At 40.0% G+C, this 72089-nt stretch overlaps 1 protein-coding gene across 1 annotated transcript; it reads left to right on the top strand.

Moving 5' to 3' along the window:
- The first annotated feature begins 20323 nt into the window (after positions 1–20323).
- LOC131234343 (ubiquitin-conjugating enzyme E2 variant 1C) lies at positions 20324–43675 on the top strand. The gene is made up of 4 exons (XM_058231152.1): positions 20324–20538; positions 34633–34772; positions 39218–39343; positions 43308–43675. The coding sequence occupies exons 1-4, from the start codon at positions 20505–20507 to the stop codon at positions 43446–43448; spliced, it is 441 nt and encodes a 146-aa protein (XP_058087135.1). The 5' UTR covers positions 20324–20504; the 3' UTR covers positions 43449–43675.
- Positions 43676–72089: the final 28414 nt, after the last annotated feature.

The following is a 72089-nucleotide window of genomic DNA, read 5'->3' as shown; positions in this document are numbered from 1 at the left end:
AACCTAAAATATTTGACCCTTGATGGACATATGTGAATCCCATTAAACCCATATCAATCCATATGCTGTAAATGGAAGTCCCATCTTCCATTGGGCCTATTTTGCTCATGTTTTTGCACAAATAATGGTGTCGTACATTAGCTATATGGAAATTAAGCGAGGGGAACTACAAATTAAGCGATGGAAACTCAATGAGAAAAAAATTAGAATTTGAGCAAGGGAAGCATGAAAATTAAGCGAGGGAAGCATGGAAATTGAGCAAGGAAAGCACGGAATTTTAGTGAGGTAAGCTAGAAATTGAGCGAGGCAAACATGAAAATTGAGAGAGGCAACCTAGAAATTCAGCGAGGCAAGCTAGAAATTGAGTGAGGCAAACTAAGAATTCAGCGAGGCAAACATGGAAATCGAGCTAGGCAAGCTGAAAATTGAGTGAGGCAACACATGGAAATTGAGCGAGGCAACCTGAAAATTGAGCGAGGCAACCAAGAATTGAGCGAGGCAACCTGAAATTGAGCAAGACAACCTAGAATTTAGCAAGGCTACCTAGAAAATGAGCGAGGCAAACTAGAAATTGAGCGAGGCAACCTATAATTGGGGGAGGCAAACTATAAATTGAGCTAGGTAAACTAGAATTGAGTGGGGCAACCTGAAAATTGAGCGAGGCAACCTAAAAATTTATTGAGGCAACCTATAAAATGAGCGAGGTAAACTAAAACTTCAGTGGCAAACTACAAATTGAGCGAGCCAAACTACAATTTGAGCGAGGTAAACTAAGAATTTAGCGAGGCAAACATGAAAATTGAGCAAGGCAAGTTGAAAATTGAGCGAGGCAAGCTGAAAATTTAGCGAAGCAACCTATAAATTCAACGAGGCAACCTAAAAATTGAGTGAGGCAAACTAAAAATTGAGTGAAGCAAACTATAATTTAAGCGAGGCAACCTATAATTCAGTAAGGCAAACTATAAATTGAGCTAGGTAAACTAGAATTGAGTGAGGCAACCTGATAATTGAGCGAGGCAACCTAGAAATTTAGTGAGCAACTAAGAAAATGAGTGAGACAAACTAGAAATTGAGCGAGGCAAACTGAGAATTCAGCGAGACAAACATGGAAATTGAGCGAGGCAAGTTAAAAATTGAGTGGGCCAATATGAGAATTAAGTGAGGCAAAGTGAAAATTAAGCGAGGCAATCTAGAAATTCAGTGAGACAAACTAGAAATTCTGCGAGACAAAATGAAAATGAGCAATGGAACATTTACTGGCTATAAATTTTCATTGATTATAAGTTTTCATTTTGTATAAATTGTATAGGGTATATCAATCACTATATATAATACAACATTTCACAAAATTTTCCTCTTTATCCCATGCCTACGACAAGTATCATTTACAGGTTACAGACAAACAATTATATGCTATCGACTTCCTCCAAACGATAGTGAATTTTTGCATGTTTGTTCCCACCAAGGTGAGACTGCTACACAATATATCAATGAATTTCATCACGAATATGCCGCAGTCATAGTCATTGCTTTGCTTCAGCACCGATTTAACTTCTCTAGCAGTCCACGTCTTCCCTTCAAGCGCAGTGATGTCTCCGGTGGCATGGAAGATGTAATGACCCAGAAAATTTCGTGCAAAGACCCAAGTACTACCTCAAATTCTTTAGAAGTTAATGTGGGTTAATTAGCGCTAAACTCGATTACTTGTGGAATTAGCACCAATCACTTTAAATTTGATCTGCAAGACTCAAAACCTATAGAATTGTTAACGCTATGTTACCCTGAAATCTAGGATTCAACGCTAAATCCAGTTACTCTCGGGAGTACTTGGAAACTTTGTATCGGATCTGGACCACGCGTCGAAAGTCCGATGACGATGATCTTAAACAATTATGATCACCTTGTTGGGCTTGACAATTACTTCAAAAATTAAATCCAGATGATGTCCTGACTCGATTTGCTTAAGTCCGGAGTAAAGAGTGTGAGAAAGGTGAGAAATTAAATATGAATTTATGAAAGCTGAGTCGTGTCGCTTGCGTGCCGATTTTAGGCAATTTGACCGTTGGATTCTGACCCAAATTTACCCTCGGATCAGGGAGGATGGCCCAGGCATGTCATAGTGCCAGTGGACCTGATCGAGTTTCGGTGACCGTTGAATTGAGATTGGTCCGCCATGAGTGATCTGTAAATCCGATCGGTACAAAAACTCAGCCTAACCTAGATCCATGGTCAGCGAGCTTAAGTCCGACCGCAAGTGGAAAAGGGACCACCAGAAGCGCTCCGTTGGATTGAAATAGACCCGATTTGGTTACAACCTAAGTATACCTTGGCCCTAGGGCTATTTTCATCAATTTTAGGCCTATATAAAGACCTTAAACCCTCACTCTCAAATTCCATACGAATTTTCTAAACCCTAGCTAGAGAGAGAGAGAGAAAATGAGAGAGAAGTTGGTGAATCATCTTGAGATTCTTCTTTATTACTCTGTGTACCTAAACCATCACTTCTGAATCATTATTCCGGTGATTCTAAGTTCATTCTTGGGTAAGTCAATCAAACCCTAGCCTGTTTTGGAGCTTAGAATAGTCTAAGTGTTGATGTAGCTCATTTTAATCATGCCTTAGGTTATCTAGTCACCGTTAACGACGAATTATCATCTGAATCAGATCTGTTGCGCACTTCCTGGTTTAAGGTGCGGACGATATTTGTATAGGTTATGGTTTTCAAGGCTTTCAATGTTGGTTAATAGTTTATTATTGTTGTGAGTGCAATTTCACATGCCAAATGCAATGTTTATATTACGTTCTTGATATATATGAGCTATATTGAGATTTACGTATTCCTTGTATATATAGAAAGTATCGTATACGTATGAAATACGAACATGTGTTTGCCATAATTAATTGTCGTGTATTTGTGCTAGTCGTGTGTGTGTCAACTCCTTGGCGAAAGGAATTGTCTAAATGTGTGTTATCACCAACATACGTCATGTATGTTAGAATATGTAGTCTAAGTGTTTGTAGAAATGTCTGAATGATCTAATGTGTAATATATTATCCTGTATACGGGCGTTGAGAAGAGATTCTCAACTACCTTATCGGTGTGTATGATTTCCTACATGCAATTTACATTCTTTGTTGTTTAAATTCAGGCACTACTTATGTGTATATCCATTGTTAAGTTGATATTCATCAAATGCTCACATACTATATAATTAGAATTGATGATCCATTACTATTCTGAATTGCTGGTATGAATATCTGTTATACTTGACTGAGTTTGGGGCTATGAAATAGCCCAGGGAATCGGTAATAAACCTTGAGTTCGTGGCCGAGGTTGTTTTCGCTACGTAGGACGTGTTTGACGAACCCGAGTCGTATTAGGGTTGTCGGCAGTGGTTTGGCCACATGGGGTGTTTGCGCACTTTATGTCCTTCAACTTAACGTGTGCTCATGCTAGTCAAGCTCGTCAAGTAACCCGCTTGTCCCGGTAGATATGCACCATGTATGGACGCTATTGTTTGAATCTAGGGTACCAAACTTACCAATGCAATCCCGTTAACCATTGTACCTTGATCTGCTAAGACTCATAAGCCGGGCATGGTGGCATGGGACACCGTGGTCAAGTTGTCGGCCTATGCTAGGGTGACGAGCCTCCCCGTAGTGACCAGTGAGCACACCACACTCGTGAGCCGATTATGGTGGTATGGGATACTATATTCATGTTGTTGGCCTACATTGATTGGTGACGAGCCCTTTGTAGTGACCTCGAGCATACGTTGATACTGCATTGAGGCGACGAGACTTAGGGTAGTAACTGAGGTATGATAGGCATGCATTAATTGGTGACGAGCCCTTTGCAGCGACCTAGAACCATATGATCGTATGAGATTGTCTAGGACTGACGACCCTAGAATGGATCATCGTTTGGAAATTGATATGAGGAAGGTACCTTAGCTTCCCAATCTTGCTATATGAAAAGGACTAATAACAACTTGGTAATTATGCTCATGCACTGCATTGCATGTGCTTTGGTGTCGTGGCAGTGCGTACCGTAAGATGAAGACGCTGAGGGAGTGCAGGCGAGAGCATGCATCATTTCTACATACATCCTTGCATTAACAAGAGTAATTAGGACGTGTTTGATTGTATTGCCTTATCATTACTGCTTGATTGATTTGATAACATGTTAACTTTTACTGTATAGTTCCACTGAGTTGATCACTCACTCCCACATTCTGGGACGGTGTTTCAACACCAACCAGAATCTGTCTTAAATGCAGATGATGATGCGACCCCTGAGGCAGAGCGGGAGTATAAGGATGACGAGGACGCGTTTTCTTTTATGCAGTTCTCAGGCGGGTCTATGTGAGCCATGTCCTGATCTATGGGGATTCTGGGTTTCTTTTGTAATAGATGATTTCATTTTGATACTTATATTTTGAAAACAACACTTGTAATTATAACCTAGCAAAGCATACATATCTCAGGGACTTATCTAGATATACATATATATTTCTTTAAGTCTTCTGCTTACAGATTTCACCTATCCCTGGATTATGTTTGCAGTTTGGCTTAATCTACTCCATGTTTTATGCACTCACACAGACAACATACATCCATCATTACATATGTTACATAAGTGATGTTTTGAAACTCGGGAGCTGAGTTATGCTCGACCCCCGAATTTCAGGGCGTTACAAGTTGGTATCAAAGCATAATTTGGATTAAATCGGACCTGGGTTATGGTCACACAATGCACGCTGATGCCACCTTAGTGTAGGAGGGTGCGAGCTTAATCTAGAATTTGTGTAAGTTTTCTCATTGCTCCTATCAGCGAAAGTTTACTGAAAACGATCGCCGAGATCGAGTCCGTGCACACTCCTGATCACACACAGCGACCCCAAATCTCTTCTAGACCATCCATTGATGGGTTTAGACGGTGTATCATCCTTTTCCTACCATTAAAAAGTTGATAATAGTGTATATGTATCAGATTCTCTTCTAAGTGACTCGATAAGCGTCAAATCGGACTAAGGGCCCAATCGGGGCATTTATAGGGGGACCCAGGGTGGGACCCACATCATTTTTGAGCCTAGGGGGTAGGAGGACCTCGTCCAAATGGCGAGTCATCGCCGGAATGTCCAGAGACCGGCGATGACCTCACCGGTTCGACGAGCCCTTGCCGCCCAACGGGCCAGGCCGGGTGGGCCGACACATGTGGGGACTAGTGTGGCCCACTCCTCCATGGTTGCACGGTTTTAACCCCCCTAAAACCCTCCTTCCTTCACAAAGCCACCCTCCAAGCTTCCCTTTTCTTGAAATTTTTCTCAAAACCCCACAAAAATCTCTCCCCAAACCCTTTCTTCTTCCATTTTCGTGCATCCCCATTCCACCCATCTCAAAACCCATCTCCATTGTTGTTTTCCCTCTCTTTTCTTTTCATTTGAGTACTCAAATCCTTTCTTTAAGTCTCAAATTCGTGGGAGCCCCACCATTCTTTCCATTTTTCTCTTTTCTCTCATTTTCCATGGCCCTATTCGAGCTTGTTACAGCCATATTTTTTATTTCCTCCATTCTCTCTTTCATGGGGAAGAAGAGAGCTCCCGTTGATGAAGCCGGGCCTAGCCGCCCAACCCGTGCATGGAGGCCGAGAGGTGCCACCGCGAGCACGACCGCCACTTGAGAGTTTCAAACAAAGTGGGATCTCGATCCTCAGTCTCCCGTTGGAAGAACCTTGTTGGTGGAGCTATCTCATGGAGTTTATGAGGGCCGTAGGGTCCTTTTTAAAGCTCATGTAGATCCACGGCTATTTGGGGAATATCTCTTATTGGAGCGCCTGGAAGGGGCCGGTTGGTGTCCGCTGTTCGAGGGTGAATACCGCGCTAATGTGGGTACTGTCCGAGCTTTCTATGCCCACATTCGGGAACCTTCGCTGGAGCTATTACAGTTCAAGATTCCTTGCGAAAGAGATCAGGAGGCTACGATCAATGTCGCTTTGATATCCCGACTTCTGAACGTGCCGCTTGGCGAGGTTCATGCAAGTGAGAAGAATCTGAGTAGTGTGCGTGAGAGGGATCACCGCATGCGGTTCCTGTGTGGTCGTCTGGTCGAATGGCAACCTAACAGAAGCCTTTTAGCAACCAACATGATGGACGACTTCTGCTTGCTTCACCACATTTGCACATTTAATGTTTATCCAAGGTGGAGCAACCGCAGCGAGTGTGCGCGCCTGATGGTAGATTTTCTGTATCAGGTGGGGCAATGAGAGAAGCTATGTGTGCCAACGTACATCTTGCATCAGATTATCCTTATCGCTCATTCGAATAGGAGGACCGAATCGCTCCCATTTGGCCGACTCATCTGTAAGCTTGCACATGAGTTTGGCTACAGACTCGGGGCGAAAAAGCCGGTACCTGCCCGTTACATTAATGTGACGACTCTCAATCAGATGGATATAGGGCCTCGTCGACGACAAGCCTTACTTGAAGAAAGTGAGGATGAGACTAAGAGCGATGAGGAAGAGAGTAATGAAGAAGGTGGAGCTGAGATAGAAGAAGAAGAAGAGCAGGACGAGGAAGAAGTGAAGGCCCAGGACACGAGTGAGAGTTCTCCTCCTGTGGCACTGGAGCAGGGTGCAGATCAGGCCACCAAGGATGCCCGTATAGCTCGGTTTAAGGAGGGTCAGGCTGTCCTACGCCAGGATATTATGGATCTTTGAGGCCTCGTGAAGCATAAGAAGATGTCTCGAACTCTTAAGTCTATCCTATGTTGTCTGTAGGATAAGGGTGCCCCTCCTCCATCTCCCGATTCTAACGAGTAACTGCAGATGTAGTCGTCATTTACTTTGTTTTGTTGTTTGTTATTGTGTGTAGCCGTTAAAGGCGTAGTAGTTTGGAAGTTATTTTGTTGTTTGAAGCTTAAGATGTATTAGGTTGCATGCTTTCTCTGTCGCGATCCATGTAATACTGCACTTCTTGTATTGCGATAATTTTGTTAAATAAAATGCATATTGTTTTTCCATGAGTTGTGATGTAAATACTGTGTGGGTGGATTATGTGGATGTTGAATCTCACAAGTTGCATCCTCTGTTGAATATAGGATATGCCTCCTAAGGGCTCGAAGACTTCAGCCAGTCTCTCTTTGGGCGAGTCGCTTGCCGGAGTTTTCCCCCTAGGCGATAGCCAAAGGGATCCACAGTCGGGCCAGTCTCATTTTAGTGCTGGGCCAGACTCTCAGCCAACTATTGGCCCCGCTGCTGGGCCGACTCTTGTGATACCACCCATGGTTCCACCGCCGAATCGCCCCCAGCAGGCTCGAGTTCATGCGCTTACAGCTGAAGCGCCTGGGGCTGACTTGGCACCGAGATCTTTTGAGATTACAGCTCACATTCAAGGTATTCCTGTCTCCTTATTAGTGGATACTGGATCCACTACCTCTATTATATCGTATGCGGCAGTTAAGCGCCTGAGTTTGGGCACTATTACTATGAAGGGAGTGACACTTACTACCACTACAGGGACCTCCTCTGATATTACCAAGATTTGTATGGGTTGTTTGATTGATCTAGGGAGCAGATCGATTCTTGTTGACCTGTTTGTCGCATCTCTATATCATTACGATGTCATTTTGGATATGGATTGGCTCACGATGATGCGAGTAGGGATTGATTGTGAAGCTAGGCTGGTGACAGTCCATGGACCTGAGGGCGAGACATTTACTTTCCTTGTTCAGGTCAGTTACCCTTTCCGTTTTGGTTATTATACTTCTCTGTTGGAGAGTATTGCTGGTTCGGCGCTTGAAAGCACACCAGTAGTTCAGGATTTTGAAGATGTATTCGAGTCGATTCCTGAATTACTCCCTCGGCACGAGATTGATTTTACTATCGATCTCATGCCTGGTGCGACACATATTTCTTTGCCCACCTATCGCATGCCTTCGAGTGAAATGGAGGAATTGAGGAAGCAAATAGATGGCTTGTTGAAGTTGGGCTTTATTCGACCTAGTGTGTCTCCTTGGGGAGCACCTGTTCTATTTACCAAGAAGAAGGATGGTTCCTTGCGATTATGTATAGATTATCACAAGTTAAATCAGGTGACAGTGAAGAACAAGTATCCCTTACTCAGGATCGTGATCTATTTGATCAGTTGAAGGGGGCACGGTACTTTTCGAAGATTAATCTGCAGTCAGGGTATCATCAGTTGTGCATCAAGGATGAGGACGTGCAGAAAACCACATTTAGGACTAGTTTCGACCATTATGAGTTCCTTGTGATGTCGTTCGGTCTTACGAATGCACCGGCCGTGTTCATGGATCTGATGAACAGGGTGTTTCGGCCATTTTTGTTCCGATTCGTCATTGTTCGATGACATTTTGATATACTCTACGAGTCGGGAAGAGCACAAGGAGCACTTAAGAGTAGTCTTGGATACTCTCAGGAAGAATCAGTTTTTTGCGCAGTACAAGAAATGCGACTTCTGGAAGGAGGAATCAAGTTCCTAGGACATGTGGTGTCCAAGGAAGGGATAACTGTCGACCTCGCTAAGGTAGCTGCAGTTCAGGACTGGAAGTAACCTGATTCGGTTACTGAGGTGAGAAGCTTTCTGGGTCTAACAGGCTATTATTGACGCTTCATACGAGATTTTTCGAAAATAGCTAGACCATTGTCTCAGTTGACACGGAAAGACTTGAAGTTTGCTTGGAATGAAAAGGCGAAAATAGCTTTTTAGGAGCTGAAGGACAAGTTGACGTCCGCCCCTGTGCTAGTATTGCCAGAGCAAGGGGTTAAGTATACGATATATACTGATGCCTCTCGTGTTGGTCTGAGTTGTGTCATTATGCAGAAGGACAGGGTGATTACATATGCCTCGAGACAGTTGAGGAAACACGAAGAGAATTATCCTACACACGACCTGGAGTTGGCAGCTGTCATTTTCGCATTAAAGCTCTGGAGACATTACCTCTACGGAGAGGAGTTCGAGCTCTTTTGCAACCACAAGAGCCTTAAGTATATCTTCACGCAGTGTAACTTAAATTTGAGGCAACGCCGATGGATGGAAACATTGAAAGACTTTAAGTTCGATGTCTCTTATCATCCGGGCAAGGCAAACCTTGTGGTAAACGTGTTGAGTCGCAAGAAGGCTGTAGAGTTTGCGGCTCCGCTAATGATAGCAGAATGGGACATGATGGAGTTTGTGCGAGACTTTGAGCAGAAACTCACGGTGGAAGAGCCGTATGAGGTTATCGCACACATTTGAGTATAGCCCGTCATTGACGAGAGGATCATTGCAGCTCAGGCAGATGATGAGCTATTAGTGAAGATGAGAGAGCGGGTTAGTACAGATGAGGACTCTGAGTGAAGTGTTGGTTCAGATGGGGGCCTACGATATCATGGCCGGCTATGTGTCCCAGACATTCCTGACTTGAGACGGGAGGTTCTCGAGTCAGCCCATAATTCTAAGCTTGTGATGCATCCAGGTAGCACGAAGATGTATCAAGATATGAGAAGATCCTATTAGTAGGACAACATGAAGGTTCACATTGCTGAGTTCGTATTTCATTGTCTCACGTGCCAGCAAGTCAAGACAGAGCATCGCCGACCTCCTAGACTGCTTCAGCCCATGCCCATAGCAGAATGGAAGTGGGACTTCATCTCTGTGAATTTTATTTCAGGGCTACCGAGAACGAGGAAGGGACATGACTCTATTTGGGTGATCATCGACCGATTGACGAAGTCGGCTCATTTCTTACCGATCAGAGTCATAACTCTGCAGACGAGTTGGCTAGGTTGTACATCAAGGAGATTGTACGTCTGCACGGAGTTTCCTTGGAGATTGTGCCTGACAGAGACACGCGATTCACATCTATCTTCTGGACTCGTATCCAGGAAGCGATGGGTGTGAAATTGAAGTTCAGCACCGCGTTTCATCCGCAGACAGACGGGCAGACGGAACGTGTGAATCAGGTTCTGGAAGACATGTTATGAGCTTGTGTTTTGGATTTCAAGGACAGTTGGGATGACTGTCTCCCTTATGCAGAGTTCGCGTATAACAACAGTTTCCAGGCGAGTATCGGCATGGCTCCCTACGAGGCATTGTATGGTCGCCCGTGTAGAGCACCACATTATTGGGCAAAAGTTGGCGAGCGTAGTTTGATTGGCCCAGAGTTGGTTCAGGCGACTTTAGAGAAAGTTGACATTATTCGACGTCGACTTCTGACAGCCCAGAGCAGGCAAAAGAGTTACGCTAATACGAGACAGCGACCGCTTGAGTTTGAGGTTGGAGACCATGTATTTCTTAAGGTTTTCCCTATGAAGGGAGTCCTGCGGTTTGGTAAGAAGGGGAAGCTCACGCCAAGATTTATTGGTCCATTTCAAATACTGGATCGAGTGGGAGCGGTAGCGTACCGCCTTGCTTTGCTCACACCACTTGCAGGCGTACATAACGTATTTCATGTTTCTATGCTGAAGAAGTACGTTCCTGATCCTTTGCATATTATCAGTTGAGAGCAGGTGCAGTTGAGCGAGGATGCCACATATGTACTACGACTGACACATATCCTAGACAGGAAAGAGCAGGTATTGCGTAGCAAGGTTATCCCTCTTGTGAAAGTACTGTGGACGCATCACAGTGAAGAAGAGGCTACTTGGGAGACTGAAGCTGAGGTCAGAAAGAACTACCCTCAGATCCTTGAGGAGTATGAGAAGGTACGAATTTTGAGGATGAAATTTTTCTTTAAGGGGGGTAGATTGTAATGACCCGAAAAATTTTGTGCAAAGACCCGAGTACTACCTCAAATTCTTTAGAAGTTAATGTGGGTTAATTAGCACTAAACTCGATTACTTGTGAAATTAGCACCAATCACTTTAAATTTGATCTGCAAGACTCAAAACCTGTAAAATCGTTAGCGTTATGTTATCCTAAAATCTAGGATTCAACGCTAAATCCAGTTGCTCTCGGGAGTACTTGCAAACTTTGTATCGGATCTGGACCGCGCGTCGAAAGTCTGATGGCGATGATCTTAAACAATTATGATCACCTTGTTGGGCTTGACAATCACCTTAAAAATCAAGTCCAAATGATGTCCTGAGTCGATTTGCTTGAGTCCGGAGTAAAGAGTGTGAGAAAGGTGAGAAATTAAATATGAATTTATGAAATCTGAGTTGTGTCACTTGCGAGTCGATTTTAAGCAATCTGACCGTTGGATTCTGACCCAAATTTACCCTCGGATCAAAGAGGATGGTCTAGGCATGTCATAGTGCCGGTGGACGTGATCGAGTTTCGGTGACCGTTGAATTGAGATTGGTCCGCCATGAGCGATTTGTAAATTCGATTGGTACAAAAACTCAACCTGACCTAGATCCATGGTCAGTGAGCTTAAGTCCGACCGCACGTAGAAAAAGGACCACCAAAAGAGCTCCGTTGGATCGAAATAGACCCGATTTGGTTACAACCTAAGTATACCTTGGCCCTGGGGCTATTTTCATCAATTTTAGGCCTATATAAAGACCTTAAACCCTCACTCTCAAATTCCATAAGAATTTTCTAAACCCTAGCTAGAGAGAGAGAGGAAAAGAGAGAGAAAGTGAGAGAGAAGTTGGTGAATCATCTTGAGAATTTTCCCTATTACTCTGTGTACCTAAACCATTACTTCTGAATCGGTATTCCGGCGATTCTAAGTTCATTCTTGGGTAAGTCAATCAAACCCTAGCCTGTTTTGGAGCTTAGAATAGTCTAAGTGTTGATGTAGCTCATTTTATTCATGCCGTAGGTTATCTAGTCACCGTTGACGACGACTTATCGTCTGAATCAGATCTGTTGCGCACTTCCTGGTTTAAGGTGCGGATTATATTCGTATAGGTTATGGTTTTCAAGGCTTTCAATGTTGATTAATGGTTTATTATTGTTGTGGGTGCAATTTCACATGCCAAATGCGATGTTTATATTGCGTTCTTGATATATATGAGTTATATTGAGATTTGCGTATTCCTTGTATATGTAGAAAGTATCATATACGTATGAAATACGAACATGTGTTTTCCATGATTAATTGTCGTGTATTTGTACTAGTCGTGTGTGTGTCAACTCCTTGGCGAAAGGAATTGTCCAAATGTGTGTTATCACCAACATACGTCATGTATGTTGGAATATGTAGTCTAAGTGTTTGTAGAAATGTCTGAATGATCTAGTGTGTAATATATTATCCTGTCTACGGGCGTTGAGAAGAGATTCTCAACTACCTTATCAGTGTGTATGATTTCCTACATGCAATTTACATTCTTTGTTGTTTAAATTCAGGCACTACTTATGTGTATATCCATGTTAAGTTAATATTCGTCAAATGCTCATATACTGTATGATTAGAATTGTTGATCCATTACTGTTCTGAATTGCTGGTATGAATATCAGTTATACTTGACTGAGTTTGGGGCTATGAAATAGCCCAGGGAATCGGTAATAAACCTTGAGTTCGTGGCCGAGGTTGTTTTCGCCACGTAGGACGTGTTTGATGAACCTGAGTCGTATTAGGGTTGTCGGCAGTGGTTTGGCCACACGGGGTGTTTGCGCACTCTATGTCGTTCAACTCAACGTGCGCTCGTGCTAGTCAAGCTCGTCAAGTAACCTGATTGTCCCGGTGGATGTGCACCATGTATGGACGCTATTGTTTGAATCTAAGGTACCAAACTTACCAATGCAATCCCGTTAACCATTGTACCTTAATCCGCTAAGACTCATGAGCCGGGCATGGTGGTATGGGACACCGTGGTCGAGCTGTCGGCCTACGTTGGGGTGACAAGCCTCCCCGTAATGACCAGTGAGTACACCACACTCGTGAGTCGATTATGGTGGTATGGGACACTATATTCGTGCTGTCGGCCTACATTGATTGGTGACGAGCCCTTTGTAGTGACCTCGAGCATACCTTGATACTGCATTGAGGCGACGAGCCTTAGGATAGTAACTGAGGTATGATAGGCATGCATTGATTGATGACGAGCCCTTTGCAGCGACCTAGAACCATATAATCGTATGAGATTGTCTAGGACTGACGACCCTAGAATGGATCATCGTTTGGAAATTGATATGAGGAAGGTACCTTAGCTTCCCAATCCTGCTGTATGAAAAGGACTAATAATAACTTGGTAATCATGCTCATGCACCGCATTGCATGTGCTTTGGCGTCGTGGGCACTACGAGAGGTTGTCATGCGGACCGTAAGATGAAGACGCTGAGGGAGTGCAGGCGAGAGCATTCATCATTTCTACATACATCCTTGCATTAACAAGAGTAATTAGGACGTGTTTGATTGTATTGCCTTATCATTACTGCTTGATTGATTGATAACATGTTAACTTTTACTGTATAGTTCCACTGAGTTGATCACTCACTCCCACATTCTGGGACGGTGTTTCAACACCAACCAGAATCTGTCTTAGATGCAGATGATGATGCAACCCCTAAAGCAGAGCAGTAGTATGAGGATAACGAGGACGCGTTTTCTTTTATGCAGTTCTCAGGCAGGTTCATGTGAGCCGTGTCCTGATCTACGGGGATTCTGGGTTTCTTTTGTAATAGATGATTTCATTTTGATGCTTATATTTTGAAAACAACACTTGTAATTATGACCTGACAGAGCATACATAACTCAGGGACTTACATAGATATACATATATATTTCTTTAAGTCTTCCGCTTGCAGATTTCACCTATTCCTGAATTATGTTTGTAGTTTGGCTTAATCTACTTCATGTCTTATGCACTCATACAGACAACATACATCCATCATTACATATGTTGCATAAGTGATGTTTTGAAACTCGGGAGCTGAGTTATGCTCGACCCCCGAATTTCAGGGCGTTACAGAAGAGGATGGGGAGTGCCTCGGTTATCACTTTGATCTTCTGCTAATACTTTAGGAGTGCATTTGTGTATAAACTATCGATAATCATGATCTCTCGTTTTCACGGGTACATAAACATGTCCATGTTTGACAAAATAATTTATCAGTAAAAAGATGATTGTATAACACATTACAACCAGGGTTGATATTTTGTGATGGATGCATTACCCATTTACAACACCAAATGGCCTTGGCGTATGGTTTTTCCCGTTGCTTGGTAACTGCGTAGACAATGCTCATCTCACCTACTAACTTCGCACGTTCTGATGCAAACTTCGAGTCCCGGTATGTTTTCAAATTTGATATACTTGCTTCAAGGCATTGCTATTACAAACATAATTAAAGATCAATACAAGTAGAAAAAAAGGAAAACAGATTAACGATAGTCCGAAAAAAACATTTATCAGAAAATACGTGGGATAAAACTTGCAATCCTGAGGATATGCTACTGAAAGGTCAGACGACATTTCCTCTAGGAATTCAATGTATTTATCGATAGCCTAATCCATAGAATAGTATGATTCAACCATAATCAAATATAAGAGATAAATATATGAAAATCAATGTATATAGACTATGAATTAGGAATGCTTACAATGTTACCAACCCACGCATTCTTCACCCATATAGAATTGAACGAAGAAGCCATTACCGTATCCTTTTTTGCTTCGTACCAGTTCTCTAATTCTTTCAATTCATCAATTGATAGAGTCCTAAATGGATCCATCTGTAAAGGAAATGATATCAGAGATGTAGGAAAGTTTACAGCTTTCTCGGGTCGAGTCACGACGTTAGGGGTTGTATTAATTGAAGACAAGGGATTGCCTGAACAAACTTAGCCGACTATCATGCTTCTCCAATCCACCCTTCACAATGTCGAACCACCATTTCAGTGAGGCAAAATATGTCAAAAATAAAGTTCACTACATATTTAATGAATCATACTGCAAAAAATTAGACATAATTGAAAACAATCGAGCACTCGAAGAATTTTAGCGAGCTTCAGATCTCAAGTGAAATTAAGCAAGGCAAGCATGAAATTGATCGAGGCAAACTAGAAGTTGACTGAGGCAAACTAAAAATTAGGCGAGGCAAATATCATATAGCAAGCCACGCTAAATGTCTATTATAGAATCCTCGGATGAACATGGAGAGGAAGTGTTCAAGTTTCGAATTCTGTTGCCTAATGGCGCCATCACAAACTTAATTTTACATGGACCTGTGGAGGAGATGTTCGTCGATGAATTTGTTGGTGCTATGAGAATAAAGTTTGAGAGATCTGCAGAAAGAACACCTGGAATTAAGCGGAAGATAATGTGGGATGGAGATGTTTATCTTGAAGATCAATCAGCGAGGGATACGTGAAATTGAGCGAGGCAAACTAGTGTTTGTACAAGGCAACCTAAAAATTCAACTAGGCAAGCTAGAAAATGAGCGATGCAACCTAGAAAATGAGTGAGACAACCCAGAAATTGAGTAAGGCAAGCTAGAAAATTGAGCAAGGCAAACTAGCAAATGAGCGAGGCAAGCTGAAAATTGAGCGACGCAAGCTGGAAATTGAGTGAGGTAAGCTTCAAAATGAAGGAGACAACTTAGAAATTGAGCGAAGCAACCTAGAAATTGAGCGAGGCAAGCTGAAAATTCAGCGAGGCAACTTAGAAATTGAGTGAGGCAAGTAGAAACATTAAGCGAGGAAAACATGAAATTGAGCGAGGCAAACTGAGAATTGAGTGAGACAAGCTAGAAATTGAGCGAGGCAAACTAGAAATTGAGAGAGGCAAGTTAGAAATTCATGGAGGCAAATTAAAAATTCAGTGACGCGAATTAGAAAATGAGTGAGGTAAACTAGAAATTTAGTGAGGCAAGCTAAAAATTGAGTAAGGCAAAGTAGAAATTGAGCGAGGCAAACTAGAAATTGAGTGAGGCAAGCTGAAAATTGAGTAAGGCAAACTAGAATTTGAGCGAGGCAAACTTGAAATTCAACCAGGCAAACTGAAAATTGAGTGAGGCAAACTAGAAAAAATTGAGCGAGGAAAAGTAGAAATTTAGTGAGGCAAACTAGAAATTTAGCGAGGGAAATCGAAAATTGAGCGACGCAAACTGAAATTTGAGCGAGGCAACCTGAAATTTAAGTAAGGCAACTTGAAAATTAAGCAAGGCAAACTAGAAATTGAGCGAGGCAAACTAGAAATTAAGCGAGGCAAACTGAAAATCGAGCAAGACAAACTACAAATTGAGCGAGGCAAACTAGAAATTCAGCGAGGCAAACTATAAATTGAGCGAGGCAAACTGAAAATTGAGCGAGATAAACTAGAAATTGAGCAAAGCAAACTTGAAATTCAGCACGTAAACTGAAAATTCAACGAGGCAAACTGAAAATTGAGCAAGGCAAAATACAAATTGAGCTAGGAAACTAGAAATTGAGCGAGGCAACCTAGATATTCAACGAGGCAAACTAGAAATTGAGCGAGGGAGACACAAAATTGAGCGAGACTAACTTGAAATTCAGCGAGGCTAACATGATATTCAGTGAGGCTAACATGAATTTGAATGAACTTTAAATGAAATTGAACTAGCCTAACACATAATTGAACGACCTTTACATGAAATTCAATGAGTACTTTGGTGAAGTTGATCGAGCAGTTAATGAAATTGACTGAGCGGTTCATAAAATTTTCCGTTACATTACATGAATCTGTGGAAGTTCCCGGTCATATTTTTATCATTTTTCTGTCAAATTCATGAATTGCTCGGGGAATTTCACCAATCATGCACCGGGAATGTCGGCGACGACTCGAGCATATTGCCGAGAAGTAGGTCAAATAGATCAAGAACTCTCGCAAATTGGAAATCAGTTTGCTTAGTACATTCTTATCGTACCGAGTTAACTGAGTTGGGCCCGCCTTGAATTTATGTGGACTATCCATGACGTTCATCCATTTTTCCATCTAAATTAAGGGTTTGAGCCCAAAATCGAAGCATATCCAAATATCAACTGGATCATACCATAGGAAACAGTGATTCCACCATTGAAACCTTACTAGGCCCCACAATGATGTTTTATTTGTAATCCATCATGTTCATAGGATGATGTATATATGGATGAACCGAAAACCCAGATGTAAGCTTTATCCAATAGTTCAATGACCCACAAAAATTTACTCCATTTAGGGCAATATATTAAAATATACCCGTGGTGCGTGCTTTCTTCTGTGGAGGGACCATTTTCAGAAAATCTAGAAAATGCTGAAGTGTGAAGGGGTGCGATCCAATGCAGGGGTATTTCTGTCCAAACAAAAGGGGTTTTGTAGAAGTCGAGAGGAAGGTGCGATCCGAGGCAGGGATGTTTTCGTCCATAACAAGGCTTTTTTTTTTTTGTCTCTTTTTCATGGAAATGGAGCGAGGCAAACTGGTGTAAGAAATGCGTTTGAAAAGGAAGGGTATTTTCGTCCTCAATTGGTCTGTCCATACGTAAGAAGTTCAAGCTGGGAAAGTAAGTTTGAGACTGTTCAGAAAAGACACTGGATAAAAAGTGGCGTCTACAGTGGTCAATTTCTCAGAGAGGAAGGTTAGATGCTTTGGCAGAGTGTGATGGATGACGAGCATGCCCTTGGAAATTGCAAATGTGGATACAAATAATTTAAATTAAATTGTCCAAATTATGCCTACCACACTTGTCTTGTCATGAACCAAAATTTAAGCTTATTTAAGTATCTGGATGTATGTATTATGTATCCAAGGTTCTATGCGATCGTGCTCATGGGAACTCCCCATGCGGTCAAGCTGTGTGGGCTCCACCGTGATGCGTGTCGAACATCTACCCCATCAGTCAGATGCACCATTCCATGGTGGGCCTAGGGCTTAAAAATCAAGTCAATTCGTGACTTTTTTGGGTCACACCACATACAAAAGTTGAGAGGGGTTACCCTCCATTAAAACATTCATAATCATTTGTTGGGCCCACTGAGATGTGGTTCATAAATTCAGCCCATCCACTATGTGTGTCCCACTTGGATGAGGGGTTAGACCAAGTTTCAGACACATCCAAATTTCGGGTGAGCCCCACCAAGTGATTTTATATGTTTTAGGCATAGTCTTTACATAATTTTAAATGGTATGGGCCACCTGAGTTCCGTATATGGTTGATTTTTCGGATATCCCATAATTTAAAGGGGACCCATCAAATACACGGTGTTGATGTTCGATAACATGACGGGGCCCACACAACTCGACCTCATAGGAAGTTCCCATGAGCTTGACCCCCATAGTCTTCACATAATTTTGGATGGTATAGGCCACCTGAGGTCCGTATACGGCTGATTTTTCGGATATCCCATAATTTAAAGGGGACCCATCAAATACATGGTGTTGATGTTTGATAACATGGTGGGGCCCACACAGCTCGACCTCATGGGAAGTCCCCCCCATATATATGATGGCATAAGCTAAAAAACAAAAAATAAATAAAAATAAAAATAAAGCATATCCAATTCTCAAGTGGACCATACCATAGAAAACAATGGTGATTGTCCATTAATAAGCTGCAAAAGTCTTGGATCAAGCTGTCATTTGATTTATTCCTTCATACCTTATTAATAGGTTGGATGACAAATAAACATTGTGGAAACACAGGAGGTTTTTAACTGTCACCACTGTTTTCACGGTCTACTTAGGATTTGGATTTGCTTCATTTATGGGTCATGCCCAAAAATGATCTAACAAAACAGATGAATAAAGTGCACGTGGAATAAATAAATCAAGATACGACACATGGCAAGGGCCCCATCTAATCCACTCATGGTTAGAAATAGAAATATATCCAATGGTCTATTTTCGACTGACAATGGTCCACGAGTCACAGGTGAGGTTGCGCAAGCAATCTGGTTTTTGAACTGTAACTAGTATGCAATGGTTCCACAATCTAGTCAGTTTGATATGAGCTATTATAAGTGGCTGGGTATCAAGGCCATATGCAGCCATGGCATGAAATATTAATCCCCTTTGAAAATGGATAATTGTGACGAGCTTCTTTAATCTTGGATTATTGCGGGTGCCAAAGACATTAAAGGCCCATTGGAATACCACCAAATGAGTTACTACACACACACACTTACACCAGTTGATAAAGATAACTTTTTTTTCCCCTGATAAATAACCTTTTTTAAAAAAAGTTACTTAATTACTTATATTTAATAAGTAGAAATCAAGATAACTTACTTAAGGCAAAAGTAACTTATCTTAATTAACTTGCCATCTTAAATTACAAAAATGTCTTCATCAGGAGATTTTTTTTTTCCTGCCCACATGCCAGCTACTGCTAAGGTACATGCAAGGTCCATCCATGAATATACGATGCAAAAACTCGAGCTAATTCAGTGTAAGTGTGGGCTATCAACATTTAAAAACCTCCAAATTTATGTGATGGCCCACCCAATGGTTGGCTCTTCCCATATCAAATTTGTCAAATTTTTAGTGAAATGGTGCTAATGGGAAGCCGTGGTAGTGTAAGTTGTGGTAGATACCCCAAGCATTAAAGTTGCATGGGTGGAACTAGCCTCATATCCTATCCATATATCTATAACTCAAGTGGGCCAAACTTTAAGAAAAACTTGGAATGAGAAGTTCATCATTGGTTTTGTGTAGGGCACACTGTAATGTTTGTATGCCATCTCTGCCATCTAATCCATTCATTTAATATGCCTTAATGGGACGAAACATATAATAAAAAATTTAAAGCATTTCCACATTTAGGTAGGCCACATCACGTGAGCTTCAAGATTTTTAGGTATATTTTTACAGGTGGCCCATTAAGTGCTAAATAAATCTAATTTCTAGGATCAAAGATAGTAAGGGGCGATGTGCTTGATATTGATAAGGTGGATTTCTCATTACTGTATAAGTTGGATACATAGATTATACAAAAAAATTCGAAGAAAAAATAATTTAAATAACACAATTCACTAATATCAGGCAAAATATCCTAATGTATTTAAACAAAAATTTACTAACTTCCACAAAACATGAACTTAACAACAACACTTACCCGTATCAGCTTCATCCAGGTTAATGTCAGTCAACACAGTAAATCTTAAATACATAATATATACTATTCAATATCTTTGTTAAAAATATTATAATTTGAATAAATTATGAAAATACCCTTGAATAATCAAGTAAGTGAGAGGGTTAATACAAGTTGGGGAATCCGAATCAGATAAAATCCCGTATCCTTATCTGATTTTCGAAGGTTAGATATGTCATATAATAAGTAACATGAATATTCATGATCAGCATGACAAGGGGGAGGAATTTGCAAATATTCAAACCAGAGGGGAGGCGTTGCAATTGTCAGGAATCATCGGGGTGATATTTACAATTGTCGCAAAAGTGAAAAAGAAAATGAAAAAAAAAACACACTTTATTCCTTCCAACCCTCGACCCTTTCCGGTCAGCCGCTCTCTCTCCCTTCATCTTTATTCTCTCTTTCCCAAGATTCTTCTCACCATCTATGTTTTAGTCGGATCTGAAATCTCACAACTCAGGAAAGAGAAAAAAGGAGAAAAAAGTAGAATCAGAAAGAGGAAAAATCTTACCAGCTGATCAACATCAATGACGATCGGGTCGGGAGGATCGAGCGTAGTTGGTAATTCTCTCTCTCTCTCTATTGTGTGTGTGTGTGTTTTTTTTTTTTTTTTTTGTTTTTTTTGTTTTTGTTTTTTGTTCTTATGAGATTGTACCCATTACATTGAATAAATTTCATAACTTTCTGTCGATTTCACAGAATTTGATCAGCCGCTCGAAATGGTTTTTTTCCCTCCTAATTTGATGCATGGATTATGAATCTTGATGGGGTTTCAGTGATGCAATGTAATTTAATGTATTGGATTTTGGTCGATTTTGCGAAATTTGGATTTGCGTTTTTCAATTTCTTTCGTTCTTTTTCTAGATTTTGTTTTTTCATCGGTTCTCTTTGATGGATACGTAAGTTACTCAGCTGGGGAACTTTTGATGACCTGGCACACGTGCTATGCGCCTGAGCCATGCTTGTCATGGGCCCCACCCTCCCCCACATTTGAGGTGATCGGGATTAAATCCGTGCTGGTATGATAATGATCATGCTAGTTAACCCTATAGGAAAATAACAGGCGGTGAGAAAAATTGCCTGTGGTTCACATTCAATGTACACATGGCCTGTGCGCTGAGTGGGTGGGTCTGATTTTTGCGCTGGACATCTGCACAGCGAGGCCCAATTTGTGCACAGCTCAGATGTAATATACATAATTTTGGATTGGTAAAGATAGTGATGTGGATCGCAATTCGCAAATGAACCATAGCCTGAATCAAGGGATTCAGAATGGAAATTGTAAGGGGGTTGGCTATTTAGGCAGCATTGAAATGGGCACTGTGGATATCAAATCGCATTTAGCTAGGTACTAGTCTTTTTATTTGCATCATTCTTGGGTGGAGCGTATGTTATTTTTTCTTCATCTCGAGGCGTGATTATTAGCGGATTTTTGATTGGGAATGCATTGAGGTGCGTGTGGGTTTTGGTTTTCCCAAATTGCAAATCCATAGGATATTTTGGCAGAGCAGATTGCTACGCATTGTGCTGATGAAGCTGATGCTGATGCTGTTTTCACCAGAAAAAGCATCCCACCTACTCGAAAGTGTTGGGAAATCTGGAAGTGTTTAGTTAGTTTGTCAAGTATATTATTGTTTTCACTGTGTTTTTGGTGCAATTTTGATGGTGAATGTGTGTCATGTATATACATGCATACATACACATGCATGCTCGTCTAGAAGTGCACTCGCATGGTACTGGTAGGTCTCATACTGTCACAAGTTATGGTGGTACTGTACTGTCTTATTGTGGGGCCCTTGTGATGTGTGCATTTGATCCACTAGTCCCCCCGCCCCCCCTTGTTTTGTCACAATTCTGGCCTTCAGATCCGTGTTATTTGTTCTTGGACGCAATACACGAATAAGGGTGCATTTGGATGCACAACTGAATGGAATTGTGAACATTCAGTTCAATGGAAGGAATTAACAGAATTGTAATGGTGTTTCTTAGCATTCATATTTATTATGAGGAAGCAACCAGGTTTTCTTCCTTTCAAGCCAGACCTGATGGTAAATAATTGCAATTTTGGAATCCATTCTCTTAGCATGAATTATCAAGCACCATAATTCATTTGTTGGATATTCATTGGTGTTGAATTCTTAAGTTATTTCATGTTCATTATTCTTATGCAATTTCAAATCTGGGAAATCAATGGCCTTTGTCCCCCCTTTGTGCATTCTATATAATACACTAGCCTTGATAAGTTCTAGGTTTCAGTCAAATGAATGTGCAATGCAATTTTGTTGGAGATTCACCTATATCCATCATCTCAAGTATTTTTTGCTTGGGTTTACACTCTTGTTTTGTTGACTTGTTATTAGATGATTTCTGGAAAAGGAATTGTCATTGCTGATTGAGAGGATCGTGTAATTTGGGTGTGGTTTGATGTTTTTCTTATGTTTAGTATTGTTTTTGTCATTATTAGATTACATATTTTTATGTTGAGGGCATTTGAAACGTTGATGCCAAGTTGTTTACTTCTACAACAGACTAGTTCTTGGTCGCGCTTGATTATTTATTTTGTTTATATCATACATGTCCGAGTTTTATTGAGAAATAGGTATCATCAATCTTTGGTTTTTGTATTTTTGGTACCATTATTTCTCTCACTCATTCAGTCCTCATGGTTAACTTGTGTGAATTTTATTTTCATTCAGACATCTTTTATTGCTTACATTTAACTTTTTCTGTTGTTCTTTATATATATAAGTGTAAGTGTGTGTGTGTGTGTGTGTGTGTGTGTGTGTGTGTGTGTGTGTGTGTGTGTTTGTGTGCGTGCGTGCGTGTGTGTGTGTGTCTATATATATATAAAGTTTTTCCTTGCACCAACACTTGTTTCCCTCTCTTTGTTCATCATCATGATGGTCATATCCTAGCTCTTTGGGATTGGTTTTATCCTACTTTTTCATTCATTCTAAGTGTAAAAGTCTTTGTATCCCTTCTCGCCACCCCAATCGAAGTCCATCTAGGTCTTCCACTCATTCTATTTTTAGTCAACTTAATGAAATTTCCATCCCCATCATGGCCTTGTCTGGTTTTTGGATGCACATGGCGTAACCATCTTATTCTCCATCATTTATCTCCTTTTGGGGCTAAACTTGATTATGCCATATCCAATGTTTCCAATTTCGACACATCTGTCCTGAAATCCTTCTCTCTGCTGCTCTTATCCTCTGTTAATGTTGCACTGTAATGGGCAAATCTACTCCATAGAGTGTATTGAGTCTTATAAAATCTTTCCTTGAGTTCCATTGGCATGAGGCAGTGGCACAACACTTGAGGGGCACATTTCCATCCAGCCCTAATTGTATTAGAATCCTTGTTGATCTTCCTGTCCTTTAGAATTACAAAGCCAAGGCAACAAAACAAATCTCTTGCCAATCAGTTTTAAGTTTTAACTAAAGCCTTACCCCTATCTTTTCATGCCAAGTTGCATTCCTAATTCTCTGGTTTTGCTAAATTTTAAACCTATAGACTCTAAAGCTTTTCTCGGTAACTCCAATTTAACATTCTCCATCTCTAGTCTCATTATCATCTGTAAACAACATAAACCAAGGGATCTCTTCTTGGATAGCAGTGGTTAATTCTTTGGTAATCCTGACCTATTGCTGATCACCGATGAAGACCTGCTGCTGCAGGGAATTCATGCGTCTCACCACAAGTCATTCTGCCTCATTCAATACACCCTCATATATGTTTTTAATTATGTCAATAAATTCCCCCTTTCTCCTCAGTACCTGCTCATAATCTCTATGGTACTCTTTTATTCAGATCTATAAAAAGCATGTAGAGACTCCTCACCTTCTAAGGTATCCCGTATCGGTATCGGTTGGCGTAATGGTGCCCTCCAAAACCGATACGGATACGGGGGTGTAATGGTGATACGGGGGCGTAACGGCTCGTAACGGCGCAAATTTTTTTTTTTGCCAAAAAAAATATGAAAAAATATGGATTAAATCCGAAATATTCTAAGCATTCCAAATATGCATTCATTTATAAATTAGAACATGTTTATGGTGGTGTAACGGTCCACTCTTTGGTGAGAAGTTGTATCGGATTGTCTGATGAATTTATGAACCAGATAACCTGAATTTGACTACAAAATTCATATATTTAATTTTCTAATTATCTACTATCAGTCTATCAATGATAGATATATTAGAATGAATGTAATATGAAAATATCTTACATTATGTGTTTGCAATTATTTTTGAGGAATTTCTCGATCATACCTGTGGACGTGACTGTGATTCCTGTCTATGACATGTCATCCTCAAGTCAAGAATATTAAAAAAAATAAAAATTAGTAGTGTCTGATATACTCCCTTGCAACATTTCTTTAAGTTTACGTAGATACTAAATAATTAGATATAGATTAGATATGAGTATGAGTGTATGACCTATGTCAATAAAGATGATTTTATGTTCTAACTAAACCCTAAGAAGCTCCAAAACCTGTCTAATATAAGCAAATAAAAACATAAAGTTACTAATTCGAAAATAGAAAAAAATTATAAAATGACACCACAAATCTGTAAAATGCACATTAACATGTTCTACTATGATTAACACATCATATTTTATGATTAAAACAACAAACCATTCATTAAAAAATGATTTTTCGAATTAAAAAAAGGGCCAAAATTAGTGCGTAAATAAAAAAAATATAAAATGACACCACAAATCTGTAAAATGCACATTAACATGTTCTACTATGATTAACAAATCATATTCTATGATTAAAACAACAAACTATCCATTAAAAAATTATTTTTTGAATTTTTAAAAAAAGGGCCAAAATTAGTCAGTAAATAGAAAAAAATATAAAATAACACCATAAATCTGTAAAATGTACATTAACATGTTCTACTATGATTAACACATCATATTTTATGATTAAAACATCAAACCATTCATTAAAAAATGATTTTTCGAATTTTTTAAAAAAGGGCCAAAATTAGTGCGTAAATAGAAAAAAATATAAAATGACACCACAAATCTGTAAAATGCACATTAACATGTTCTACCATAATAACACATCATATTCTATGATTAAAACAACAAACCATTCATTAAAAAATGATTTTTCGAATTTTTTAAAAAAGGGCCAAAATTAGTGCGTAAATAGAAAAAAATATAAAAAAATATAAAATGACACCACAAATCTGTAAAATGCACATTAACATGTTCTACTATGATAACACATCATATTCTATGATTAAAACAACAAACCATTCATTAAAAAATGATTTTTCGAATTTTTAAAAAAAGGGTCAAAATTAGTGCGTAAATAGAAAAAAATATAAAAAAATATAAAATGACACCACAAATCTGTAAAATGCACATTAACATGTTCTACTATGATTAACACATCATATTCTATGATTAAAACAACAAAACATTCATTAAAAAAATGATTTCTTGAATTTAATAAAAAAGGGCCAAAATTAATGCGTAAATAGAAAAAATATAAAAAATATAAAATGACACCACAAATCTGTAAAATGCACATTAACATGTTCTACTATGATTAACACATCATATTTTATGATTAAAACAACAAAACATTCATTAAAAAATGATTTTTTGAATTAAAAAAAAAGGGCCAAAATTAATGCGTAAATAGAAAAAAATATAAAATAATACCACAAATCTGTAAAATGCACATTAACATGGTCTATTATGATTAACACATCATATTCTATGATTAAAACAACAAAACATACAAAAAAAAGTATAAATACCTATTTTTGACGAATTTCTGAAAAATGGCCCACCGAGCTTCGATTCAAGAAAATCCGTAATATAATGTGTTTTTATCTCAAATACCAAGCCAAGATTGGTCGAAAATAGTAGTAGAAGGATTGATTGAGAGTTTGGAAGCAAGTGGTTTCAAAAAAATGAAAAAACAGAGCTTAAAAAGGCAAAAAGAATATGATTGTTACTCGACCGTTACGGGTCAGTAACGGCCGTTATGATATCAAAATCCGGGCATCGCCTGTTACGCCCCCATATCGGCCGATATGTAATCGATTCGGGACTCCTTGTCACCTTCTCTCTCTATACTTTCCCAACAATTGTCTAAGAAAAACCTCGATATGGATCTCTTTGTTATGAAGTGAAACTGATCACCTTATGTACCTAAGTTAGATCTCCCAATAGTTGGTGCTACATTGTCCTTCTCTTCTGTTCTCGTAAATAGGCAGAAAATCACAGTAGCCAGCCTGCAACTGATCTAAAATGTGTTCTGAGTAGGGAGGCATTTTCAACATCATGAGACACCTAAACTGGTGCACCCTCATCTCCGACCTCATGTCTGTTGACCCTAACCTCTGCTCCAGCTTCCTTCTCCAGCACATGTAAGACAATTGACTCTTCCTAACCCTTCGACTCCCTACGAATCTGAACCTGGAAGACCATATTCCCCCCTACCAGCTCAACCTGATGAGAAGACAAGGCTTCATTCTTCCTGCTCACACAGATTCTAGTGAACCTGCAGCTGCTCCCACCTTTTGGATCAAACATCCAGCTCCACCGTTTGCCTTAAACACGATCCTACTGCTCAAGGAAGCTTCTCAGACCAAACCTTCAGTGGGATTCCATACAACCTTAACCATGAAGAGCTTACCGCCACCAGAGACTAGTTAGATATCAATAGGTCCAAGCGATCAGACCCTTTGAGAGGATCCTATCCTCCGACAGGAGATGATCAAGCTTCCTTGAGCATGTAAGACAGCTGACTCTTCCTAACCCTTCGACTCGCTACGAATCTGCACCTGGAAGACCATATCCCCTCCCACCAGCTCAACCTGATGAGAAGACGAGCCTTCATTCTTCCTGCTCACACAGATTCTAGTGAACCTGCAGCTCCTCCCACCTTTTGGATCTAACATCCAGCTCCACCGTTTGCCCTAAACACGATTCTACTGCTCAAGGAAGCTTCTCAGACCATACCTTCAGTGGGATTCCATACAACCTTAACCATGAAGAGATTACTGCCACCAGAGACTAGTTAGACATCAATAGGTCCAAGCGATCAGACCCTTTGAGAGGATCCTATCCTCCGACAGGATATGATCAAGCTTAATCTGAGGATCTACCTCCCACCAAAAATCCCTTCAGTTTAGGGGTTTAACAGAAAATTCATCCTTTAGGGATCTCCCCCTGAGGTTCACCCAGTCAGCAATAGTTAATGCCGGTGCTCATTCCTTGGAAGATGAAAGAATGAGAGATCTATCCAGTCTCAACCTCTGCTTGGCCACCGCTGAAGCATCAAAATTTTAAGGATGGAATGGTGCCATCAATGGCTATGGCTACCTCAATGACCTGCAAATCTTCTATTGCGATCCAATCCCATGGGGGCGCAAGTCCTCTCTTCTCTAGCCTTTATGATAGCCCGAAGCAACATCCCTGTATGACTGCCCCCCGTTTCCAGATCGAGACCCTGCAGAGACGTCCTCTTTCCCAAGTTCTCCCTTTTTCACCTGATTGGCCTACTGCTTTCTCATTAACGTTCGCCCCCACTCCTACATGGCTCTTGGAGAATTATCCAGCCTTTGGTCTAAAGCGAGCAACCTTAGGGCGATATTTGCCACAACTCATCCCCAACTTCTTCTTGCAAAGATTAAACAATCCAATCCTTGCATCCCAGCATCTGCTTGAGGTCTTGAACTGAGTCTTACAAATGCAATGCCCCGTCCAGATCGTTTGACCAGAATCACAACATCGACCAGTGTATGGAAATTTCTGAATTGCCACTGGAACTCGGACACATTCCATTGAAGTCCTCTATAAACAATGTTGTCCCCGGAAACTTATGTTCCAATTGAGATTTACTGTATCTCGTTCTCATGTTTCTCACCTGCCTCCATTCTCCAACGTCTTTCTTGGTCTCCAAAATTCCAGCTTTAGGCGTTTCCATAAATCAGTTAGTCCCTCCCAGTATGTTAGTATGGAATGAAGGTGTATGTAAACAAAGATGCTAGATGAAGATAATATTCTATGTTTATTTCTTTCATTCTGCATAGGGACGCACTTCAGTGGGGTCTGCGTGATTTATGCACGTCATCCAACCTGTCCATCTTATGCGTGATGTCAAGTTACTCCTAGTAACCGAAAATCAGCTGATCCAAAACTCAGGTGGGCCACACCATAGGGAACAAGTCGAGAGTGGACACATATCGTTGATTTGAGGGGGCGGCGTTGGTATTGTATACGAAATCCAACCATTAATCTGTTAATCTGTCATGAATGAAGGGTTGGACCCAAAATTAGGCTGCTTTTTAACTCAGGTGGGCCCCGACGCCAACCAATAGTGGGAGTTCCCCCCCATCTTGTTCTCTGTGCTGTGGCCCGCATGAGTGTTTGATTGTGCTGATTTTTGATAAATGGAGGTAACATGAGCTCAAGCATATGATGGACAGGTTGGGTGTCCAACACACATCACGTGGGCCCTGCATCTTCCTTGTACTACCGTATGCTTATGGTGGTACTAGTACCACTGGAGTGCACCTCTTTAGCATACTATATCGGTGTTGCTACAAGTTTCACTGGCCGGGAATATGGAAACAATATCAATTTCCTTGATAATATCATCGATAACTGGAAACGTGGAGAAACACGGGGAAAACGGTGGAGTTGAAACTTCAGGAGATGCTAAAATACACATATTTGCATATTTAGGAATAAAAAAATTGCAAAAAAAATGCATACATAATAAGTTTCCATTTAACGTGGGCCTAAAAGCATGTGCCGTTGTAAGAAATCAGTCCAACCATCCCATCAATCCCATTCAACCGTCCATCCAAACATCCATCAGCACTTCAGAATATCAACAACACAATATTTCGTCGATAATCGTTGATAGTTGGAAAGAAAATGAAAGACTGTGGTCTCGATATCATCCATATTGTGATAACTATAGCATCGTGATATTATCAATATTATTGTCAACAATTTGAACACTGCATATAACCATGCACCCATAAAAAAAATTTAAAATAGATTTTTTTAATAAATAGTTTTCTTGGTGTTATCGATGCATTGGTGATATTATCAAAATATCGCCGATACATTGGTGATGCAAGCGACACAGAGAATTTACAGTCGAAAATATTGGCAATACTTAGTGATACATCACTGATACCTGGAATTTCTAATACTACCAGTGTTATTGGTATTGCTACTAGTGTTATCGTTGTTGTCGAGCTGGAGATACAGATAATGTCAGGGATACTCCGAACAATATGTCAAGTTAGCATCCGCATACGCAATTATCAGCACATACGTTGCTACTCAATGTGCATGAGAGCATCATTTTTCTTGTGTGGACGAGTATACACACATGGGAAATGATACAATGCAGCCTACTGTACCGTAATGTTGTAAGTATCCAATCACAGTATGCCTTGTGGGATCTTAAAAGCACTTTTAAGCAAAAAGATTTTGAAGAGTGACTTCATACCCCTCTTGCACCTCCATGATTGGATGCATACCACATTATGATATAGCGGGCTGTATTGTATTATTTTCTTACACTCACAATATACCCATTAACAAGTTGCTTTCCTCTGATACGTACAAATTTTATTAAAATAACACGGATGGTCAGCCTTTCATAAATAAGTTGTTTTTCTTTTAAATCTTATCGTTACCTATTTTAATTAAGAATGTGTGATTTGTGCTTAGTTAGATATTGAAGCATGCATTTGCGGCTTTTCATAAGGCCCTAAAGCACACTGGATTTAGCTTCACTGTTTTGTAGTTTCTTCTATTGTTTACAAGGAAATATTATCCAAGTTGCTATTTGACACTTGTATTTCGTAGAAGTGTTTGGAACTTTGAATAAGACATGATCATGTATATAATAACTTAATAATAGATTTGGATCTTGTCCCTGTAAATGGTTGTAATTCTCATGTAACGATGCATAGGCTGTTATAACTCTCGTGGGACATCCCATCTGAGAAATGGGCATCGATATTTGCAGTGACAATGTTTCTGTTGGTCATAGCCATAATTATGGTCTCCTTTGTGCCATGGCTATGGGCTATGGCTACTATCTTTACTCTGTGAGACAGAAGGTTGGGCAGTTAAGGAACAAACAACATGCTCTTAGGATGAGCATAGGTGAAATGGGGATGTCGAGATGGATGAGTGGCAACAAAATGAAGGAGAGAATTACAACGGATGGGGAACTTATGAGTATCACCAATGGACTTGGATGGTTTGGCCGTGTGCAACTGAGAACATGAGCTGCACCGATTTGAAGGAGTGAGCTGGTTTGAAGGCTCTAAAAGGGCAATGGGAAGGCCCTAAAGGACACTGGGTGGTGGTAAAAAAGGACCTGAGGATCCATGGTTTAAATGAGGATGTGGTTTGTGATAGAGGGGAATGACAGAACGAGATTCATGCTGAAAAGGAAATTGGGAAATATGTACTCCTAAGTCACAATATTGGGATTTTTTGGATATATAGGATGGTTATATTTGATTACTTGTCTTGAAAATGTTTTCATCTTTCACGGAAACTTTGGTGCCCTTGAGGCTAATAGCTAACACATGAAAGTTGCAATCTGTGATTTTTTTTTTTTTCCATAATAAGCAAAAATTACCTTTACTGAATTTGTTCACATCAGCTGAAAAACACGAACGAAAAACGATCTTTTAGAGACGTGAATTTGTTCACGTCAGCTGAACCACGAAGAGCTGTTAGGTCTCCTCTCTAGTTTTTTTTTTCCCAGAGGTATCTCCTCGCCAAGTTGCAAGGTATCCAGCCTGATCCAGAGACACAGGATTGTTTGGTTTGGCGTTGGGATTAATCTGGCTCATTCATGGTGAAGTCTTTGTACTCTTCATTCGCCATTCCTAATTCCCAGCTATCTTGCAGTCCACTTGCTGGGTGTTGTTTTATGCGGCCCACTCAAGATCTCCGCTTTCGTGTGGTTGGCTGGTCGAAACAAGATCCTCACAGTTGATAATCTGTGCAAAAGGGGTATAATGCTGCCAAATATTTGTCTTCTATGTTGTCAGGACGTGAAGTCAATTGACCATATTTTCATCCACTGTGGTTTCGCTAGGGAGATCCAGTGTTTGAAATATCGGTATCGTGTTACGCATCGCATCCTTGGGATATAGATACATATCGGTTATCGCACGAGATATATCGTTCGTATTGGGTAATTTATCACGCTTTTTGGGAATCATGGGGAAACATTAGGAAACTGGTTGAATTTTTCAATGAAACTTCAGCGATTGTTAAAAAGACCTTAATGGTTAATACACACTTTTAAATCATAACATCTCAAAAAGAAATGCACATAATAGGTTTCATTTGTATATGGTTCTAAGTTATGCGCTATCTTTTTGAACTAATGCAACTATATTCAAAATGAATGCATAACATTTAGAGTGTATGTGATGTTCATTTCATCAAACACTCCTAAATACTTCGAAATTAGTTTTAATTGACAGCTGGTTCTAGGAAAATTTAGAAAAAAGAATTAATATTTTAATATTTTTTATTAATTTTAATTAAAAATGATTTTTATTTTCCCAAAATTGACAAAGACTTGACAAATCAGTAGTTAGCCCTCATATATGCTTGATTTCATGTTCGTAGTGCAATATTGCAAGCAATTTGGGAGAAATTGGGAAAATTATGAAAATTTCCTAAATCGGACCACCTACACTCAAAATTTGAAATTAGAGTATATGTGATGATCATTTCATCAAATACTCGTAAATACTTTGAAATTAGTCTCAATTGACAGCTAGTTGAAGGAAAATATCAAGAAAAAAAAACATGGAGAACATGAAGAACCAATGGATATCGAAATCAAAGCTCCACCTTCATGATTTTTCGTGCAAAACATGAAGAACCAATGGATTTGTAACCATTTGACATTAATTTAACATAATTTCAACAAAAAAAGGGATCAGAAATTGAAAATGCTCACCGGATCAAACATGTGGGATATATCGGCACTAGCTGTGTGTTTCGTATCGCACAGGTGGGATACAAGATATATCGTGGGATGTATCGGCCAATATTGTTGATATTTAAAACATTGGAGAAATATGGGCTAGTGTTCTGGTTGGCTTTGGTATCTTCTGGGTTATGCTTGCCTCCATGGATGACTTCTTCCGATCCTGGCATTTTGGTGGTCTAGGGAAAAAGGAGCTGCCAAGGTGGAGAGTTGCGCTTCTCGCTGTTTTTTGGGCAATTTGGGAAGAGAGAAATTCTTGATGTTTTCGTAACTGAAGTAGTTCGGCTCTTGGGTCATTTGTAAAATTCATCAGTGTGTAAGGGACTGGGTGCCTTAATGGCTTCTTTGTATTTTCTTATTTTCTTTTGCTTGTATATTCTTTGCCTTTATCCCTTTTCTTTTTGCCCTAGTGACCTAGTGTATTCTTTGCTCCTTTTCCCTTTTCTTTTTGCCCTTGTGGCCTAATAAATCAGTATCTTTCAAAAAAAGGAAAAAAAAAAAAAGAAAAAAGAAAAAAAGAATTAGAATGGCCTTGAAGATATTGAAAAGGCTCATTGTTCTAAAATAAGGTCTCCTTGTGGCAAGAGTTTGGTTATTCGTCATAAGGAAGCTTATTTATTGAATATCTTTCTCCACCATGGAAAGCTTATGAAAAGGCTGAGCTATATGTCCTGATGATAACAACGGAATTTAATCAATTAAAGGAAAGATAACACTTTAAACAATCACAATACGGAAATGTAAAGCAACCTCAAAATTCTATTATTGAGAGGTTGATACCAATGTTGTTCTAAGGACAACCTTACACCATAAAAACCAAGGGTTTATGGCAGGACAACCTTACTAGAACAATTTGTGTATCAAAAACTCAAATTGAAGAGGAATAAAAAGGAAATAGCTTGAAAGGAAATATAAGCTATTACAACATTCACCACAATGCTTGAAATGTAAACGATTACAACATTCACATCCACAAATACATCCCACAAACTTGAATGATAAAAGATATAGAAAATAAACCACACATCCAAACACAAAGAATTATAGTGGTTCGCCTGTGTGTACACCAACTGCTAAACAACAGCCACACAGCTACTCCACTCCTAATATCCTCACACAGTGGATATTAGCGTTCACTATCAAAATAGGTTTTTCCAGGTTCACCTAAAACCCTCACAATTGTGTCTTTCAAATGGGCTTACACAATTCAAAAACCCCACACTCTGAGTTTTCTGGATCTCCTCAGATAACCAAAACAATGAGATTTTTCTGGCTCAATCTCAAAAGAAACCAAAAACAGAAGATTTACACAAATGTAAAATACCTGGATATTCTCCTTTTGTTGCAGCCCGGAAGAACCAAATCGGAGTAGAAGTTCGAATAGAATTTCAATGTCCACACTCACAATTGAAATGGTTCTAGATTCTAAATTGATTTTAAATTAAATCAAGTTGGGCTAGCTCTATTTGATTTTGATTCCAAGAAGTGGGAACTCTTCAATCCCTCTTTCAAATCAGATTGGAATGCAGAATACAAAATCAAATATAAAAAGCTAATAAAAGAGAATATTAAATGAGCACAATATAGCTTAAGAAGTTTACAAACTTATCTCTCAGAGTGATGCCTTGATTTTACTTGAATTGAATATCAAACTCTGAAAATCGTGCTCTATTTATAAGTGCAGAAGTCACGTTCATGACTGGTCCTGTGGACACCACAACTAGTCGTAGGACCAACAGATTTTTGAAATTTTGAGTGCGATTAGATAAAACCGTTCCACGACTGGTCGTAGGCCATCCACGACCAGTCGAGGGACCTCCACAACTGGTCGTGACCTGTCTACGACTGGTCGCACGGTGCTGAAATAGTCGCTGGAGTTCGAGTCGTAGCTGCAGGACTAGTTGAGGACGAGTCGTGCACTGTTCACACGACCGGTCGAGCAGTCTCCAGGACTGGTCGTGGCTCAACAAAAAATTCTGAAAATTTGCAACAAACTTAGGACTGGTCTTGGAATTTCTTGGACTGGTCGAGCCAGTGCTAGGACTAGTCGAACAGTGTCCAGGACTAGTCTAAGAACAGACCAAACACTTATAAAATGATTCAATTTGAGTTATGTATCTGAAATGACCTACCCTAAGGTCAATCTAAGGTCTTTCATACCTTGAACATGACGTATGAACATTGAACCTTCTTTTCTTCAGATGATAGACGATCTTTGAAGTTCATGAAGCTTGATATCGTGACACATAATGAAGCTTGAACTTGTGATCTTTTGAAGCTTGATTTTGTAGTACTTGAGTTGTACTTCATCTTGAGTCTTGAGTATGAACAGTTCACTTGTCTTTCGATGTCGCTTTAAGACATTGAGCTTTGAAGCTTAAAGGAGTGAACAATGTACTTGATCTTGCATTTCTTTGAAGTAGATCTTGTTCTTGTCTTGAAGCATTGTCCTTGTACATGTGATGCATTGCCTTGAACATATATATCAATGTGCTACACAAGACACAGATTGTGGTTTTGGCACTACAAAATTTGACAATCAAAGGAGCATGAGACCATAGCACTTACAGCTTAGACATTAATTACAACTTCAAGAAATGAGTTCGGTTCATCCTTGTTTTGCTATGCAGTCCCACGGAACTTCAGATTGTTGGAGGAACTTGAGCGAGGAGAGAAGGGTATTGGAGATGGCACAGTCAGCTATGGAATGGATGATGGAGATGACATTTACATGCGTTCTTGGACGGGTACCATAATTGGTCCTCACAATGTATGCCTTCGTTTCTTTAACCTCTTGTTAGATTGCTTACTATGGTTCTGGATCCATCTCATCAATGTTAAAGGAATTAGATCATCCTCAACCACAGGATATGTATAGTATCCTTGTATCCCGAGTCCATCCAATGGACCCATGGTTCACTTATCCAGACAGTTGATCTCATGGGTTTGAAAATAGATAGTCTGCCCCCAAATTCCCAAAAACTAGTAGATGCTAACTATCCAATTGTTTGCTTTTCTTTTTCTGTTGAATGTGGTGGTTTCCTTCTTTTCTTTTTCCTTAGTCATCGATCTGCAGGCCGCCAATTTAAGGGTTAGCATTTTCTCATCAGGTAGATGGGGGCATGGGCATCCATGGCGGGGCCCATCAGCCAGTGGTCTAGAATATTGAAAGTTGGGCCCATTTGTGCAGGCTGAGGATTCGAGGATGCCATGCTAGCTTATCCTTGGTCTGAGGTCCATATCATTCGTCTCAATGTTATTCGGCTTATGAAGTGCGCTTTCAGTATTCTTCAGCTGCTATTAAACCTTTCTATTATAAACTGATAAATTGTTTTGACACAACGAGTTTAGCATGTGGTATTAACTTTTTTGTGGAGTATTTTTAAAAAAAAAAATCATTTTTGGGATTTTTACTGCAAAATTCCTCCCAGAATGGGATTTTTACCAAATAGTGCCTCCAGGAATTGATCTCACTGGGGAGTGCATTTTTCAGATCTGAATATACTTTATTGTTTATATGTCTAACATCCAACCGTCGGCAAATGCAAACCAACGTTATTATTAGATGAACCAAAATTGTGGAGGATCCAATCATAAAGTTGGCCAATCCATAAAAAAATATTATACACAGCTCAAAAATTCAATTGCTGCCCATTTGATGACTTGATTGGCCTGATTATTTGTTCTTGTGACCACCATGCTGGGGTCCATATGTTGGGCGGGTTGGATGTTTCACACATACCATATAGGTCCCAAAAATATCGACTTTCACTACTTTCTAAAGGGAAAAAAGAAGAAGATAAGGGCGTTTTTTTTTTGTAATTTCCTTTCCAAAAGCACCTCCCTGTAATTTGAAGTCGTGGAGGCATTATTTGGTAAAACATTGATTCCGGGGGGATTTTGCAGTAAAAATCCCATCATTTTTCCTCTTTGATTTTATTTATTTATTTATGTTTTTAATTCAGCTTTCTTTTTGTGCACTGATTTTTCGTCACTTCATGCTATGGTCAGGCTAGTTTTGCAATGAACTTCAAAATGCTATTGACTCCAGAAGTTTTGTTTAACTGCATCTCATATAAAGAAAATTGCGGAACTACTTCTTTTATAAGTTTTACTGAGCAAAACAGGCCATCAAAATCCTTTTGTAACCACCATAGATGTTAGTTTTGGGGGTTTGGGCCAAAAACTAAATAGATGAGATGCAAATTTTAGAAGTAAATAATGTTCTATTCAGTGGTATCCTGGCAATAACTGTTTTGGTCACTGTACCGAAACTTGCATATTAAGTTGGTCCTGCTTTTTTGGTCAGTGGAGTTATTTCATTTAGAAAGTGTCTAATATAGAATTATAGGGTCCTGGCAGCAAACATACAGTTTTCTGTACCCAGGATGCTGTACATGCAGGTCCATGTTTCTGTGGTCTAGACCCTTGATCTAATGGGCTCCATTGGGGGTTCCTCTAAAATCTTCTAGATTGGAAGATTCTAGCAATTCAATTAGTGGCCTACAAGCAATCAGTGGATGATACAACAGAGCAACGTTCTACATTCAATGGGAAATTGGCTAAATTGAACAGCTAGGATCTCTTGCTCTTACCCTTCAAAAAGAGAGAGAGGATCTCTTGCTCTTGGATAGAAAATGTAAAAAGTGGAAAAAATATAACAAAAAACAAAAAAGAAAATTCTCTTGATTTTCATCTTTTTTAACAACTGACTGAAATAATTAAATAAAAGTTGGCAGATTTTGAAGAAACAATAAAAGAAAGAATAGACAGAAAGAAAAGGATTACACAATGATCGGAAGTTCGGTGAAAACAATACAAACTAGCACATAATAACTGATCAAAGAAAATAAAAAAATCACATTACAAGGATTTCTGGAATCAATTGGCAAGAAGGATTCATTCATTCAAAAAAAGAAAAATAACTAGGATTCATTTGTAAAGCAGTCTATGTGTGGACAGGGTGGATTTGAAAATCTTGGATTTTCAAATAATCAAGATTTCGAGGGCTTGTGTTCCCCATGCCATTGATTACCAAGAAGTATGAAATTTACTTAAGACTTCTTACTTTTGCAGCCTTTTCCTGGAGACCGACCAGTCAAAGCTGATGTGTAGGGCATGGAGCACCAATTCTTGATTATTTTGAAAAATAGTTTTTTAATATCTCCTTTCCGGATATAGCCTTAGAAGTGTTAGTGTTTACTAAAAACTCTGTTTTTTCCTACCAAAATGTAGCTTTGTTCCCATCTTTTTCAATTTAAGGGTAGGCTATGGTTTGATAGGAGAAATTTCACGAAAACATATGTAGAGAGAGACTCAGTTGGGTTAAGTGACTTGGTCAGGCGACTTGGGTTAGGTGACTTGGTCACATTAATTGTGTGAGTCAAACCAAATTAAAAGGAAGTTTCACTCCACACACTTCAGCATGTTTGCTTTAGGGGGCTGTTTGAATGGGAGCCTTTGCATGGGTTACGATATTTCAATAACCATGCAATACCTGTTATTTTAATTGCTAGGGATCATCATCAACGTGTTTGGATAACATCTTGGAGAGGTGATTGTGATTCCCAAAACTTTTAATACCCACTTTTGGTCCAGTTATAAGTTGGAATCACAGGTGGTATTGATTATACTACAAAGCAGTCTGATCATTGATCTAGACCATCCGTCACGTGGGTTGTGCCCTTGATTGCTCATCTCTCTCAAAAAATCAATCACCCATCACTAAAAAAAATCCCTTTTCTTGGATGATCCTAACTGTCCATTTATGGTTAGGGAAATGGATGGTCCGTATGATCATTCTACAAACAGTCCGATCATTGAAATTGGCCATCCATTGTGTGTGCCCCACCCTTGTATGCTCATCACTCAAAAAATCACTCTTGATGGATGATCCTAACCGTCCATTCAATGGTTAGGGAAATGGTAATTCCATACTGATCATACCACAAACGTTCCAATCATTGATTTGGACCATCCATCATGTAGATCCCACCCTTTATTGCCCAGCCCTCTCAAAAAAATCTCTCTCTCTCTCTCTCTCTCTCTCTCTCTCTCTCTCTTTTCTTTCAGGTGATACTAATCATCCATTCAATGTCTAATGAAATGAAACATGTATATTGATCATACTACAAACCATCCGATCATTGATCTAGACCATCCATCATGTGGGTCCTACCGTTGGTTGCCAATAGGCTTCAAGTTGTATCCCGTTCACATGGATTGGGTCTTTTTATCCATTGCTGTAATGGATCTTGTAACTTTTAAGCATTCTTTCTTAACTTTTGGTTATCAATAAAAAAGTAACCATTCTAGTTGCCTACTTACATTTCACAACCGTCTATGATTTTTCTTTGGAGATGGATAACAATATTGTGTACTTTAGAAAGGTATCTTATTTAAGAGGGAACTTGATCTGTTGCTTATAGAGGTGAAACTACACATTGACACGTGACACTCGTACAAATACACAAGAGACAATTGATTAACTGCAAGAATGCACAAAAAGTACAAAATATGAAAAAGTAACGATCACTGACAACTAGTTGTATTTAGACACTTGACAGTCCAATAATCGACGTGGACTCACCATTCAGTCTGGCCCATCTTTCTTCAACCCCCATGCATTGGCTGTTCCTAACCATATGAAGATTTGCTTTTCAGTGATGACTGGTTATTTTCCAAGGCACATCAGATCAGATGGGCACAATTGTCTGATTGAAGAAACTCTTTAGAATCATAAGCAATCCAAGGTTGGGCCTATCAAATGAAAGTTAAGATGGATGATTGGGGCAATTTTTCTGAAAGATGATCTTAACCATCCATTTTGTAGGCTAATGACCTGATGGTTAAGAATACCCACTTGGTGCTGATCTTTTTTTCTGGCCCATGAATGGTCCTGCACAAGATGTAAAGGATTTTGATTTGGGTGGAAAAGTTTCCTTTCTGCCCCGTCTTTCCAGGGACATTCATATGCCTCCATCGTCATTCTAAGTATGATGCATGTCAACTGATTTGTTTGAAGATCAGTTCTCTGGACTTGGGGTTATGATCTCGAGCTGTATTGTCTAGGATGAATTATATGGGTTCTGCTGCTTGATGAGTTGAATCCAGACTTATTTTATAAGCCATGACAGATGTGAAACTTTATAGGTCTTGTGTGCAGCACTTGTTTGCTAGTTCAGATGTCTAACTGGCTTTATTTTTCCATTGCAGTCTGTACATGAAGGTCGCATTTATCAGTTGAAGCTCTTCTGCGACAAAGATTATCCGGAGAAGCCCCCCAGTGTTCGTTTCCATTCACGGATCAACATGACCTGTGTCAACCATGAGACTGGAGTGGTAACAATCTAATCCTTTATTTTGTCTAAGTGATGGTGCCTGATTCTCTGCAATCATCTCCATTTCGGACTCGTGCATCATAAGGTGTGTAGTATGCTGTGTGAAATTAAGATTCCTCTGGGGGAATATCCATCATTGTTGGGGTGCAACTTGGTCAGGTTTAGGGTCAACCTGAGCCCAACCTGACCTCAAAAGGACCCAACCCACAACCTGAACTGACCACATTCCAACCCCACCCAATCTGAACCCAACTCATGTCCAATCCAAAGCCCTCTATACTCAACCCGACCTCAACCTGACCCAAATATATGTGATTATTCCTAACACAACCATACCCAATCCAATCCAAATTTGCTCTACCACCCAACCTGAATTCAAATTGGGTTGGCGTTTTCCAACCTGAGGACCCTGACAACCCGACCCAACCTGACCCCAACTTGGGGTTGGGTATATCAGGTTTGGGTTGACCCAAACCCAAGTTGCAGCCCTACATCATGATGGTCGATGGTTGCTGTAATGATGACATCCATTGCTTATAGTGGCGGTAGACATTGGAATGACAAGTCCAATGTATATTTTGGCAGGATATTCACATTTTCTGTTATTGTCTTGGGATTACAAAATTCTTGCATGGCTTTTAATGCTTGATTTTCAGCAGATACCTTACTTATGGAATCACCTAAATGCCTATGCCACCCTCATACTTGTATGCACTCGAGCGATCATGTCGGACACAAGTTGCTACCAGCTTTGGTGTGAAATACTTGCAGGATGTTTGTTGGTTTAGTTTTAACCATAGTGGCATATCTCGTTCTTAGCAATTTCTCAGCTTGGAAATATCTCGGGTGATTTTCAAAATTTGAGGTTTTTCTCAGGATATTATTGGGAAAATCTCACCAAAAATATTTATTTATTCTAAATTAATAGATAAATTTAAAATTAACAAATATATATTTAAAAAAAATTCCTTGGGGTTTTTCTAGTTAATATCTTGATAATATCACAATAAAATGTGATATTTTAGACATGCTGATATTTTGAAAATTTCATGATAACATCTTGATAATACTGTTTAGTTTATTTCTTGTGATATTATCACGAGGTTTTCAAAATCTCAGTGATATTTATCAGACTGGGTTTAGTTGATTTTTGTATTGGTGATTCGTTCTTTTTGAAATTGTGACAGTGTTTATGTTCTTGTCATGGTATATCACTAATATATAAGTGGCTCACTTATCCTTCTCGAGGATGTGAGAAGTGAGATAGAACATCTACATGTCCCCACATGCTAATGTGGCACATGTGCATGATCTAATATGCTCATCAGGTGTCTCATTATGTAGATGTCCAAGATTAAAAATAAAATAAAATCAGGTTGTCAAATTTTGGGATTAATAGGTGGCTTGAAATGGTCAAAATTTTCTAAGCCATTTATCGTTTCATCAACTGTAGTGCACCTTTACAGTGGGGGTGGCAATGGGTTGGGATTGATTTGGGTTGGGGTCAGCCCGAGCCTGACCCATTTGCTACATGGGCCAAGACTTCCAGCCCAAACCTGATCTACGACCCATTACCTTGTGGCCCGGCCCTACCCACTTAAAATTTATCAAGCGCAAGCCTGACCCGATCTGACCTGACCCGACCCATTTAATTGTAATCAGGTCCAAGCTGACCCAGCATGATCACAATTGGTTTTAAGAATGGAATAGGGGGCAAAAGGTATGCTGCCCCAGACCGATTAGTGAATACATACAAATATGTGTACATCGTGTGGGTGTATTTATCCTCTATTAATTTGTTTCAGGTTTTGGACTGGGTCTGGTCAGGTCATTTGGCCCATCCCATTGATAAGCTACATGGGTGGGTTGGGTGGGATTCGACTGAGCTCAACCCATTTGCTTAAACGGGCCACATTTACCACCCAAACTTGGCCCACTACGCATTTAGCTTGGTCCAAGCCCACCTCAGAAGTGGGTCAGGCCAGTTGACCCACAGGCTGACCCTACCCAATGCCATTCCTACTGATCAGTGGATTGGCCCAATTTTTGGCAAGATCATCTGCATGGTGGGGACCCAAATGATCCACAGCTTGGTTGGTGCAAACTCGTGCCACATTTACATGTGTTGACATGAAGATGGGATGCCTTGTACATGCTTGTGGGCTTAGTAAAACCTGCCTCTGTCTATTTTTATTGTATATGGGAAATAAATGCTTAACAAATGCTCTAACAGAAGTTGGGGCTCTTGATCGAGTGAAATGGCAGAACAGGATTCATGTCGCCGACCCCGATTAGTGGGATAAGGTGTAGATGATGATGATAATGAAACGAATACAAACTGGAAATGCCCACTTTCATGGGATGTTAGCATTGTCCTCAAGGCATGTTAGGGCCTCACATGTTACAAACTGGAAATGCCCACTTTCAAGTGTGAGCCACATGTTACATAAATGCCTTGAGGACAATGCTAACATCCCATGAAAGTGGGCATTTCCAGTTTGTATTCGTTGCATTATCATCATCATCTACACCTTATCCCAACTAATCGGGGTCAGCGACATGAATCCTGTTCTGCCATTTCACTCGATCAAGAGCCCCAACTTCAGTTAGAGCATTTGTTAAGCATTTATTTCCCATATACAATAAAAATAGACAGAGGCAGGTTTTACTAAGCCCACAAGCATGTACAAGGCATCCCATCTTCATGTCAACACATGTAAATGTGGCACGAGTTTGCACCAACCAAGCTGTGGATCATTTGGGTCCCCACCATGCAGATGATCTTGCCAAAAATTGGGTCAGTCCACTGATCAGTAGGAATGGCATTGGGTAGGGTCAGCCTGCGGGTCAACTGGCCTGACCCACTTCTGAGGTGGGATTGGACCAAGCTAAATGCGTAGTGGGCCAAGTTTGGGTGGTAAATGTGGCCTGTTTAAGCAAATGGGTTGGGCTCAGTCGAATCCCACCCAACCCACCCATGTAGCTTATCAATGAGATGGGCCAAATAACCTGACCAGACCCGGTCCAAAACCTGAAACAAATTAATAGAGGATAAATACACCCACACGATGTACACATATTTGTATGTTTTCACTAATCGGTCTGGGGCAGCATACTTTTTGCCCCCTATTCCATTCTTAAAACCAATTGTGATCATGCACTACAGCAGGCCCACACTTCTACGACCAGCGACCTACATGAGATAGGGGTAAAAAGGTCATATTTCAAATATAACAGTACTAATACAGTGTGGGGGAATCTGCAACATGTCTGTAAACCAGAGGGGGTACTTTTAGTTATTGAACTGTAGGCAAATGAATGCTATATCTATGAGATAATCAGTAGTGGTGGACCATCTTTAGTGCCAAACAATTTCTTGTTGGTAAGGCCCACCGCTTGCACAGCGTCAACTGCCCTCTTTATTCAGTAGTTGGTACAAACCTCTAAACCGTTGATCTGTGTAGTTGAGTGTGGAAACCATGTTCTAATGTTCATATGTGGACTAACGAGCCACTGTTCATCTACAATTTGCGGATGAGCCAGATTCCATTCTTATGGAACCATTGTTTGCTGATCCAATAACCATTTATCTGATGGGCCTTACCTCGGATAGGGATTCCAATCTGGCCGAGTTTTGAGACATCCCCCATCCACAGTAGGGGCCTTCAAATGAACAGGTTGGATGACTGAAATATAGTTTTACATGCAAAATCCCAGCACTCATTAAACTGTACTTTTGCTGATTTAACAGAGCCCTATTTTTATTTACCCTTCAATATCTTAGATCAACTGTTAATATGATGGATTTTCTCCAATATTTCTGTCCAATGTGCTGGCGGCGGTCTGATTTTAATGGGTATTTTGGTCCTTTTGAATTATTGAAAACCTTCGAGCTTCTGATTATTTTGTGATATGATGGATGGTGGGATTCTGACGGTGCAAATATGAGGCTGGCTGATTAACAGGTAGAAGCGAAGAAGTTTGGGATGCTGGCAAATTGGCAGCGGGAGTATACCATGGAAGACATACTTACACAGCTGAAGAGGGAAATGGCGGCACCCCACAACCGGAAGCTGGTACAGCCGCCTGAGGGTACCTACTTCTAGTAATTTCGGTAGAAGCTAGCATATATAGTCCACATTAATACGAAATATGTCATTCTCATGGCTGTATCCACCCACAATGAAATTTAAGGGCCCAAGGGACACCTTGCTACAGCATCATTATCAAACTCACTATTTGTGCTGCTATTTCCTATTTTCATTTACCGAACTGCATTGCAAGGCATGCAGTTTGATGAATGGGAGTGTTTGTGTGTCATATTGAATGAAAATTCTATGTAGTAAGCTTCTCCAATGTTCAGGAGTAATTTTGTTTACTGTAATCTGTAAGCTATGTGGTGGTATGGTACCAGGCAGATGAGTGGCCCACAGTGATACATGTATGAAATCCAACACTACACTATCCATCAGATGTGTCATCGCATTTTACCCCCACAGCGCAATAGTCAGGCAGATCCGTGAAACAGGTGGGCCACGATATGGGGTACGAGTTGGGAAGGAATGCACCACTTTGATTTGCGTGGAGGGCCTGCTATGCTGTGTATGTGAAATCTAGGCTGTTCTGACTCTTCATCTGGCCTGGATGAAGGTTGAGACTAAAGGTAGGCTGTTTTCCAAATTCAGTTGGGGGACCCTTGTGCAAATCAAGGGTGGGCGTCCTCATTCATATTGTTCCCCGTGTTGTGGCCTAGCTGAGTGTTCGATCTGGATGATTTTAGGCAACTGGGGCTAATATGAGGTGACGCTTCTGATAGATGTGATGAATGGCCTACATACATCACCTGGGCCCCAAATCTGCCCAATACCCCTGTCAGTCTACAGGCAGCACTCTTTTATTTTTTATTTTTGGTTTCAGGGCCCTCAGCACTACCCTATGGAAGGTCTTTTTTATTTGTTGAGAAAGTGTAAGGTTACAGCCTCAGTGGTTGTGCCTCTCGCTTGCCAATACTTTTGATGCCATGGTACGGTGATCCATGTCGTTGATGTGATGGGGCCCTACGATGGGTGTTGGATGCGGAGAAACTCCCCGGGTTGGAAGAAACGAACCCATTTATGGGGAGTCCAGGAATGAACAGTTCATTGTCATCATAGCTGTCCCAGCTAGCCTAGTAATAGACAGGAGAAGAAAAAAAAGAGTTCGTATTCGAGGAAAAAAGAGGTCCTGGGGGCGGTATGGCCCATCATGTCAGTGGTACAGATCACAGAACCATGGCCCCGTGCGGCTGGAGGCTAAGACCGTATAATTTCCTACTAGTAGTTTGTTCCTCGTGGAAGGAACTTTGAATTGTTGGTTCCCATTATGGGGCTTGGCTTTTTGGTGTAAGCTGTTGTTATGATATCTCAACAAGGATTACAATATGCGCGGTCCACTGGCTTTGCACGGTGCAGGTTTTAAGTTACAACTTGTGGGGCCCGTGCTTTGCAATCCTGACCATTGGCGTGTTGCATTCCACCATGTCCATGAAGGAAGCTCCTGGACGGAATGATATCATTTTTGCCCTGCAGAACAATGGCTAAGAAGAGATGCAGTGATGGTCCACATTCAACTGAAAAGAAGTCCAAGCATGGATGGCTAGGATTTTCCGATCATGGGAGAATTTTTATTATTTATTTATTTATTTTTATTTTTTTTTTGTGCATGGCCATGCGAAGCAACTGGAATGTTTCTATTACCTAATCATGGCCTCCACTCAACCTTGAGGATTGGGGTGGAAAGTAAAATCTAGAGCCTGGGAAAACACAAATATCAGCTTGATCTAAAACTTCTTGGGTCCGTGGCTCCCAAGAAGTTTGCAGTAAGCGTTTGATCCTCACTGTTTCCTGTAGTGTAGTCCACTTGAACTTTAGATTTACCCCATTTTTAGGCTCGTATCCTAAAATAAGCTGATAAAATGTATGCACTACGTGATAAAGCATTTACATCATGGTAGGGTCCACAGATCTATTACATCGGGTATCTGGATGGTGTTGGGTCACCTGCTTAACTTGGCACTCTATAGCTTGTTGAGTAGACTCTGTGGGGCCCACCATTATGTATGTATAATTTTTTATGTTTTTTTTTTTGGCTCATTTTAAGGCATGAACTCAAAATTGAGCTTCACAGCATATATAAAGCTCAAGTCGACACCATGGAATAGTGAGGATAATGACGTCTACCATTGAAACCTTCGTGTGGCCATAATAATGTTTATTTGTCATCCAATCTGTATATAAGGTCACACAGACATGGACGAAGGGAAAAAACAAAATATCAACTTATACAAAAACTTGTGTAGACCCAAAGAAGTTTTCAACTGTAGGCATTCAATACCCGTTGTTTCCAGTGGTGGGGTCCGCTTGAACTTGGCATATGCTTTAATTTTGAGCTGGAAAATGAATGGAAGATGTGGATAAGAAACATACACGATGGTGGGCTCCACAGAGTTTACTTAGCAGGCTGATTTGTCTGAGCCAAATCAATCGTCCTACCACGAATGTTGGGATGGACTCGGCCAGGCTACACCGAAGTTTGGGCCAGTGACGCTGCCACTAGCCACGTGGCTAGTGGTCGGTGCTGTGGGTCTCACCATGACGTGGGCGTTTTATCCACGCAGTCCATTCACTTTTACAGATATTTTCATGACCTATCCCATAAAATGAAGCAGATGTAAATCTCACGTGGACCACACCTGGGAAACTAGTAGTAATTGAATATCCACTATTAAAAATCTCCCGGGACCTACTGTGATATTAATTTGATATCCAACCGTTGATTAGGTCATACACACCAAGATGAAGTGAAAAAACAAATATCAGCTTATCCAAAATTTGTGGCCCCTAAGAAGTTTTTAATGGTGGGCGTTCAATTAACAATATATGATCCACTTGAGATTTGGATATACCTCAATTTTGAGTTTATGCTATAAAATGATATGAAAAAAATGAATAGACATCATGAATGAAACACATACATCATGGTCCACAGAGCACCGACCACTAGCCATTGGCTAGTGGCAGGGTCACTGGCTAATCCCACCACGTTCAAGACTACCATGTACGGATCTGCACACAATGGGCCAATCAAATCTCACCTAAATCCCGGTGATGGGGTGGATTGTAGTATTTTGTTTCAAAATTTATTTTTAAATCAGCATTTCAAATATTTTGGTTTCCTTCAATTGAAATTTCTAATGTTTTTGAGTTGTATGTTTCGTCCCACATCAGATTTACCAAAGAAAATCTTCTCGTATACAAGGGCTTGAGATGTGAATTTGGTTTGGGGGGGAGGGGAGTATGTGGGTGTACTCGCATGAGTATGTGTATGGGTACTCGCGAGACTTTATTTGTGAGAGTGTACTCGCACTTGCGCCTTTTCGTTTTAAACCAGAAATATATAACTTTCGGTTGGATTAATCTTTAAATAATGAAAAAAAATTCCTTTCTCCTCTTACAAAACTCTCTCTATTCTGGTATACGAATTTTTTTATTGTTGTTGAGTTCGTGGCCGAGTTAAACTCAGCACTTTTGGGTTAAACTGCAAGTGGTTTGAGCCCGCGTACAGTGAGTGCACCGCTGAGACCGTGTCATAGTCGTTGTATCCTGGAAGTCGATTGCTCTGGAAACCTGCTGACGCTATTCAAGAGCGAATTCGATTTCAAGCCAAGTGACTCACGTCACGCCTCGACTCAATTCAATAAGTTTTCTATCTTTATTTTTATTATTTTTATTTTTTTTTGGTTCTCAATTTTTTAATAGATATTTCATTCAACCAAAATATTCCAACAATCTTGAAATCGAATGGTTGAATTAGACTATGGCTACTATAACAGTTAATACCTCTACCAAGTTTGAATATCTCTAGTTGTAGGGAAAGGGAAAGTACTTCTGAAACTTTCTTCTGGAAAGACTCCGCTATTGAATGATATCCTATGTGTGCTTGACATTAGAAGAAACTTGGTCTCTGGTTCGTTTCTCAATAAGACTGGTGTCAAATTAGTATTTGATTCAAATAAACTTGTAATGACTAAGAATGAAACTTTTGTTCGTTTATTCATTGTAAATGTATCCAATGATAATAATAAGAAGACATCAAGTTCTGTTTATATTGTTGAACCCTTTTATCTATACCGTAATAGATCAGGTCATGTGAACGTAGCATCTTTGAAGAAAATGCAAAGATTAGGTTTATTACTTAATATATCTAATGAATAATTTAATAAATGTGAAACATGTGTAGAATCGAAATTCATTAGAAAACCTTTTAATCGAATAAAACGATCCTCTGTTCTGTTAGAGTTGATACATAGTGACTTAGGTGATTTTAGAAATCACACGTCTAGAGGTAGAAAAAGATATTGCATAACTTTTGTAAATGACTACTTTAGATTCACTAGAGTCTATCTGTTAAGAAACAAAGATGAAGCTTTAGATGCTTTTTCTAAGTATAAAATTTAAGTTGAAAATCAGTTAAATATAAAAATTAAAAGACTTAGAATGGATAGAGGAGGTGAGCATGAATCTTCTTAATTTAGAGAATTATGTGAAAATAGTGGAATAATTCACGAAACTACAACTCCTTATACACCGGAATAAAATGGAATAACAGAACGTTAGAATAAAACTCTTAAGAAGATGATGAATGTTATGATAAATAGTTTAGGCTTACCCTCAAATATGTGGGGAGAAGCAATTTTGTCCGCTTGTTATATCCTAATTAGGTTCCTTTTAAGTCTTCTGAACAAACACCTTATGAACTTTAGAAGAACCATATTCTTAGTTATAAATATATTAAAGGGTGGGGGTGTCTTGCTAAAGTAGGATTGCATGAAACTAGAAAAAGAAAGTTAAGCCCTAAAACGATCGAGTGTGTATTTATAAGGTACGCATAAAACAGTGCAGCTTACGAGTTTCTAGTTTTAAAGATTAAGGATAATATTCTAGATTCTGAGCTAGGGATGCAAAGTTCTTTAAAAACATATTCCCTATGAAATTTAAGTTTATAAGAATAGAAGAAGTTAATATATTAGATATCGCGTCTATTGGTAAAAGTGCTTGCGAGCAAGTAGCATAAGAGATACAACTAAGAAAAAGTACTAGAGTTAGAAGAGAAATTAACATATGAGATGGTTTTTTTCACATTCTTAGTAGAAGATGATCCTATAACTTATATAGAAGCAATTAACTCTTCAGATGAAACCTTTTGCAAGGAAGTAATAAATGATGAGTTGGAATCTATTATATCTAATAATACTTGGAAATTTGTATCTAATAATACTTGGAAACTTGTAGACTTACCACATGGAAACAATCTACTATGCTATACATGAGTATTTAGAAAGAAACTAAAACTAGATGAGACTATTGATAAGTTTAAAGCTAGGTTGGTAGCAAAAGGCTTTAAATAAAAAGAAGAAATAAATTGGTGATATATATTCCCCTTAATTAGGATTACAACTATTAGGGTCGTAATAGCAATAACTTTCATATATAAATTGGTGATACACCAGATTGACGTTAAGACGACTTTTCTAAATGTAAACTTAGAAGAAGAAATATATATGGAGCAACCTGAGGGTTATAAAATATCAAGTAAAGAAAATAAAGTGTGTAGACTAATTAAATCATTATATGGTCTAAAACAAGCTCCTAAACAATGGTATGAAAAATTTGATGGTGTTTTGAAATCAAATGATTATCATGTAAATGATTTAGATAAATGTCTATATAGTAAAATTTCTGAAAATGATCGTATTATAATATGCCTTTATGTTGATGACATGCTTATTTTTGGAACTAATATTAAATTAATTATTGCGACTAAGAAATTTTTGTCATCTAAATTTGACATGAAAGACTTAGGAGATGCCAGTGTAATCTTGGGTATTGAAGTAATCAAGAAAGATAGTGGTCTTATATTAACACAATCCCATTACATTGCAAAGCTATCGAGAAAGTTTGACCATTTCGACTGTTTACCTGTCAGTACACCTTATGATTATAGTGTAACTCTCATGAAGAATACAGGTACTAATAAATCTCAATTGGAATATTTCAAAATAATTGGTAGCCTCATGTATCTAACAAACTGCACTACACTAGACATAGCTTTTGCAGTATGATGGCTAAGTAGATATACACATAATTCTGGAAAAGAACATTAGAATGCCTTATTTAGGATTTCAAGATACCTAAAAGGCAGTATGATATATGGTTTACATTATAATAGTTATTATGTTGTATTAGAAAGATACAGTAATGCTAACTGGATCATTGATTCAGATGAGATAAAATCCACTAGTGGATATGTTTTCACTTTGGGTGGAGGAGCAGTCTCTTGGAAGTCTACTAAGCAGACATGTATCACTTGGTCAATTATGGAATTCGAGTTTATTGCCTTAGAAAAGGCTTCAGAAACCAAGTGACTTAGAAATCTCTTTGCTGATATACTATTGTGGCCAAAGCCTGTAATGGCCGTGTTTATTCATTGTGATTGTCAAGCAGTTATTATAAAAGCAAAGAGTAAAATATATACTAGAGAGAGCAGTCATATTATACTCAGACACAACATAGTGAAACGCATGTTGCGTGATGAAGTCATACTACTTTGTGAGGTCAGAAAAGAATCTGGTACATCCTCTAACCAAAGGACTATATAAAAGATTAGTCGATGGTACATCGAAGGGAATGGGGCTAAGCCTAATATATGAGCCGTTAGTGTTGGCAACCAAACTTATACAAGTAGAAATCCCATGAGATAGGTTTAATGGGTAAACAATAAGACACAAGGTAGACAATTGCACTGATATAAATGAGCCCATTCTATGATGTAGCAGTACGAGCAGCAACGCAGAATGATGAGTTTTTAGAACTCTTAATGGATCCATAGCCATATATTTGGTGGTGTATTGAAAAGGCCTAGCTATATGTCCTGGGGGGGAGAGAGAGAGAGAGGGGGGGGGGGGGGGGTTGAATAGGACTATGCCAAATTTAAAATAATAACAGCGGAATAAAATAATAAGATAATCAAGAAAAGGAAAGATAATAATTCACAATACAGAATGTAAAGCAATCACAAAATCTAGTTATACTAAGGACAACCTTTCACCATAAAAACCAAGGGTTTATGGCAGGACAACCTTACTAGAACAATTAGAGAATTAAAAGCTAAAACTGTAAAAGAACATAAAAGAAATATAAAAAATTGAAATCTAAACTATTACAACATTCCCCACAGTGCTTGAAATGTAAATATTACAACATTCACATCCACACATACATCCCACAATTTTGAATGATAAATGATATAGAAATTAAGCAAACATTCAAACTACAATACACAAAGAATTATAGTGGTTCGCCTGTGTGTTCACCAACTGTTAAACAACAGCCACACAGATTGCTACTCTACTCCTAATATCCTCACATAGGGGATATCAGTGTTCACTATGAAAATAGGTTTCACAGGTTCACCTAAAACCTTCACAATTGTGTTTTTCAATGGGCTTACACAATTCAAAAACCCCACTTCTGAGTTTTCCTGGCTCTCCTCAGATAACCAATAGATTGAGATTTTTCTAACTTAATCTCAAACAAAAATCAAAATGAAGGAAATTTACAATACAGTAAAATACCTAGATTTCTCCTTATAACAATTCCTCTTTTCAATTCATATTGGAATATAGAAATAAAATCAAATTAATAAAGCTAACAAAAGAGAATATTAAATATCCACAATGTAGCTTAAAAATGAACACAAACTTATCTCAGAGTGATGCCTTGATTTTACTTAAAATTTGATATGAAACTCTGAAATTCGTGTTCTATTTATAGTTGAAGAAATCGCATCTACGACTGGTCTTGAGGACACTACGACTGGTCGTAGACTGAACAGATTTTTAAAATTTTAAGCGCGATTGAATAAAACTGTTTCATAACTGGTCGTAGGGTGTCCACGATCGGTCGTGAGCCCTTCACGATTGGTCGTGAGCATCCTACAACTAGTTGTGAGGCACCAGATTTACTCGCTGGAGTTTGAGTCGAAGGTGCACGACTGGTCTTGGAACGAGTTGTCACTGTTCCTACGACCGGTCGAGCAGTCTCCAAGACTGGTCGTAGCTCAACAATTTTTTTTTAAAAATTGCAACAACTTAGGACTGGTCTAGGAATTTCTTAGACTGGTCGAGACAAAGTTAGGACTAGTCGAACAGATTTCAGGACTAGTCTTAAAACAGTCCAAATACATGTAAAGTAATTTAATTTGAATTATGTATACAAAATGACCTACCCTATGGTTAATCTATGGTCAATCATACTTTGAAAGTGCGGTATAAACTTTGACACTTCATTTCTTCAGATGATAGTTGACCTTTAAAGATTGTGAAGCTTGAGATCACTCTACTTGATGTAACATTGAGCTCGAGATCTTCTAGAGCTTGAATTATACTTTATCTTGCATTATACACTAACTTGAGTCTTTGAACAAGATCACTTCTTTCGTTGTTGCTTGTACTTGCATTTCTTGAAATGGTTTGTAGTTCTTCGTTCTTGACTTGAAGTAAAGTGTTTAGAGAGGTGATGTAATGTTTTGATTATATATACCAATAAGCTACACAAGACATAGATTGATGTTTTGATACCACAAAATTTGACAACCAAATGAGCATAAAACCATAGCACTTACAATCTCCCCCTTTGTCAAATTTGTGACAAAACACACTTCAAAAAAAAAAAGAAAAGAGAAGCACAACATGCTCAATAATGAATCATGCACCAGTCAATCATGCACCGGACATATATAAGAGAACCGGTTACAGCCTGGTTAAAGAATCATGTACCAGTTGTCATTAACTAGCACAAATTCTTCCTTACTTATTTACTCCCTCTGAGTAGCACACACATATGTATCGTAAAAATTAATGTTACTACCCTTCAATCCATATCCATTCCAATCAATCCAAACTACTTGAAATCGTCTCCCCCCTATTGTCACAATATGACAAAGGAAGCAAAAAAGAAATGAAAAAGGATAATAAACAAGAGTAAGAAAAGATTAACTAGTCAAGATTTAAGCAAATTAAAGTCCACAAACCATTAACCAGTTCAAATTCCACAAACAAAGGTCAGTCAACCAATTTGAAGTAAAAACAAAGTTCACACACCAACAAAGGTAAAATAGTATTAGAGTTAATATAGACCAAATGATAAAACATTTAATCAGATCCAGATGAAGGAGCAGGTATGGTAAGATCAAGTTGATAAAGGCCCTTGTTTAAGCGTTTAAGATACTTGCGCATATATTTAAACTGAAAATCATGGGCCACATTCATATTCTCAACCTTCTCCTCAAGAGCACGAAGACGAGCATCAAAATCAGATGGCTTATAGTCAGGATCATTAGTAGAATTAGATTCAAGTTCATCAAAAATATCATCCATATTAATATCATCAGGAAGATCGCTAACTTCATCTTCATTCCCTACTTCAGCTCCTCCAACATCAACATCCACTAATATTCGAATTGTTAAAAATAAGATGATGGATAAGAGCCTCTCCAACCGGCATAGCAACTAACATGTGATTAGCTAACACAGTCATAAGATAGGCAAATGGAATACCACTATGACCTAGATGGAGACAAAACTAAATGACAGAATGACATATTAATGAAGGAAGACAAACTTTAGTACCAGAGATAACAAAATGCAAAACCCGAACCATAAGCAAAGTCAATTCAGTTTTGTTACCTGAACGAGGATACAAATTTGAAATAAAGATTCTGTTGAGAACTCTGTGTCTAGGTAACAAATACTTTGAGGGGAGCGCATTCCCTTTATGAGTCCATTGCACATTCATATTACATAAATCTCTAGTGAGCATGCGTTTTTTCGATTCTGAGGGTTTTTCAGCTAAAGTATGAATAGGAATACCCTCATTGTTGACAGGTATGTCCATAAGACCCGAAATCAGATGGCGGTCTACATCAAATGGACTTTCTTTAGCATCAATTTTAAATGATAAATTCTCGGATGAAAATTCAGAGATACATGCAAACATAGCCTGTGCAATAGATTGTTATGCAGGCCTACCCCAATGTAAGATATTAGCCCAACCTATAGCTTGGAGAAGAGGAAGAATACTAAAAGGAGCAATATGGTTAAGATCAATAGGCCGTTCAATAATGACATTGCACAATCACAAATCCTGCACATATGAGGGATCATCTTCGGGTGATCGAAGATGGCGTCGAGTAATAGGAGTTGAACGAGAAGAAGATGGACCACGAGATGTTTTCTTTTTCCCTCTAGCATTCATTAACTCAAAGTAACAAGAAATCACAAAGGAAGTAGAGATGTGTTTTTCTAGATCAACAACTGGAGAAGAAAAACTCTAAAATCTCAACAAAGCTTGAAATCAAGTACTCCAATGACAAAAATGAAGAGAATAGAACATGAATCTACAAGATTGACTGAAAAAATGCACTAACCTTGATGAATCAAACAGTAGGGTTCGACTAGTCGTGCCACGGCTTGTTGGAGAGAAAAGAAGAAATGAGGAAGATGATGGTTTTTCCCAAATTAAAGAGATCAGCGCACTCCACGACCGGTCTTGGACCGTCCTTGACCAGTCGTATCACGACTGGTCGAGCACGCCCTCGACTGGTCGTGTATCAACATAAACATGCAATTTTTATAAAAATTTAAAATTTAAATTAATGAATTATCAAACATATATACATTATGGTACAAATAAGCATGAATATTCAATTTAGATTGCACATACAAAGATCAAATTTTAATTTATTAAACCTGCTTTTATTGAGAGGTTTAGTGAAAATGTCAGCAAGTTGAGTTTCAGTAGGAATGTATTCCAAAGATATCAGCTTTTCTTCCACTAATTCACGAATGTAATGATACCTAATGTCAATGTGCTTGGTACGTGAATGCTGGATTGGGTTTTTTGAAATATTTATAGCACTGGAATTATCACAATATAATATCATTGATTCCTGTGCAATTCCATAATCGCTTAACATACGATTCATCCAAACAAGTTGAGTACATGCATTTCCTGCTGCGATGTATTCAGCCTCAGCAGTTGAGAGCGATATAGAACTTTGTTTCTTGCTAAACCAAGAAACCAAACAATTTTCAATATAGAAACAACCACCACTGGTTGATTTTCTGTCATCAATATTACCAGCCTAATTAGCATCTGAGTACCCAGCCAATTGAACACTAGTATCATATGGATACCAGAGACCCAATTTAGCAGTACTTATGACATATCACATTATTCGCTTAACAGCAGTTAATGTGACTCTTTAGGGTTAGATTGATTTCTAGCACAAATACTAACACTTAAAGCAATATCAGGTCTACTTGCAGTTAAATAAACTAAACTGCCAATCATACTACGATATAATTTAAGATCAACATTTTTACCTGTAGAGTCCTTTAAGAGTCTTAGAGTTGTACTAATAGGAGTATCAAAATTCTTACCATTCTCAAATCCGAACTTTTTAATCAAGTTCAAAGCATATTTGGTTTGAGAAATAAAAATACCATTAGGTTGTTGTTTTACTTGTAACCCTAAGAAATAATTTAATTCCCCAACCATGCTCATTTCCAACATAGATTTCATTAAATTTGCAAACTCAACAGTCATGTTAGAATAGGTAGATCCATAAATAATATCATCAACGTAGATCTGCACTATTAAGATGTGATCATTAAGTTTCTTGACAAAGAGAGTCTTATCTACACTTTCCCATTTGAAAATCATGACCTAGTAAAAACTTAGTCAATTTCTCGTACCATGCTCTGGGAGCTTGTTTTAAGTAGTAGAGAGCCTTTTTAAGGCGATAGACATGATCAGTGTTCTTAGGGTCTTCAAAATCCATTGGTTGTTTTAAGAAGGCACTATTCACATCCATTTGATAAATTTTGAATTTTCTAAAGCAAGCAATGGATATAAATAGTCTGATTGACTCAAGACGAGCTACTGAGGCAAATGTTTCATCATAATCAATACCCTCAATTTGAGTGTACCCTTGTACAACCAGTCTAGCCTTGTTTTGAATACTATTACCAAGTTCATCAGACTTATTTTTGAAAATCTACTTTATTCCGATAATATGTTTATCTTTAGGTCTAGGAACAAGATACCAAACATCATTTCTCACAAATTGGTTAAGCTCTTCTTGCATCGCAGTAATCCAGTTTTCGTCAGTAAGAGCTTCTTTTACATTTGCCGGTTCAATCTGGGATGTAAAACATATGTAATTACATATATCTTTTAGTTGTCTACGAGTGCGTACACCAGTGAGAGGGTTTCCAAGAATCTGAGTGGTTGGATGATCTTTAACAGTCCTCGGTTCAGACTCAGTTTGATTTGATGAAGTATCTGGTTTGTTAATTAAAAGAGCTTCATCATTATCTGAATTTGGGGCAGGTGTATTCAAGTGATCATCTATGACCACATTAATAGATTCTTGAATAACACCGGTCCTTTTGTTCAGTACACGATATGCGCGACTGTTTAAAGAATATCCTAAAAAGATTCCTTCATCACTTTTAGTGTTAAACTTTTTCAGATTTTCACATCACGTAAAATATAGCACTTGCTGCCAAAAACTTGAAAGTATTTGACAGTAGGCTTCTTATCGAACCACATTTCATATGCCGTCTTATTATTGGATTTATTAGTATAAACCCAATTGATTATATAGCAGACAGTATTTATGGCTTCAGGCCAAAGATTTTTAGATAGCTTCATACTATTCAACATAATATTAGCCATTTCTTGAAGTACTCTATTTTTTCTTTCTACAATTCTATTTTGTTGTGGAGTTTTAGGTGCAGAGAATTCATGTAATATCCCCTGATCGCTACAGAACTTCTCAAAACTGCTATTTTCGAATTCTGACCCATGATGATCACTACGGATCTTATTAGCATGAGAACCTTTTTCAGTTTGGATCCGTTTGAGAATCCTTTTTACTTCATTAAGGGTTTCTGATTTATCCCTTAAGAAAGCTACCAAAGTGAATCTGGTATAATCATCTACGATCACCAGTATGTATTTTTTGCCACATCGATTCTCCGTCCTGGTTGGTCCTCTTAGATTCATATGGAGAAGCTCAAGTGGTTTTGATGTGACATTAGAGTTCACCTTTTTGTGACCACTCTTAGTTTGTTTGCCAATCTGGCATTCGCTACATATTTTGTCTACTTTCTATATTTTAGGTAGACCTCTTATTAGTTCTCTTTTGCTCAATCTATATAGATTACGGTAGTGTACATGTCCAAGGTGTTTATGCCATAATTCAGTCTCATCAGTATGGACCATGTAACACAATTGATTAGATGAGCTAGAATCACTTACGATTTAGCAGTTTTCAGACGTTCTACAACCAGTTAATATTACTGAACCATTTTTGTTTAAAATTTCACACCTAGGTTAGAAAATTTAACACTATGATTTTTATCACATATTTGAGAAATGCTTAACAAGTTATGTGTTAACCCTTCAACGTACAAAACATTCTCAAATAAAGGGAGGTAAGAAAGTTGAATCGTACCTTGGCCAATAATCCTGTAGTTGCTGTCATCACCGAATGTGACTGAACCATCAGCCATGTCTTTAAGATCGGTGAATAGGCCTTTATCACCAGTCATATTCCTTGAACATCCACTGTCTGAGTACCACTTTGAATGGCTTGAAACTTTGAAAGTCGTGTGAGCAACCAAGTAAGTAACCTTAGGAACCCATTTCATAACTGTTTTGGTTTTAAGAGTATAGTTGGTCTTCTTGTATTTGTAATTATTGTAGGAATGACCCACTGAGTTAGATTTTAAGAGCTCCTTAAGCAAATCAACTATCTTTTCAGCCAAAGGGTTTTGATTCTAATTTTTATAGTTGATATAATTACTGTTAGTTTTGAAAGATTGAAAAGTTTTAACATTTTTAAAAAACTTTTGATTTGAACTATTTCCTTTTGAGTTTGAAGATTCTCCTTTCACAAACTTAGGAAACGTATTCTTCTGTTTCGGAGGAACACTTTTATCATAGCCCAAACCAGATTGGTCATCACATTTTCTTGATCCAGACAAAAGTTTTTCTAACTTTGGATCACCTTGGGCATATCTCCATGTATCCTTTAAACTCAAAAGTGAAGAGACTTCAAGTTTAAGTTTTTCATTTTTAGATTTTAGGTTTTCAATCAGGGAAGTTTTGAACTCTAAATCACATTTTGATTTTTCAAAAAAATTTGAAATGTGAGATTTTTCTAAAACGAGTGATTCAAAATTTTCTTTAAGTTTTAAAAATTTTTCTTTTTGAAGTTTTAGTTTTACGGCAATTTTACAACTTTCCTTGTATGGGGCACTGTAAGCATCTTGAAGATCTTCTTCATTTTCACAATCATTGTTCAGATTTCTTTATTTGTTGAATCATCATTATCTGAAAAAGTGAATTTGACTAGAGTCATAAGGGCTTTAACTTCACTGCCCGACTCGGTTTCAGAATCTTCTGATTCAGAAGAGGCTTCAGAATCAGAGGATTCATCCCAAGTAGCCAATATACTCTTCTTTTTGGGTTTGTCCTTTTTAAGACACTTGTTTGCTAAATGCCCATATTCTTGGCAGTTGTAACATTGACTATCTTTTAAAGATTTTCAAGTTCTAGTTTTAGATCTTTTCTTATCATTTGATTTTTGAAAGTCAACCCTCCTTTTACTTTTGAAAATCTTGTAAAACTTTTTCGCTAAAAGAGCCACATTGTCTTCAGAATTTTCTAAATCAGAATTTTCTTGAGAAATACATTTAGAAGATTTAAGAGCGATAGATTTACCTTTATGGGCTTTAAAGTTTAACTCATAGGTTTGTAAAGAACCAACTAGTTCTTCTACCTTCATATTGTCCGTATCACGAAGTTCCTGGATCTCGATTACCTTAGAATTGAACCGTTCAAGAAGTGAGCGTAGTATTTTTTAACACACTTTACTTTCTGGAATTTTATCGCTAAGACCCCACATAGAGTTTACAATGTCATTTAATCTTATATAAAAGTCCATAAACATTTCATTTTCTTCCATATGAATTTCCTTAAATTTAGTTGTGAAGAGTTGGACTTTAGATTTCTTGACAATTGAAGTCCCCTCGTGTGTCATTTCTAACATATCTCAAGTTTGCTTTGCAGTATCACAGGATATAATTCTTTTGAATTCATTCGGTGATAGTGCACAAGTGATTGCATTTAGTGCTTTTGCATTGGCACTACTCTCACTTTTCTGAACTGTGGTCCAAGTGAAATATGGTGAAATTTTTATTAATTTTGAACCATCGATACTAGTTACTTCAGTGGTAGGGGGTTCCATTTAGTCACCGTGGCTTGCCACACGCTCTCATCTATGGATTTAAGGAAAATCCTCATCCTGGCTTTTTAATAGGCATAATTGGAGCCATCAAATGGTGGAGGCCTAGTGATTGAGAGGCTATCAAAATTTGACATCTTATCAATAACTTAGATCGATTAACTCAGGAAATAAATCCAAATATAAAGAATTAGAACGAGCTATTAGGCTTTGATACCACTTGAAAAGGCCTAGCTATATGTCCTAGGGGGGGGGGGGGGGGGGTGAATAGCACTATGCCAAATTTAAAATAATAACAACCGAATAAAACAATAAGATAGCTAAGAAAAGGAAAGATAATAATTCACAATACAGAATGTAAAGCAATCACAAAATCTGGTTGTTCTAAAGACAACCTTTCACCATAAAAACCAAGGATTTATGGCAAGACAACCTTACTAGAACAATTAGAGAATTAAAAGCTAAAACTGTAAAGGAACAGAAAGGAAATAACTATAATTGAAATTTAAACTATTACAACATTCCCCACAGTGCTTAAAATATAAATATTATAACATTCACATCCACACAATTTTGAATGATAAATGATATAGAAATTAAGCAAACATTTAAACCATAATACACAAAGAATTATAGTGGTTCGCTTGTGTGTTCACCAACTGTTAAACAACAGCCACACAGATTGCTACTCCACTCCTAATATCCTCACATAGGGGATATCAGCGTTCACTATGAAAATAGGTTTCACAGGTTCACCTAAAACCTTCACAATTGTGTCTTTCAATGGGCTTACACGATTCAAAAACTCCACTTCTGAGTTTTCCTGGCTCTCCTCAGATAACCAATAGATTGAGATTTTTCTGTCTTAATCTTAAACAAAAACCAAAATGAAGGAAATTTACAATACAATAAAATACCTGGATTTCTCCTTTTATAGCAGCTCGAAAGAACTAATCGGAGTTGAAGTTTGAATGTGGAAGTTCAATGTCCAATACTCACTTTGAAATTGTTCTAGGTTCTAATTGATTTTAAATTAAACTAGTTGGGCTAGCTATATTTGATTTTGATTCCAAGAAGAAGGAATATAATAATTCCTCTTTTCAATTCAGATTGGAATATAGAAACAAAATCAAATTAATAAAGCTAACAAAAGAGAATATTAAATATGCACAATGTAGCTTAAAAATGAACACAGACTTATCTCAGAGTGATACCTTGATTTTACTTGAAATTCGATATAAAACTCTGAAATTCGTGTTCTATTTATAGTTGTAGAAATCACATCTACGACTGATCCTGAGGACACTACGACTAGTCGTAGACCGAACAAATTTTAAAATTTTAAGCGCGATCGGATAAAACCGTTTCACGACTGGTCGTAGGGTATCCACGACCTGTCGTGAGCCCTCCACGACTGGTCGTCAGCATCCTATGATTGGTCGTGAGGCACCAGATTTAGTCACTGGAGTTTAAGTCGAAGGTGCATGACTGGTCCTAAAATGAGTCGTCACTGTTCCTATGACCGGTCGAGTAGTCTCCAGGACTGGTCGTAGCTCAACCAAAAAATTCTGAAAAATTGCAACAACTTAGGACTGGTCTAGGAATTTCTTGGACTGGTTGAACCAGAGCTAGGACTAGTCGAACAGAGTTCAGGACTAGTCTTAGAACAGTTCAAATTCATGTAAAGTAATTCAATTTGAATTATGTATACAAAATGACCTACCTTAAGGTCAATCTAAGGTCAATCATACCTTGAAAGTGAGGTATGAACATTGAGACTTCATTTCTTCAGATGATAGTTGACCTTTGAAGATTGTGAAGCTTGAGATCTCTCTACTTGATGTCATATTGAGCTTGAGATCTTCTAGAGCTTGAATTGCACTTTATCTTGCATTGTACACTAACTTGAGTCTTTGAACAAGATCACTTCTTTCGTTGTAGCTTGTACTTGCATTTCTTGAAATGGTTTGAAGTAGTTATTCATTCTTGACTTGAAGCAAAGTGTTTAGAGAGGTGATGTAATGTCTTGATCATATATACCAATGAGCTACACAAGACATAGATTGATGTTTTGGTACTACAAAATTTAACAACCAAAAGAGCATAAAATCATAGCACTTACCTGTATGCAGTTGCTGCATATACTTGATGGAATTCATCTATATAGGTGTGGAGGTGGAAGCCGCTTCATATGAGAATCTAGCCTAATTCTCTAGAGCACTCGTGAAATCCAGGTAATAGCGTATGACCAAAACGCACCGAACCGCAGAATCACTTGCAGAGGAAGAGTTGTGTGATGAGATGTACTTGCGATTTACACTAAAAGGATTCATGTTCAAGACTATAGTGTCACCTGATTCCTACACTTGGGGTTGTGAACAAGTTTTTGGTGCCTTTGCCGGGGACTACGACTACGTTTTTCTGGAATTAATTGGTATTAGAATTAGGTTAAGATAAGGGTTAACTTTCTGCTTTGATTTTAAGTTAAGATGTTTTTTCTTTGAATTGTTTTTTTAATTATTTATTTTTTTATTTTTTAAGAAACTAACATTGTTTTCTGTTTTGGAGGATTCTAACATAGTAACTCCAATCCGGTAACCTCTTTCCAATTCTCTCTTTCTTTTCTTTTCTAGATTTCTTATTTGTTTTAGTTTTTTTAGTTTTTTTTCTTAGGTTTAATTTTTAGTTATTTGAGGGTTGAGAGTGTTTCATGCCCAAGTGGGTTTGTGATAACACCATATGTCTTTTGAGTGAAAGAGGATTAGTCGAAGGGTTGCCTATCCATGACAGGATTATATACCACTTGAGAACCTCCGAGTCAATAAAAGTGATAGCTGCAAATTTACCTCAACCACCAGTTGAGGAAGTTGAAGTTCAAGATGAAAACGAGGTGCATAATTGTAACGCCTAGGATTTTCGAGGATCGAGTGATACTCGGTTCCCGAATTTCTTGGGTGCCACTTATGCTTTGCGGAATCGAGATTTTACAATTCGTTTCACTAGGCATTTGAGCAGTTCGTAGAATTAAAATAGACTATGCGATGTACCTTGGAATAAACATAAATTTTAATGCAAGTAAATCAGTTGATAAGTGAAGTATGTCTATCCAGACTGCATGACTACAACTGAGAAAACTTTACAGTTCTTAAAAAATACAAATTTGCAAAAATATACAAAAATAACTCTACCTTATGTCTCCATTGTTGGCCCTAGGGCAACTACAGTGGGCCATCTAGGAGCTGGCAGTAGGAGAGCTCCTCCTTCGAGTCTATGGACGCCTCGTCTAACGTGTCGAATTCTTAGTACCTACATTTATGAAAGTGTTTGGTTGGTGTTTTAAAACACCGTCCTAGAGTGGGAGTGAGTGATCAACTCAGTGGGTTCCATTAGCAATAAGTTGTACATGTTATCAATTCCATAGGCGCAATTTGTAAGTGTTATATTATATAAAGCACACCTTTGTTTGGAAAATTTCGTTTAGACAACACATGTAAGGTCCGTATCCTAGTCTGTACCATTCCGTTGGCTTCCACGGTCCTTCCGATCAAATTCTAGCAATCCTCGACCTGTATCCGATGTTTGCGCGCGAACCTAAGCCAGGTCCCGCACACTGACGTCGGCTCGATTTGAAACTTGTATCATAGCAACCGCGCCGTCGCCGCGGTTCCAACGCCGTGACTCGTGCACCGAACCAATACCTAGGCTAGAAGATGTGGGCCTGTGTTCATTCCGAGGAAACGCCGTGCGTTGTGAATTTCGAGGGAATCTTTACGATATGTCCCATCAGTCAATCAATCACTCAAGTTAAGTCACACCTTACCTTAAGTACAACCAACCCATCCCTCTTTTTCCCTTAAGTCAGCTCTCTCTCCCCTCGCCATCCCTCTTTTACCCCATTTTCAACTAAGGCCATACGTTCCATCACTCTTCTTATAAAATTTCAAACAACACCTTACTTCCCCATCCCTTTTTCCTTACACCCACCACTCCATTCATCCCTCTTATTATTCTTTTTCTTTCATTTTCTCATACTCTCCCAAGCAACAAATTCCATACGTCCAAGCTCTTCTCCAAAGCCAAGTGTGGCTCACTTTCCCTACCCTCTCATCTCTCATCCCCACCATCAAAACCCCATCAACCTCCATCAAAGTTGAAGGCAAGGAGCTTAGGAGCCTAAGGGAGCAAGGAGAAGGCTTAGAGGTGGGTGATCCATCGTTAATTTCCATTAAGGGCCCACTTATGATGGGACCGACTTGATATATGTGTTTATGATTAAAGAGGGGCCCATAGTGGCGGGGTCCCTCCACTCCACTGATCTCTCTCTATTACTCTCTCTCTCTCTCATTGTTGATGGCCCACCTGATGATATATATATTGTATCCATGCTGTCCATTTAGTGGACCACACTACAACCCACTGGTGGAGCCCACCTTGCTGTCCAAACTTGGAGGAAGCAAAACACAAACATCAACTGATCCAAACCTTGGTGGGCCACCACGTGGACCCCACCATGGCAGTGTGCGGAGCCCACTATGATGCTTGTTTTATATCCATGCCATCCAGCGTCTCTGGACGCTGGACGGGCGTGGTTAACATGGAGTGTGTATACTGACATGGGTGTGTACTAACGGCTAACAAAAAATAATATATTTAGCTTTTTTTAGTGAGCTACTCCTACAGGCCCCATATTGATGTATGTACTTAATCCAAGCCGTCCATCCTTTTCCTCAGATCATTTTAGGCATTGAGTCGAAAAATGATCTCAATCTGAATTTCTGGTGGGCCATAGCATAGCAAACAAAGTTTTCTACCATTGAAATATACCCTGATGTTGCTGTACACCAAAACCCATCCAATATTGGGCTTGATGGGCTTGTATTGAGCCACAGAGACCAATGAGCGGGGTGGATTTCCCTGATGCTGGCCTCACACCTGAAAAACCCCAGAAAATTATTATTTAAAAAAATATATATATATGCAACAACAGCAGCTACTGCTGCTGCTGCTGTCAAAGGGCGCCAGCGCGTGGCACTGTGGACGGTAGAGGCAAGCTCCCACGGTCCCATCCGTGGGCCCCACCGTGATGTGTGATACCATCCACACCGTGCATTGGGTGGGCCTCCCTCCTGGCTACGGACCACCCAAAAATCAGCTGTATTTGGATCTCAGGTGGCCCACGCCACAGGGAACAGTGAGGATTGATGCCTACCATTGAGACCCTTTTTGGGGTCAGAAGTTTTGGATCAATACGAAATTTGTTTTTCCTCCTCAAATCCAGGTCCACGAGACCTTATGAACGGTGGGCCCCAGGTCTATATGACCTTAGCAACAGGTTTGGATGGAAAATAAACATCACCGTGGGCCCAGGTCCACGTGACCTTATGAACAGATTGGATGCAAATAAACATTATGGTGGGCCCCTGGTCCACGTGACCTTATGAACAGTTTGGATGTCATATAAACAGCATGGTGGGCCCCTGGTCTACGTGACCTTATCAATAGTTTGGATGTCATGTAAACAGTATGGTGGACCCACCATGGTTTATGTATTTCATCCACACCATCCACACCTGGACGATGGGACCCACCATGGTGCATTTGTTGCATCCAATCTGCCCAACCATTTTAAAAGCTTGTTTTAGGGCTTGAGACTAAAAATAAGACAAATCTAGGATCAGGTGGACCACATTATAGAGAATAGTGGGTTTGAACATCCACCATTAAGCCCTTAGAAATTTTAAATGGTGGAAATCCTTAACATCACTCATTTTTGGGTGTGGCCCATTTGTTATACATGTGGTCCGTGTGGTGAGGCCCACTTACCATATATAAGGCCCATTGTTGAGGCCCATCTTGATGTATTGGTGGCCTTTGTTGAGACCCACCTTAATATAAATATGAGGCCCATATTATAAAGCCCATTGTGATGTATGCAAGGCCCATGTGACTAGGCTCGTCGTGATGCATTTGTGGCTCGTCGTTGAGGCCCACCTTTATATATATACGAGACCCATGTAGGAGGCCCATTTAATGTACTGGAGGCCCATGGGTCAAGGCCCAATAGGACGTACATAAGGCCCATTGTAGTGTGATTCCACCATAGTATATGTGTTGATTTTTATAGTGGGCTATACCTTGGGAGCAATGATAGTTTAATGTCCACATTGTAAGGATGATGTTGGTTAAATGTCCGCATTGTCACTCTCTCCCCAGGGCCCATTAATAGGCCCATACCTGTAGCGTATAGGCCGTCTAGGCTTATCTTCGTTTTGATCAGAGCCCATCACCACATAACATGTATAGCATAGATTCATGATTCATGATCATACGCATCATATGTATGCCTGATATGAGAAGTGACTGATCATAGCATATGCCTTCGGGCAGATTGTTTATAGGCTCCCTGATAGGCGGAGTCGCCCCACATGAGCGCTCGGTACGTGCAGGATTGTTGTGTGTCTGATAGTATGATTCAAGCACTTGCATTTGTGTGATTGTGATTATTGTATGCCCTTATGACACCAGGGCCATAGCCTCCACAGACACATCGTGAGTGGCTGAATTGGATACCGAAAATATTGTTACTAAGCATCGGGGCACCATAGATGTCCCTGGGTGAAAATTTCTAAACATGATGGTACCAGAGGATGACTGCAACGTCAAGACCGAGTGGATATATGAGCGCACGAGGGCCGAATACCAGGAGGCCGCGTCTCCCACTGTGTCGTGGTCAGTTGGAAAGGGGTGTGACCTTACTTGCCTGAGGGTAGGGGCAATACTAGGTTGAGTTTGACCAGCTCGTGATTAGGTCTGCTATTGACATGCCGGATAGGTATTGACAGACTATTGGCTAGGCGGATAGTGAGGTTTCTTACGCCTACTTGGACTGTGCGGCTAGAAGAGCGGCAGTGCCATTTGGAGTGTACTAAACCCCGATGATTATCCATAATGAGAACTGTACTGATATATGATGAGGATTGGCACACTTGAGCTGCATCTCACATTGTATGGCTGTGTTATGGCCGATAGCATTCATATCTTACATCGAATAGCCTTAGTATGGCTGATTTACATTCATGTACGCATCGGCATGATTCTGCATTACTCTGACCATGCATTCTGAGCACGCTTATATTGTGCACACACTTACGCCACCCTCTAAGCTTTCTATAAGCTTATGCACGATTGATGCGTGCAGGTGACGCCAGGACGCAGCCGTAGTATAGGAGCAGCAGGAGCATGCGGTCGAGCTTTTGGAGTTTCCGTCATTTGCATTATCTTGTATTTTCCTTTAGATGCATTGTACTCAAAAGTTTTTATCATAGTGGATTTTGTGATGGTGTTCTTGTGGTTATTGTTCATGGGTTATGCTTGGTTATGCTCATTACAAATCAAATTAATGATTAGAAATCCTCCTTATAGCATCCCAGGATCGGAACCTGGTGTATGGGTGCCGGGAGCAAAAAATAGGGTATTACGGAGGCTGTCGCACCAGATTTGACGATCGAAAATTTTGTGAGCCTGATTTTCGAGTTTGGGGCGTGACAGAAGTTGATATCAGAGCATAACTTGGGAATAACCGAGAACAACATCACATGTTTGCTATGAGTTTAGGACGATTAGGTTTCGGTTGCGTAACCTTCCGTTTGAGTTCCTTAACGTGTGATTCTCAAGGTTGATTAGCGTCTTTATTCTTTCTATAGGGCATGACGCCCAGGAGACAACCCGAGAGCACCCCGCTCCACCACCTGAGGCTCCAGCTTTACTACCTGCGCCTCTCGTTCCACCGCCAAAAATACCTACTCCCTTGTATGAGGATGACGTTCCCCCACCTGATGCCGGTGCGGATCCGACCGTGCCTGTGAGTGCCTGCTGCTATAGCAGATGTTGCAGGCAGTGACTACTGCGCTTCAGGGGCAGAGCAGGCACCCAGTTATTTCTTCAGCCCAGGCTGAGCAGGAGCGCGCGAGTGCCCTTCTTCGAGAGTTTAGAAAGCTTGATCCTCCGCGTTTCTAGGGCGAGCCAGATCCGACTGCAGCTGAGAGATGGCGCTTCGATGTGGAAAAGATCTTCGATATTATGGTATGTACGATAGAGCAACGAGTCCGGTTGGCAATATTTCTTTTCCAAGGCAAGGCCGAGCACTGGTGGACCTCTGTTACCCGTGTTGTAGGACCTGATTATGTCTGGATATGGGAGGACTTTATCGACCGATTCGAGGAGTAGTACTTTCCTGACCACGTTTTTCGTCAGAGAGCACTGAAGTTCGAGACTCTGGTGTAGGGGGACATGACCGTGGCGCAGTACGCGGCCCGTTTCGTGGCGCTATCGAGGTTTGCGCCATATATGGTTGATGATGAGGGGCAGAAGGCCCGCCGTTTCGAGAACGGCTTACGTTACGGTCTTCGAGGCCGTGTTATTGGGCATGAGCTCCCGACCTTTCAGGCGGTAGTGCGGAGGGCTCAGATTTACGAGACTGAGTGGGCCAGCTTGCAGAGTGATCGAGATCAGAGGAGAGGACAGAATCGGAAGAGGCAGGCCCCCTCCAGTAGCTCCCAGCAGCATCGACGACCACAGAGGTACAGGAGCCACCCACCTGTTAGAGCACCAGTAGCCCCAGCAGCACCTTCAGCGCCACCCGAGCAGCCATTTACAGGGGCTTATTTTAGATGTGGTGGGACTGGGCACTGCCTATCTGAGTGCCCTCGCCCTCATCTGCAGCAGTCAAAAGGGCCACAGCAGCCTCCAGCACAATAAGGACCTCAACAGTAGCCTCCAGCACAGCAGCGACCCCATCAGCAGTGACCGCAGCCACCTCAGCCGCCGAGGCCCCAACAGCAGCAGAGATAGTAGTACATGCCGCTGCAGAGGCAGCAGCAGCACCAGGGACCTCAGAGGGGACAGACACCTCCCCAGCCAGCTCAGGCCAGATTCTACGTGCCTCAGCAGGACCCACAGTCATCCGGAGGAGTTGTCGAGGGTATACTTCCAGTCTCTTCATGCATCGCCCGAGTATTATTTGATTCCGGTGCTTCGCACTCATTCATGTCTAAGGATTTTTATCGATTGACTGGATTGCCAACAGAGTCTGCTAGTGAAGAATTGACCGTATTGACGCCCTTGGGGAAGACCACAGTATTGAGCCGTATCTGTTCGTATTGCCTTGTGTTAGTGGGAGAGATCTTTTTGCCCGCTGACTTATTTGTGTTGCCAATGTCAGATTTTGACGTTATCTTGGGCATGGATTGGCTTGCTAAGTATCACGCCATCTTGGACTGTTCCACGTGGATAATCATGTTCTGCATACCTGGCTTGCCACAGTTTCAGTTCGTTGCAGGTCTCCGAGGAGAGCCATTGTCTTGTTTGATGTCTCACGCAGTCGAGGAGCCCGTTGCCTTATGTATCGATCAGTTGCAGGTGGTTTGTGATTTCCCCGACGTGTTTCAGGAGATTCCGGGATTGCCACCTCGCCGTCATATTGAATTCCAGATAGATCTTGTGTCTAGTACTGCACCTATTTCGAAGGCCCCGTATCGTATGGTACCAATAGAGTTGCGTGAGCTGCAGCGATAGTTGGACTAGTTGCGTGAGTTGAGATTCATTCATCCGAGCAATTCTCCATGGGGAGCGCCAGTGCTCTTTGTTAGGAAGGAGGATGGCTCATTGAGGCTCTGTGTAGATTACTGCGAGCTCAACCGAGTCACGATCAAGAACAAGTACCCACTCTCGAGGATAGAAGATTTATTTGATCAGCTGCAGGGTGCACAGTACTTTTCAAAGATTTACTTGCGTTCCGGTTATCATCAGATTCGTGTCCGAGAGGAGGACATCACGAAGACGGCTTTCAGTACACATTACAGTCATTTTGAGTTTCAGGTCATGTCCTTTGGACTGACCAATGCACCGTGGTCTTCATGTAGTTGATGAATGAGGTCTTCCATCCATATCTCGATCAGTTTATTGTGGTATTCGTCGACGACATTCTGATCTATTTGAGGACCCATAAGGAGCATGAGCAGCATCTGGAGATCGCTTCGCAGACCCTCCGTGCCCACCAGTTATATGCGAAGCTGAAGAAGTGTGAGTTCTGGCAGAGGAGGTGAAGTTCCTCGGTCACGTGGTGATAAGGGAGGGTGTCACAGTGGCCCCTCGAAGGTTGAGGCAGTCCGTCAGTGGGGTCAGCCCACGACTATATTCGAGATCCGCAGTTTCTTTAGTTTAACAGGATAATATCGGCATTTCATTGAGGGCTTCTCCCGTATTGCAGTCCCATTAACCTAGTTGACTCGGAAAGGCATAGATTTTTTCTGGACTGATGCATGTAAGCAGACATTTGTGGAGCTGAAGGACCGTCTAACATTCGCTCCTGTCCTCACTCTTCCCTCTGGGAGTGATGGATTTGTTGTATTTACCGATGCCTCACGTATTAGGTTAGGTGCTGTCCTGATGCAGCACAGTATGCCTGTAGATTTTGCGTCTCATTAGCTCAAGGTCCATGAGTTGAACTACCCTACGCATGATTTGGAGCTGGCAGCAGTTGTCTTTGCACTGAACGTGTGGAGACACTATCTCTATGGGGTTAGGTTCAAGCTCTTCTCTGACCATAAGAGCTTGAAGTATCTATTTTCTCAGTCTGAGCTGAACATAAGGTAGAGACGTTGGATGGAGCTTCTGAAGGATTATGATTTTGACCTCCAGTACCACCCAGGCAAGGCGAATGTGGTGGCGGATGCCCTCAGCCGTCAGCCACGAGGCCTGGTGGCACATAAGATGATTCAGGAGTGGAGGATGCTTGAGGATATAGCAGAGTACGACTTCGATTTTGGTCTGCAGTCTTTTATCGTTCAGCTATCGAGCCTGTCGATTCAACCCTCTCTTGTCGCAAGGGTGATCGAGGCTCAGCAGACAGATGAGTCGTTATAGGATTATCGAGTAGATGCAGCCTCTGAGAGTTAGACAGATTGGCAGATTGGTTCTGATGGTGAACTTCGTTTCAGAGGCCGATTATGTGTCCTAGATATTCCTGAGTTACGTAGAGATCTTATGACCGAGGCACATCGATCAAGGTTTTCTATCCATCCTGCCTCGACGAAGATGTATCATGATATGAGGTGACAGTATTTTTGGGCAGGGATGAAGCGCCAGATCGCCAGTTTTGTGGCCGAGTGTGACACATGCCAGTGTGTCAAGGCCGATCATCAGAGACCCCCTGGTCTATTGCAGCCATTGAGCATCCCAACGTGAAAGTGAGAGCACGTGTCGACAGATTTTATTATGGGTTTGTCGAAGACTCAGCGCGGTTATGATGTCATTTGGGTTGTCGTTGACTGTCTGACGAAGTCGGCACATTTCCTTTCGATTCGTGCGACTTGGCCTTTGGACCGGCTTACGAGGTTATTCATTGAGGAGATTGTGAGACTACACGGTGTTCCAGTCTCAATCATTTCTAACTGAGACACGAGGTTCACGTCTCAGTTTTGGAGGAGCTTTCAGAAAGCGATGGGCACTGATTTGCAGCTTAGCACCTCATATCACTCGCAGACCGATGGCCAGATTAAGAGGGTTAACTAGATCCTTGAAGATATGCTTTGGGCCTGTGTGATTGACTTCGGGGGTAACTAGGATGAGCATCTGCGATTGACTGAGTTCGCATACAACAACAGTTATCAGGCGATCATTAGCATGACTCCTTTTGAGGCATTGTATGGTAGACCATGTAGATCTTCGAGTTGTTGGACCGAGGTTGGAGAGTGGCGTCTCCTAGGTCCCGAGCTTGTGTAGAAGACATCATAGGTTATTGATATCATCAGGCAGAGGATGCGCACAGCTCAGAGCCGGTAGAAGAGTTTTGCTGATTGCCAGAGTCGTCCCTTAGAGTTTGATGTAGGAGACCATGTGTATCTCAAGTTCTCGCCCATGAAGGGCGTAGTTCGATTTGGAGCAAAGGGCAAGCTTGCCCCAAGATTCATTGGACCTTTTGAGATTATTGAGCGCATTAGTGCCGTGGTCTATCGGCTTGCCTTACCATCTCAGTTGTCTGGCGTCCATAACGTTTTCCACATCTCTATACTGAGGAAGTGTGGGTCAGACGTAGTTCCTGTTATCGATTGGCAGCAGTTGGAGGTTCGTGAGGACGCTTCTTACATCAAGCAGTCAGTTTGTATCCTTGATCGGAAGGAGAAGGTCCTTCGGACTAAGGTCATTCCCTTGATAAAAGTTCAGTGGTCACCATTCTGTTGATGAGGCATCTTGGGAGTGCGAGGTCGAGATTTGAGAGCGTTATCCCCATCTCTTTGATGATTGATTGTACGTTGTATCCTGTATGCTGTCTCTGATTTTATATGATGATACCATATTTCCTCTTTCTTTTTGAGTTATGTTTACTTGCAATGATTGTGCAAATTTTGAGGATGAAATTTTTATTTGGAGGGGAGAGTTGTAAGGCCCGTATCCTAGTTCGTACCATTCCGTTGGCTTCCGCGGTCCTTCCGGTCGAATTCCGGTAATTCTCGACCTGTATCCGATGTTTGCGCCCGAACCTAAGCCAGGTCCCGCACATCGACGTCGGCTCGATCCGAAACTTGTATCATAGCGACCGTGCCGTCACCGCGGTTTCAACGCCGCGACTCGCGCACCGACTCGATACCTAGGCTAGAAGATGTGGGCCTGCGTTCGTTCCGAAGAAACGCCGCGCGTTGTGAATTTCGAGGGAATCTCTACGATATGTCCCATCAGTCAATCAATCACTCAAGTCAAGTCACACCTTACCCCAAGTACAACCAACTCATCCCTCCTTTTCCCTTAAGTCAACTCTCTCTCCCCTCACCATCCCTCTTTTACCCCATTTTCAACTAAGGCCATACCTTCCATCACTCTTCTTACAAAATTTCAAACAACACCTTACTTCCCCATCACCTTTTTCTTACACCCACCACTCCATCCATCCCTCTTATTATTCTTTTTCTTTCATTTTCTCAAACACTCTCCCAGGCAACAAATTCCATACGTCCAAGTTCTTCTCCAAAGCCAAGTGTGGCCCACTTTCCCTACCCTCTCATCTCTCATCCCCACCATCAAAACCCCATCAACCTCCATCAAAGTTGAAGGCAAGGAGCTTAGGAGCCTAAGGGAGCAAGGAGAAGGCCTAGAGGTGGGTGATCCACCGTTAATTTTCATTAAGGGCCCACTTATGATGGGACCCACTTGATATATGTGTTTGTGATTAAAGAGGGACCCATAGTGGCGGGGTCCCTCCACTCTACCGATCTCTCTCTATTACTCTCTCTCTCTCTCTCATTGTTGATGGCCCACTCGATGATATATATTGTATCCAT

The sequence above is a fragment of the Magnolia sinica genome, chromosome 19 (genome assembly GCF_029962835.1).
Source record: "Magnolia sinica isolate HGM2019 chromosome 19, MsV1, whole genome shotgun sequence".
Taxonomy (NCBI): Eukaryota; Viridiplantae; Streptophyta; class Magnoliopsida; order Magnoliales; family Magnoliaceae; genus Magnolia; species Magnolia sinica.
Note: the sequence above shows the minus strand (reverse complement) of the source record. Positions and strands in the feature narration are given on the sequence as shown.

Coding starts and splice junctions, on each gene's coding strand:
- LOC131234343 (XM_058231152.1), top strand. CDS start 20,505: ATGACGATCGGGTCGGGAGGATCGAGCGTAGTTG. Junction 20,539..34,632: donor GGGAGGATCGAGCGTAGTTG/GTAATTCTCTCT, acceptor TTTGCTATGCAG/TCCCACGGAACTTCAGATTG. Junction 39,344..43,307: donor TCAACCATGAGACTGGAGTG/GTAACAATCTAA, acceptor GCTGATTAACAG/GTAGAAGCGAAGAAGTTTGG.